The sequence below is a fragment of the Eutrigla gurnardus genome (assembly GCF_963514095.1).
Source record: "Eutrigla gurnardus genome assembly, chromosome: 8".
NCBI lineage: Eukaryota > Metazoa > Chordata > Actinopteri > Perciformes > Triglidae > Eutrigla > Eutrigla gurnardus.
In genome coordinates, this window is record NC_139922.1 from 19,959,132 (window position 1) to 20,027,497 (window position 68,366).

At 42.5% G+C, this 68,366-nt stretch overlaps 7 protein-coding genes and 1 pseudogene across 13 annotated transcripts; 6 read left to right on the forward strand and 2 right to left on the reverse strand.

The window, feature by feature from the left end:
- Positions 1-1,875: 1,875 nt before the first annotated feature.
- Positions 1,876-10,479, forward strand: LOC311017782 (rac GTPase-activating protein 1-like; annotated as a pseudogene). Its single transcript, XR_014599285.1, has 15 exons — positions 1,876-2,379; positions 4,938-5,043; positions 5,140-5,342; positions 5,460-5,602; positions 5,971-6,040; positions 6,123-6,176; positions 6,321-6,345; positions 6,554-6,622; positions 7,122-7,246; positions 7,652-7,747; positions 8,245-8,443; positions 8,818-8,923; positions 9,175-9,307; positions 10,154-10,285; positions 10,343-10,479. The product of XR_014599285.1 is annotated as a rac GTPase-activating protein 1-like (transcript).
- Positions 10,480-13,708: 3,229 nt separating this feature from the next.
- Positions 13,709-16,429, reverse strand: LOC311016773 (uncharacterized protein). Its single transcript, XM_084014698.1, has 5 exons — positions 16,233-16,429; positions 15,129-15,234; positions 14,768-14,874; positions 14,375-14,547; positions 13,709-14,290 (listed from the first exon to the last, which is right to left on the reverse strand). Exons 1-5 carry the CDS (start codon positions 16,390-16,392, stop codon positions 14,012-14,014), a joined length of 825 nt encoding a protein of 274 aa, XP_083870824.1. The 5' UTR covers positions 16,393-16,429; the 3' UTR covers positions 13,709-14,011.
- On the forward strand, positions 15,246-20,339 carry bin2a (bridging integrator 2a). Its single transcript, XM_084014693.1, has 13 exons — positions 15,246-15,438; positions 16,909-17,016; positions 17,093-17,173; positions 17,437-17,491; positions 17,571-17,665; positions 17,821-17,916; positions 18,138-18,245; positions 18,360-18,445; positions 18,530-18,605; positions 18,698-18,780; positions 19,067-19,679; positions 19,775-19,844; positions 19,933-20,339. Exons 2-12 carry the CDS (start codon positions 16,933-16,935, stop codon positions 19,826-19,828), a joined length of 1,431 nt encoding a protein of 476 aa, XP_083870819.1. The 5' UTR covers positions 15,246-15,438; positions 16,909-16,932; the 3' UTR covers positions 19,829-19,844; positions 19,933-20,339.
- Positions 20,340-21,658: 1,319 nt separating this feature from the next.
- On the forward strand, positions 21,659-24,312 carry LOC311016776 (uncharacterized protein). Of its 2 annotated transcripts, XM_084014702.1 has the most exons (7): positions 21,659-21,887; positions 22,190-22,222; positions 22,438-22,466; positions 23,088-23,141; positions 23,256-23,309; positions 23,510-23,557; positions 23,635-24,312. In XM_084014702.1, exons 5-7 carry the CDS (start codon positions 23,258-23,260, stop codon positions 23,805-23,807), a joined length of 273 nt encoding a protein of 90 aa, XP_083870828.1. In that variant the 5' UTR covers positions 21,659-21,887; positions 22,190-22,222; positions 22,438-22,466; positions 23,088-23,141; positions 23,256-23,257; the 3' UTR covers positions 23,808-24,312. The 2 variants fall into 2 exon arrangements, with proteins under 2 accessions (XP_083870828.1, XP_083870827.1); XM_084014701.1 differs by lacking the exon at positions 22,438-22,466.
- A 2,032-nt stretch (positions 24,313-26,344) lies between these two features.
- Positions 26,345-29,637, reverse strand: dazap2 (DAZ associated protein 2). Its single transcript, XM_084014700.1, has 4 exons — positions 29,464-29,637; positions 28,140-28,258; positions 27,805-28,053; positions 26,345-27,700 (listed from the first exon to the last, which is right to left on the reverse strand). The coding sequence occupies exons 1-4, from the start codon at positions 29,474-29,476 to the stop codon at positions 27,572-27,574; spliced, it is 510 nt and encodes a 169-aa protein (XP_083870826.1). The 5' UTR covers positions 29,477-29,637; the 3' UTR covers positions 26,345-27,571.
- A 761-nt stretch (positions 29,638-30,398) lies between these two features.
- On the forward strand, positions 30,399-39,866 carry pou6f1 (POU class 6 homeobox 1). 2 transcript variants are annotated; one of them, XM_084016172.1, is made up of 11 exons: positions 30,399-30,770; positions 32,300-32,392; positions 33,245-33,425; positions 33,543-33,709; positions 34,356-34,581; positions 34,910-35,145; positions 35,257-35,385; positions 35,966-36,298; positions 36,467-36,602; positions 36,686-36,854; positions 37,615-39,866. In XM_084016172.1, exons 2-11 carry the CDS (start codon positions 32,339-32,341, stop codon positions 37,958-37,960), a joined length of 1,977 nt encoding a protein of 658 aa, XP_083872298.1. In that variant the 5' UTR covers positions 30,399-30,770; positions 32,300-32,338; the 3' UTR covers positions 37,961-39,866. The 2 variants fall into 2 exon arrangements, with proteins under 2 accessions (XP_083872298.1, XP_083872299.1); XM_084016173.1 differs by having other exon boundaries at positions 33,573-33,709.
- Positions 39,867-39,980: 114 nt separating this feature from the next.
- tfcp2 (transcription factor CP2) lies at positions 39,981-50,905 on the forward strand. 2 transcript variants are annotated; one of them, XM_084016544.1, is made up of 16 exons: positions 39,981-40,295; positions 40,626-40,822; positions 42,606-42,757; positions 43,170-43,246; positions 43,385-43,490; positions 43,741-43,847; positions 44,070-44,222; positions 44,335-44,445; positions 47,271-47,359; positions 47,541-47,589; positions 48,030-48,123; positions 49,321-49,411; positions 49,536-49,642; positions 49,832-49,974; positions 50,162-50,213; positions 50,334-50,905. In XM_084016544.1, exons 2-16 carry the CDS (start codon positions 40,701-40,703, stop codon positions 50,369-50,371), a joined length of 1,491 nt encoding a protein of 496 aa, XP_083872670.1. In that variant the 5' UTR covers positions 39,981-40,295; positions 40,626-40,700; the 3' UTR covers positions 50,372-50,905. The 2 variants fall into 2 exon arrangements, with proteins under 2 accessions (XP_083872670.1, XP_083872671.1); XM_084016545.1 differs by having other exon boundaries at positions 40,631-40,822.
- A 1,027-nt stretch (positions 50,906-51,932) lies between these two features.
- csrnp2 (cysteine-serine-rich nuclear protein 2) lies at positions 51,933-58,605 on the forward strand. 3 transcript variants are annotated; one of them, XM_084014784.1, is made up of 5 exons: positions 51,933-52,630; positions 54,266-54,468; positions 54,569-54,831; positions 55,140-55,436; positions 55,520-58,605. In XM_084014784.1, exons 2-5 carry the CDS (start codon positions 54,279-54,281, stop codon positions 56,417-56,419), a joined length of 1,650 nt encoding a protein of 549 aa, XP_083870910.1. In that variant the 5' UTR covers positions 51,933-52,630; positions 54,266-54,278; the 3' UTR covers positions 56,420-58,605. The 3 variants fall into 3 exon arrangements, with proteins under 3 accessions (XP_083870910.1, XP_083870909.1, XP_083870911.1); XM_084014783.1 differs by lacking the exon at positions 51,933-52,630 and having other exon boundaries at positions 54,240-54,468; XM_084014785.1 differs by lacking the exon at positions 51,933-52,630 and having other exon boundaries at positions 54,240-54,438.
- Positions 58,606-68,366: the final 9,761 nt, after the last annotated feature.

Sequence of the window (68,366 nt, forward strand, 5' to 3'; positions counted from 1 at the left end):
GCTCCTAGACAAATTCTCAGTGCTCGAGCTTGAATGACATCTAGCTGTAAGAGGATTGATTTAGCTGCTGATCCATATCCCACGCTACCATACTCTATTCTAGATCGTATTAGTGCAATGTATATATATTTTAGTGACGTAAAATCAGCCCCCCATTCTAGCCCGGCCAAACACCTCATAACATTCAATACTCCCTTACTTTTTTGAACTATTCCCTTCACATGGTCTCTCCACGTTAATCCAGAGTCAAAGCTTAATCCCAAATTTGTTCTCACTGGGCTTCTTCTTTCTTCTTCATCTTCTTCTCTCTCTCCCCCTCCCTCACTGCACGGGTGACTGTCGTTCATTCATTCGCCTATTTCCAATCTCATAGGCTATTGATTGGCTCAGACAGGTGGTAGGGTGCATATGCGACTAAAGCTGTTTCAGCATTCCTAGAGACAGTCAAAATTAAGTAATTATGAATATTAAACACAATAGCTGGTGAAACATTAACAGACAATTGTATTGATATGTCGGTGCTGTGACTGAATTGTGTGACTTTGAATTCCCTTAATATAATAATGATAAACTCCTAATAGTCTAAAAAATACAATAATCCAAACTACTCACTCTAGTAGTGTATGCAATAATACAATAATGTGGAGAAATTGGGGAGGTGACTGACAGCACCCATAGCGCAGCTGGTGGCGATCAGTAATGAGAAACAATGACTGCGTGCAAACACCTGAGCCTAATGAACTGATGGTCTTAAAATGGGGAAGTGGGTGGTTGTTCGCGAGCTAGTTTTTGTCGCTTGAGACTGGAAGCACGCCGGAGAGAGCCGTTGGGTTCACTCGGACTTCGGGGACTGAGGGTGGGGATCGCTCGTGGTCGGTTAGCACCACCGGCGCTGAAGATACCGGGGAACCGCTTATTGGCCCGGAGAAAGACAGCTGGTCTTTGGACGTAGCCAGAATCCAGTGTAGGGGAACGCCAGCGAGCTACCCGGAATGTGTAAGTGACCCAGAGACATTGGGACCTGCTTTTCAGTGAGACGACGGTGTCTCACTGAACCCGGACAGGGAAGTCCGCTTTTAATTATTTGATACGGGATCGGGGGGGGGGTTTGTGTGTGTGTGTGCGTGCCTGTGTGTGTTTTGTTGGACTACCGTTCGGCTACGGCCGCCACAGCTTTTTGTATTCCTTTTAGTGTCTGACTTTTATCACGTGTGTATATGAAAAAGTGTGACCTGTTTTCCAAGTAACTTGTAGTGGTGTTTACTACTGGAGAAGTGTGGCATTGACATTTATTATTGCAGTGTTGAATTGATGACTTGATGAAATATAGCCTGCTGTGACCGATTACCTATTCACGTGTGCTTTTACTTAATTACTCAGACCAATTGTGTTTATTTAAAGGCGTGTGCTGCTGGTTGGCCAACGTGTATCCATTTTATGAATTGTCCGATGAATAAAGAGCATTATTTCCTTCAGATTGCCTGCGTTCTATGGTGCTTTGACCGGACCTGACCGGGTTAATTAAAGGTGGTGGCAGCAATATTCGCGGGTAACCGTGGGTAGAGTAACTGCGTCACTAGGCGCTAAACTTTATTACAATAATATAATTAAGTGTATTTTTCAGCAGGAGGGATCTCGATGCATTTTAACTCACCATAGGACCATGCACATGTTCACTTAGTAGTAGCCTATAGGATGTGTGTATAGTATAGGCCCTATGTCCACAGATGAAATTCAAATTGCAAAAGAAACGGTTTAAATATACAAGGGGGCTGACCAAACATAGATATAAGATGACAATTTAACAAACGTTTTTGGCAGATGCGGGACATTACATCCCAACTGCCAGATAAACTCCATGTAGTGGCATTCATCATCTCCATATTCGCTATGTTTCCACTTAAATACTGCAAGAAATCAGTCTGAATCTTTTTACAAGTTGTGACCGGAAGTGGAGTTTTTTTTTATTTTATTGATTCCTACTTTTGATTCTCTATTTGTTTCTTTCTTTCTTTCTCTTATTTTTTTTTTAGCTAATAACATTATACTTTTAACCCGAGCTGACAGTTAACATTTGTTAGTCGTTTCTGTCTGTCTGTGCATTTTTGTGATAGTAACTGATTCGACGAGGGACCGTCGCGATGGTTTTATTTTGAAAAATACGCATGCGGAAGTAGTTTTCTGATATCGGTCTCTCATTGGCTCGCGGCGAAATTTCCAAAATGCAACGCGCTTAATGCAGTTGTGGGAGCAGAAGCTTACGGAAGGTGAAGGTGAAGGTGGTTGCTAAAAAAAAAAAAAAGAGAGAAGAAAAGGATAGAAGTAGCTCAAACATAACCGGAGCGGTTTCTTGACCAACATTTTTCCAGCGCTGAAGCGGTAGGTAACTGTAACTGGTAACTGTTAAATCGTGGCAGCTAAAATAACGTTAACCGCCGTGTTGATTATCAGTTATTCCAGTTGGAAATGCTAAACTAACGAACAGAAACGGAAGAAAGCAGAATAACTGAACGAGTTAGCAAGTGATGAAAAACATAACGTATTTAGCTTTTAGTGAGCCTGTTTGTAACTTCCCAGCAAACATTTTCTCGACCTGCGTCTAGATAAAGACGTCTAGCCTAATCGACGTCGCGTCACGTCGTGACTTTAATTCGACTGTTTTTCGACATCATAAAATAATATCATGGCAAATATGACCTTATTAAATATGCATTTTAGAGAGGTTTAACTGAATAAACTGCCAGAAAACGTTTGCTCGACCTGCGTCTAGATGAAGACGTCCAATCGACGTCGCGACACGACGTGACTTTAATTCGACTTCTTTTCGACATGATAACATTAGGGGGAATATGATCTCAAAGAAAACATATTTAACTGAAAAAACAGTGTCAAGAATGATTTCCTCTATCTACTGCTGTGTCGAGATGCAGATATCCAATCATGTCGGGACGTCTGATTAACGTCGGGCAGGCAGGTTGATTTGACGTCTACCTGAGGGGCTGAAATGACCAACGTCATTTAGACGTTGTTTCAACGACATATCAACGCACGAATGTTAAAAACTATTCGAAATAATGGAAATATGTTCGTGAATTTAAGAAAATAATGTAGTATCATATTGGCAATGTGGGCTAAAATGTTTGTGATTCTAGCATCCATCTAGGAACTATTTTTCCTCGCGTAGTTAGCGCACCTAGCGGTTTCCTACGCATGCGCAAGAAGAACTTTGCAGCGTCAGTTGACGAGGAGGAGACACAGACACCTGTGAAAGGTGAGTTACTAAAAGTACTGTAATTTAAAATGAAACCGTGTTTGGTAAGACATTATACGTTTATCAGTTGCATGTTAGAGTTTTGATTTTGTTGCTGCATCGTGTATTGTTACAGATAGCTGTTTTTTTTGTTGCTTTTATCCGTAACCGAGCGGCGGCTAGCAGCCGAGTTAGCTGCCGTGTGAAACTAGCCCTGAGTTAGCTCACAGGCTACGTGAGGTGCTCGATGCTAAACCGAGACGAACATCTGTGCAACTCTCGGTTTAGCATCGTTACAGAACCATAACACTTTAAGGGGCCGTCCAGACTAGAGTCCTTAAGACTCTCTTAAGGACTCTAGTCCAGACGGGCTTCCTCGGCATTGTTTCAAGAATATTTGCATCTAGACGGATCCACCGAAAACGCTGTAGTTCATATGCCAGGCCTATAGGTGTCGCTTGACATACACCTAAAACGTGACGGAGAGACGGAGCATGCGCAGAAGGTTTTCGCTCTATAATTTGTTCTTGCCATCTATAAAGTGCATTTAACATCTGAATAGGCGCTCTGTAAAAATGTTTATTTTTTTATTATGCCCTCTCTCCAGCTGCTGTGAAGAGATGGAGTCCAAAGGCCACAGATGCAGAAATAGAGAGTGTGATTCAGAACCACCTTAAACATGCCCCAGCAAGGAGTGGGGGCAAGGGGCAGACCCCCACAGGACTGTAATAAAAAGGAAGTCAATAAAACATTTTTTCCAATATACATGTTCGTTTTTTATTCAATTATTCAATACATAGATAACTCGTTACATATATCTGGTCCTGAATGCTGTCTTTTTTTTTTTTTTTTTTTTTTTTACCTGAGATTAGTCCATGTACTACTTGTATTTTACAGTATGGGTGAACATTACTCGAGTATTTTTTACTTTATCACAGGTGAGTTTATTTACTATGAAAGTTTTGACCAGGTTCACCATTCCTGTGATATTTTAAGTTTGCAAATGTGAAATTTGCTGGTGTTGTCTATTGGACTTTTTGACCTCTTTGCATTTTAAGGATTTTTTTGCTGAAATTGATAAGTTAATTTAAATAGTTGTAGATTAGAGCATTAAGAATTGCACATGTATACAGTACAAGAGCTGTGCTTGTCATAGAATGTATGGATGTGGTAATGCCAGTTATGTTGGCACTAGTTGAAACTAGATTTAGGTAAACATATTTTTAAATGCAATACATTACATGTGTATTTTGACAAAGGTTGATATGCCGTCGAAACTACGTTGAAATGACTTCGGTCATGAGACAGACGTTGATTAGACGTCAAATAGACGTCACGTAGAGACGTTGAAAAGTCGTCTATACGACGTAATAATGACATAGATTGAAGTAGCCTGCTCTGTGAGCCGTTGATATGTCGTCGAAACGACGTGAATTGATGCCGTCGAAATCCGACGTCAGAAAAACTTTCATTTCAGCACCTCTGGTAGACGTCGACTTGACCTGCCTGACCGACGTTGATTAGACGTCAAATAGACGTCAAAATGTTTGCTGGGTAATTGATATTTTGATGGATTGTTTCCGTTGGTATCGAGTTCAAAGGAGACACACCAAGGAGTAACGGTCTTTGTAAAACCGTTACTCCTAGTGTCCTATGCATTAACTGTACTTAATGAATGTCTTTTAAGGGCCTTCAGCTATAGGTCATCATGCAGACGGATATGCTGAGCCTCCAGGGCTTATATGATGAGATGAGGACGCAAATTGACCTTTTTAACGAGGACATTGAACCCAGTGAGTAGTGTATGACTCTTTACTGTCTATCATTTGGGATATATGCTGTACGTTGCTATACAGATGCCTGACACAGATCTATGTCTCTCCCTCCAGGCTTCATCCAGATGGTGAAAGACTTTGAAGACTGCGGTCGCAAATGGCTGAGTGCACAGCTACAACTGGCCTCTTGCAAAGAGGTGCTCACCAAAACGGAGACGGAGAGGTCAGCCTTGGAGGTCAAACTGAAACATGCCCGCAACCAAGTAGACGTGGAGATACGGCGCAGGATGAAGGCTGAGTCAGACTGTGAGAAATTGGTATGTTAGATCAAATGCAGACCCTTGTTTGCTGATGTGTTGATTTACCGATCTACTATTTCTGCACCTGGTTCAAGGAGTCTTTTTTTGTGCTCTGCTTGCATTTCTCTTATACAGGACCGTCAAATACAGTTGAACCGGTACCTCCTGACCAGTGAGGGATCATCCGACAACATCCAGCTGAGTGCAGAGCAGCGCTCAGCTCTTGCCTTCCTGAACACAAACTGCCAGGCAGCAGCCAGCCTGAATACCAGCCGAAGGTAATAAATCTTGTTACTTGTTGCCAAAGCCATGTTAAATATGGAGTACAGTGTCCCTGAAGATTTACCCTCATCTCCTAACGTCTGACACTTGAGGCTCAGATGCAACACAGAATTGTATTCCCCAAGCTAACTTGAAACTGAAGAACTCACCCATCTATTTCCATGTCACCCATCTATTTATCACATGAAAGCACCGTTACAGCACACTGTAAAACCACTCTGAACTTTCAAATCCTTTCCAATTTAGGTTTTTGAAGATGGAATGACAAATAAAACACTTTACGGGTGGAGGCATATGTAAATAAAATGTATGTGTGGGGAAATACTGCTGACTGGCTTGATACATTTTCCGTTGCTCCTTGTAGACTGATGACAATAGACGAGTCAGCATCCATCTTGTCAGATATTAGCGACGACAAAACGGATGACTCTCTTGTAAGTACTTCCTTTTTAGTATCACATATTATTTAACATCATATACAGTAAAAATGGTTCTGATAGACTTAATCTGTGACAGGATTGGGACTCCTCCACCGTGAGGACAGTGCGCCTCAAGAAAAGAGAGGAACAGGTATGACAAGTTCACCATTTGTGTTTGGAAGAATGGCTTTATGTTCACTGGAGCTACAGCTGTCATGTCCGTCTTGATTTCGGCGCTCCTTGAGAAATCATGTGGATGGTCCACCGGATGCCTCTAAATGGTCTCAATCAACAGGCAGAGCTTCAGGGAGGGTTAGCATGTTTGCTTTTTCATTAATGAAATGTGTTGTGTATTACACATGACCCCGATCACTCCAAAAAAAAATAAGCTGAACAAAAATGAAATGCTCTCTCAGCTTTTGCAATCAGAAGTCTGTAACCAGAACTGAAAACACACCGTTGAGCCCTGACATAGTTTGAATGAATGTGGTTAGTCTTGCTGTTAGTTTGCTTTTAAATCTGTGACAGGTCGTTTCTACGAGGTCGTTTCTACGATTGAGACTGTTCCTTATTGGACTCGCAGCAGGAGAAATACTGGTAAGATTTTTTTAATGATGCAGTATATAAACTTGGGCTGTTATCGGCCCCCTTCTTCATTTAATACTAAAGTAATCCAAACTAATATTGTCAGCCAGTTTAAATTAACATGTTAATTCTCATTCAGCTAATTTGATTATTCAAACACACATTCAAAGTTGATTTATGCCTCAGTGATTTTTTTTTCTTTCATTCTTTTAGGGACAATTATATTCTACTACAATCCATTTAAAACATACTTTTATTTTTAAATGAAGTCAAGATGGTACTTTTTTTTTAAAGCCATTTTATAATAACTGACAAATCTAGGCTCATCATCCAGCAAACCAATCTACTGCACAGGGCCCTGTTGTGATGCAGCCAAAACAGAATTATAATTGAATCAATGGAGACTGTGCTCGTCTGCCTGTTTGTAATATTTGCATTTTTATGGATGTCTTGAGTCTGAATATGCAGGAGCAGTTATTTGACAGTGTCTTCATTTTTGTCTCCTGTTCAGCTGCCCTGGAGTGGGGCTCAGAATCTGTCAATTCTGATGATGACCGTGACGGACAGGGAGAAGCAGCACCCGGTACTCCGCAGAGCCATGGAGGTGTCCGTCTTCATGAGTTTGATTCAGAAACTGTACGAATACCATTTTATATGACTAGATAAGCACATTCCAGTACTTGATGGATTTAAGGTCATTACATATTTTTGCTATTAAGGTCAATTCGTTTGATCAAACGTGGCAATGAAGTAATTATCTACTCTTATTGATTTTTCTTTCTGTACAGAAACTTATTTAAACAGTGTATTTACTTGTTTTTATTTGACACAACAAAATGGGGTTGCACGGTGGTGTAGTGGGTAGCACTCTCGCCTCACAGCAAGAGCGTCCTGGGTTTGATTCTCGAGTCGGCCCGGGTTCCTTCTGTGTGGAGTTTGCATGTTCTCCCCGTGTAAGCGTGGGTTCTCTCATCGTCTCTGAAATGTTATCACTGATAACATTTGTGCTGATAGTTTACCCCATTTCTCCATTGTGCCCAGGGTGTGCTTGCAGACTACGTCCCTGACACAACGCCCATGATTCCTCCTCTTGTAGTCCACTGCGTCAGTGAGATTGAGCTAAGGGGCCTGCATGAGGTGAGTGGTGTTTCTTTGTGCTAATAATATCGATAATGAATTAAATTCTAACAGTTGTAAAGCCTCACACAACTGTAGTCCTGTTTAATGTGCTGCCCTCAAGCTGCAACGGGGTACTGTAACAGTGATCTGACCATCTGTTCCCGGGGAGATTAAATTTGTAATTGCTTCAGTCCAGATCTCTTGATTGCTTTATGACTGTGATTATGGCCTCTTCTTTCTGTTTTTATGTTGTCTCATTTTCTCAAGATTGATCATTTCTGTGTGCAAAGTAGGGAGCTAGAGCCAGGAGACACTAAACTTAGCTTAGCACAGACACTGGAAGCTGGGGAAACCAACAAGCTTGACTCTTTCCAATATTGTCTCTGTATGATGCCAGCCTCTCTAAAGCTCGATGATGATCGTGCATCTTGTTTCTTTAGTTTGAATACAAATGAAACCATTGGCTTTGGAAAATGAATGGGTAAATATTGGCTAATTGTCTGTCTTCCTTTCAGGCTGGACTGTACCGTCTGTCCGGTGCTGATCGAACAGTGAAGGACCTGAAGGAAAAGTTTCTGCGCAGCAAAACGGTTCCCGTGCTCAGCGAGGTCGATGACATCAATGCTATCACTGGCCTCCTCAAGGACTTTCTGAGGAACCTCAAGGAGCCTCTTCTCACCTTCCGCCTCAACCATACTTTCATGGAGGCCGCCGGTATGTGACTGGTGTTAGAATTGGTGCTTTTCTTAGTCATTGTTTCTGATGTGTAGGACTCTCTAGGACACTAAATAAATAACGTATTACTTTTATTAACTTCGACTTTGTGTAACTTCTTTAATGGATGGCAGACATTTACACAACAACATATGTGCTTCCATTTTGTTTTTGCAATTTGTAGTGAGCAGTGATGGAAACCTCGGGCATGAATTTGCCCAGAACAAACAAATGAGATTGATCTTTCAGTTTGTGAGCCATTGTAGTATTTGTTTGTTACTGGAGTCGGACACAATTGCTTTCAAGTGGTTAATAAATCCACACAGCCTCCCATTCCTTGGTCTCTGCTGACAGTTATCTTTCGTCCCCCTCAGAGGTTTCAGATGACGACAACAGCATGGCTCTGATGTACCAAACCATCAGTGACCTGCCACAGCCCAACAGAGACACACTGGCTTTCTTAGTCCTTCACCTGAAGAGGTGAGATCTAAATCTAACCTAGCATTCACCCTGCTTTGATGCCTGGCATATTTCTTCTAGTCAGTGTTGGGACGTGTCAATATTCAATACTCTCTCTTACTGACCTTTTTATTTTTCATTAGCTCCTAAATTTAATTGGGTTGAATTGCTGTAAGCAAAGATGTGTGGGTATCCCGTCTGATTTTACACCGTGCAGTTATTCTGTTTATTTAACCCAGGGGTCTGCAATCTTTTTTCATATAATCATTCAGAGTTGCTGACAGTTTGGACACTAGGATGGACATCAGTAACTTGGCTCGAGTGTTTGGTCCAACTATTGTGGGTCATGCAGTCCCCAACCCTGACCCCATGACAATCCTGCAGGATACCAGACGACAACCCAAGGTAGGACTGAACGATTTATCAACATCAAAGTCTTTTTTGAAATATGGTTAGTCACAAGGCTGCATTTAACCACCATGGATCCCAGAGATACGTCTCACATGGTGAGTGGTAAAAGGAGTAAGTTAGCCTGCAGCTCATAACGGCTCACCATGGCTACTCCTCCCCTTTCCATTTAAAAAAAAAAGGAGAAAATGACTGCCTTGTTTGTTTGTTGACCGTTGTCAGCTTTAACCATGGTGACAAACATTGTGCAGACAATCAAAATGTTCACCCTTTACCTGCCGTTCTTAGTCCAAAATGAATCGCCACGTGATTCGTTCAGATCCACTGAGTTTTTGAAAATGAGGGCAGGTGGGGTTTCCCTCAGATGTGAAGTCAGCACATTTAATAATACAATCCACCCTCTGTTTTATGCCAGTAAAATACTTTTATTGTGAACTAACTGGTGTAACCAGTGAGGCGGATATTGATGTGATAACAGCAGAAATGTACGTGGAGGTCTCTATGTAGATCTAACACTCAAATGACTAACAACAAAGACTCTTAGTGTCATGTGATTAAACATTAAGGAAAACATAGTTATAAATATTACACTTTTTAAGGAAATAATTTGAACCCAGCTTAATAAAGTACTGCCCTACCACATCACGCAGAGACCACTAAAAAGCTAAATACTATATAATACTACAGAACATCATCACAGTACAATAGACCTTTTAGTAATTGTGCTGCGTCTTGCCCAGGGCATCTACCCACATAACCAACTCAGCGCTGTTGAAAGAGGATGAGGCAACACACTGAAATAGCCCTGATCGTTTGCATTCTTGCTGATCTCTTTCCGTTCAGGTTGTGGATCGTCTGTTGGCTTTGCCGGTGGATTACTGGGCCCAGTTTGTGATGGCAGAAAGCGAGACCCTGAACTTGGACCACCTGATCAACTGTGTGTCTTTTCTAGTCTTTTCTGCACCATTTGTGAGAGTCTGGGACCCATTGTTTATGATTTTATATTTTCTGGTAATGTCTGTGCTGTTGTAGTGAGCATTCTGGGACCTCTGACTACTCCAGAGCACCAGCTCAATAAAACCCCTTCTCCCAGCTCCTTGTCTCAGCGCTTGAAGTCCACTCTTGCCCAGGTAAACACGCCACCACACTCCCCATCTGCCCTGTTTTAACCCGCTTTTTAAAATCGATGGGCCTCATGCAAGAATTGCTCGTATGAACAGATTTGTTCTTAAGTGGTTTGGACAAGTGATTTAGGAGAACTGGCCGCGTTCACCAATTCTCTCATTATACAAATTTTGTCTTGGGAACATAATTTACGAGTGGTCCAGACCTGTCGGATTGTATATTTCATTCCTTTAAAGCAATTGAATTTGCAAGTCCTATATAAGTTACTCCTGTTTGACTTTGCAGTTTAAATGACAGGCTTATATTATTCACATAGCCTCACAATATCCCTTATTATTTAAAGGAGTCATCACCAGGAAATCGCAATTTCTCTTGTTAAAACATGCATATGTGTTTGACCTCAGTTGAAACTTGCCTGAAAGGCTGGAGTTTGAAAGTGGCACCGTTTTTTCGCTTCTGCTCTTTTTCCGAACAGGAATAGCACACAAGGGTGTGCATTCCTAAAGCACGAGATTTTGATTCTGCGCCTACGGTGACGTCACCGTGGAGGCTACTTGCATAAGCCCACCCCTCTTTCACCACCCAACCCCCCCCCGTCCGCTACCTGACGTCCTGCTGTAAACGTGTCTCTTCAACCGTCTCTGGCTCTTCACTCTCCGGTTCGGGTTCCGACTCTGGTTCGTACATAAATGCCTGAATTCCGTAAGGTTCGTCATTTAGTGTGTGCGCCATGACAGGGGGCTGTTTATGTTTTGGAGTCTGCATGCAGGCAAGCCCCCCCGGCTCTGTCCTTCCTGCGGCGAATCAACGCGCGCCTCATTACATATTATACAATGCACATCCGGACCAGTCAAAACCTCGCGCGTAATCTCGCGTGATAAAATCGCGGTACGAAAAAGGGTCAGAACAAGCTCAATGTTTGATTAAATTTTTTTTTTTTTTTTTCTAATAAGTTTTACGAATTGATCAAAAGCGATCCAAGGGGGGCTGGATACGTATAAAACCAGGTTATGACTCCTTTAAATAACACTACAACATCAATATGACCATCTGGGATAGATTGGGAAATGATTTAAATGATTTGACCTCCCCTCCCTCCCATTGCAGTCATCAGTCACCTTGCAGTGGTGAGACTTTTTTCATATCAAACCATTTGTTTTATTTCAGCGACAGTATGGCCCTCAGGTAACAAAGCATTAACAGCAATCTTTATTTCCCCCATCCCTTTCCCCCGAATTTAACAGAGCTTTAAAAAAAAGCCTCTCAAATTTGGAGAAAAGCTGACATTTGAACATCTTTCATGAAGTTAATCTTCTGTACAATATCTCATTATCCTTCATTGACTCGATTTATTGCCTTCGATTCCTAATTCCATTAAATGCCATTATTTGCACTCTTTTGTTGCAGATTCGGGAGCAAGAGCAAATCCACAGTCGGACTTTGTCGCCAAGAGAAATTCTTTGCATCCCCACTCCTTAAATAATCCACAGCAGCTATATTTAACTCTTTTATTGATACTGCAATAACAACCAATACTTATTTTCACATTTATGCATAACATGTACTAAGGTACCCCTTTGCTAATTGCTATAAACGCCTAAGTCTCTTAGTCTTCTTATAATCGTTTTAATGTTTCACATTGGTAAGAGTTGTTGTTTTTTTTTTATGTTTGTAAAAGGATACTTTTTTTTTTTTTTTACCAAAATAGTTTTCCCATCTATGCATACTTTTGTGTCTTAAGAGCTGATGCTTTTGCTAAATGTGTAGCAAAACATTTTCTTTACACCTCTTAACACAATGGGAATGTACCGTTTTAATACTTTGAGAAATGTGCAGCTTGGTGAAAATATGTAGTGTGTGTGTGTGTATATAGTTTTATTGTGAACTGCTTCTAATGTCAATTCTTTCTTTTGACAGTTTTCAACTCATGTGTAACTCAGAAGTTGAATAACTGATTATTAGGCATTTCAAAGTTGTAATTGAATGTGTGACTGCTAGTAACACTATCTTATCTATCTAAAGTTTTTTGATGTTGGAATTTCTTTTCCCTTTTTTAGCGTTTTGATTGTCTTCATCCTCCAGAGAATGTTGCTGTTTACAAGCTTGCATGTCCCCTTGCTCTTCGTACTGTAATGACAAACATTAGTTTTAAGAACGCTTAGTTTTAAAGTGGATCTAATCAGTTATCATCTAAAAAAACTTGACTGTGTAACTTGTGTAGCACTACCAGGAACGTTGTTCACTGGTTTGTCAGGCTGTAACCTCTATCAGGTCGTTTTGCTCCTAATGTTTACTGCTCTCTGTAATGTTTGTACATTGGGTGGATGCATATGGGCAATCCCATCCAAAGTTAACTACTTTGTATGATTAGCCAGTTAAGTTGCCGTGGCATTATTTGATTAACAATAAGCACAATTTAACAAGTTCACGCTCTAAACGTCATAACTTATAAAATACATTTCTGACCTTGACAATTGTCTGTTATTTTTTTTTTAAATGCTTTGTGCTGTGTCCTAGCTTTCTAAATCACAAGAGTATGTAAATGGAGATTGTATGATCCTGGTTACAAGGAGGAACTTTACTTTTGTGTTGATTTTGGCAGCACTTGTGGACAATGATGGTAGCGTTCCCATGAGCACCATTACTTTGTGTCATAAAGACCTGCAGCTGTCGGGCTCCATTTAAAAATTTTTTTTTTTTTTTTTATAGTAGCAGGTTCTGACCAGTCCAGCTGCCTGCATGTGGATCCAGCTTCGATGCTGCCGGATCTGGGTCTGAGCTGCAGGAGTTTCTGGGGAACCTGCATACCATAAATCATTGGGTCTGATTTAGCAGGGAATCAGACCCACTCAGTGTTTTAGCAGGCTCTACTTTGACCGCTCTACTAGGTCTATTTGTAATATATATATCCAAAAGAAATCAACTTTTTTTGATCTAGCATACACTTGCTTTAGATTCACCTCTCTTCCAAGAGGATTCTGTGGAGGATTGTGGAGTCCCAGGCATTTAACTTCTGTATGTTGGTTAACCTTGAGAATGATTTAGTTACTCATGTGTTGTGTGAATTGGTCTTTAACTCTTTAGGAAGGGTTAGGAGAAGATTTGCAAGGTTGGGTATTGCATGTGTTGCCCTACCACGTTAGAAAGTTTTAATAGCTGTTCTGAATTGTCCACACTTGGAGGGAGAAACCAATACGGGACAGCATTTAGTGTTGTACTTGTAAACATGAAAAGTGACCAGAAGAAGTTGTATAATAAAAAGGGTAAAAAAAAATTAAAAAAACTAGGAGAAAAGTTAAAACTGGGTCTGAATTGGATGAAGGTTATTGTTGAATTGTTACAAAAATGCTGGGCTCTGGTTCTGATGACGCAGGCAGCTTTGTCTCCTCTCTTGAGTGACCTTCTTCCAACACATCTCAACTTATTCTAACATGACAGAATCTTTACAGCCATCTTTTTCATTGCAGAGATGCTCAACCTGTACATTTTAGAGTTATGAATGTATTTTACAAAATAACACAAATGTGTGAAGCAATTACTGGGACCTCAGATGACTAAATGTCCATCAATTTAACATCAACATTTCAGCCATGGCCACAGAAGAGGAGTGTTCTTGATGTAGTCCTGGAAACCTGGGTCAGATCCCCACTTATTCATGGCCTGCTTCTCCAGGATGGGGATGCCGCTGACGTGACGTAGCAGGAACCAGACGAACAGAGGCGACACCACGCTCAGGTACTGAGGACCCTCCATCACTGATGATGCTGAGAGCCAGAGACCCGACCACTGCAGGATCTCTCCAAAATAGTTTGGATGTCTGCTGTAGGCCCACAAGCCACTCTGGATGAATCTCCCCTGGACGCATAAAAATGAATTTGACAGTTAATCTCAGTGAATGATGCATTACTGGTTGTGCGACGTGGGGGACTGTAAACTTACAGAGTTATTTGGGTCGCGCTTGAAAAGCCATTTCTGCTGGTCTGCAATAGCTTCGGTAGCAAAACCGAGGCCCCAAACAGTCCAGCCAATGTAGTCCCTCGTTCCCAGAGGCACATCTCGCTTCTCACTGTTCAGCATGAGGGTGGGCAGGAGGGTCATAAATACCCACATAGCTGAGAGAAACGGAAAAAAATGAATCATCTTTAACCAGCCTCGCCTCAATACCACCAAGAACTAAATATATTCATCCTACACTAACAGACATAGAATACCTGCATACTGAGAGCTGGAAACTAGACAGGGATTTATATGAGGCAACCCTCTCCACTTGGAGCAGAGTTGGTCAAGGACTACGGTTTTGAGAAGAAGGCATCTGCATCACTTCTCGAGTACCTTGAATAGTCCAATATATAAAGAAAGTCCCTGGGCTGTCTCTGACTTTGTTGAACCTGCGGTCGTGACCGTCCTTCAAGATCCGCATGAAGAGGAATGTCCCCAGCCTTCAGAGAGAGAACACGGTTAACGTCCATTCACATTAACCAAAGGCATTATTCATTAACCTGACTGGAAGGTTTCACATTCATTAGTTCCTCCTCTGACCTCGCCAAGGACCCTCTATAATTTACACAAAGCTGCAGGTTTTAATGACGGAGGGTTTAATCAGCATTCCTCCGTTGGAGTTTTATTCAGCCGTGCAGAGGAGGGGGCGTGTCACCGTGTGTTTAACAACGGGGGTCAACGCTGTCTCACTTACCTGAGTCCCCATGCTGTCACCAACCCAGTCTGCACCTTCTGGCGGACATGACTGGCTCCTCCCCAGAAACGACTCAGGTGGGCAAGCAGTATAAATGTGCCAGAGCCTGAAAAGAGAGGGAGAGCTGTAAACTCAGGGTGGTTGGGACATGGGCATGGTGGATGGCTCTACTTGTTGCACAGTAAGGCGTGTTCAATAAATCTTTTACTCGGGACACTGCAGACAATTGGTTCCAAAGTTCAAGGGTATATCCAGGAGCACGGTGCACGGTGGCGAGCCAGAAGAGGACGAGTCCCAGGGAAGCGTCAAGGTGATTCATTTGGGAAATTATAGAGAAATCAGTCACTGGTGTCGGCAGGTAAGATGTGCTGTTTTACGCGTAACAAATGATTTGGTAATGATCTCTATTCAAGCCTCAAATCTAATTGGGTAAAAGGTGAGGACACAAGGACACAGAGCTGCAATTTAACCATCATATTAATCATTAAGAAATCATTGTTTAATCTGCTAAAAAAAAAAATTGGTCTATAAAATGTCAGAATTGTGGGAGATGTTTTCACAATTTGCTAAATGACAGTGTGACACCTTACGTTGCTCGTTTTATCAGTTCAAAACCTCAAAATGTTCATTTTGACTACGTAAGAGAGGAAAAAAAGCTGATATCAAATAATACAACTGAAAAGCTAGTACAAGGTAGGCCTAATGTTATGGGGGTTTTTTTCTTTGCTTTAAATAGAAAAAGGGCTCCCCGTTTTGTTTAATAGGAGCGTCCCGTGATCTCTTTCTCCGCCCCTGAACATTAAGTTAAGCTGGTTGGATCTTAACCGGAAGGAGGGAGGAGCCTTCTGGCTGTTTCACAACAAAGCTGCTTTAGATAACTCGGCTTTTATAATGGTTACATGTCATGTGAAGAGCGGAATGCATTTTCGAAACTAAATTACAACTCACGCAGCTGAATTACGTTTGAATAACTCGCGTATTAAATATGATTCGCTTTTTCTGTCGAGTTCACAACAATTCAAGTCAGGAACTTAAAACAGAACATGTGCGCGAATCAACACTGACGAAGGGAAGTGTTCGCCAGTTTGTTTGTTTTCCCATTACCTGCCAAATCATAAAACTTCTCGGTCCTGAAGGCTGCAGCCAGAGCCCAGCCGGCCCACTGGATGCCCAGGTCGGCGGCGGCACATTTCACCACAGTGCTCCCCATGACAAAGTCCTGCAGGGCGGCGAGCAGCTCCACAATCTGGTCTGACTTTATCATGGGGCCACTCCTCCTACAACCACAGGGATATATCAACACTGGTTAAAGTTCGCCGCTGCCATTCTACTAATGGGAGTGGCTTGACCGCTGGGAACTCTGGGTATTGCAGTCGTCAGAGGATTAGTGTAGTTCCACAACCGGTGTGCAGGGAGCCGCCATGAGTCCGAACCTGGGGAAATAAAAACAAGCAATACAAATGGAATTGATGATTAAATGAATAAGCCCCCAAAAAATTCACCAAAAAAGTGTGTATGAATTAATGGATTAAATGCGACATAATTGATATTTCTGTTTTCATTTATTTGTCAAGTCATTTATTTTTATTTGGGTTTTGGCAGGTCCCATCCTCCATAACTGAGAGCCAGAGGTTTCAGTGTTCTAGTACTTTCTATTTGCCTCACTTTCACTTTTTTTTTTACTGTAGTAGATGTACTTATACCATACTGTAAAAATAATCACAGACATGGTGCATGTATAATCCAAATGTCTCTCTTCTCCTTTTCCCTTCATCATCAGACATAAATACAATCAAGACAAACTATGGCCGACAGCACAAGTCCAAAAGGCAACAGCGGTGACTTTGCGAAAAAAGTCCAAAGACAGCTGAGCAGAAGCAAAGAAAAGGTAAAGGTTCTGTTTCCCAAATAGCAATAAAACCATTCAGTAGTAGTTGCTTTGACGGATGTGCTTTATTCTGAAGGTACTACAAAGGCTGGGAAAGACAGTGGAGAGCAGAGATGATGACTTCGAACATTGTCTCCAACAGTTTAATGACCAGCAGGTAATCATTTGCTTAATGCTGCTGAGAAAATTGACAGTGGTTACAACAAGTTACTGTTTTTGTGTTTGTTTTGGGGGATAAAATATATATATTTTTAAATGTGAACAGTCGAAAAAGGACTTTCATTTAAAAAAAATAACATTTCCACTGCTGTCTCTACTGTTTATGCAAACACTGGGATGATTTATTGTCTATGCTCAGAGAATCACACATCATAAAATTCATACATCCAAACGACTGACACTCCTTTTGCCTATTTGCAGACTGATGGGAACCGGATACACAAGGACCTGAGGAACTACATTAATGCAGTTAGAGGTGAAAATGCTTCTTGCTTGTAGACGCTGTACATTTGTGTGCTCTGCAGGTCTCATATAGAAGGGTCTGCTTTTTACAGACATGCGAGAAGCTTCGCGACGCCTTTCCCAGTCTCTGTTTGATGCTTATGAAACTGACTGGGCTGGAGAGGAAGATCTAGGAGCCATTGTAGAGGTCAGTGTGATCACCAGAGATGTGCTAACGCTCTAATACTGCACATTTCTGTTTTACAAGGACTGAAGCAGCAGGATTCACACATTCCTAAACCCGACTCTCTCCCTCCTTTCATACATCATTAATGCAATATTTATGCTGCACCTTTTAATAAGGGGGAAGACCTCCTGTGGAATGACTTCGAGGTGAAGCTATTAGACCAGGCAGTACGCACCACAGAGTCCTATGTGAGCCAATTCCCAGATGTCAAGGTAAGGAAAAAAAGGAAGCAAGTATGCAAGCAAACAGACGTGAGTGCACGAGAAGGGCAAAAGGCCTGAGAGCAAACACACCATGTCTGTGCATTTCCATTCTACCATGCTATTTAATGTGCCAGAAAAGTGCTTGGTACATGTATTCATAAGCTGCAGTATTAAAAGTCAAAAAGAAAAATGTGATTTGGAATGCAGTGCCCATCTTTTTCAATCTAAAGGAGAAGGTTGCCAAGAGGGGAAGAAAACTGGTGGACTACGACTCTTCCCTTCACCACCTGGAGGCACTACAGAGTGCCAAGAAGAGGGATGATGTCAAGATAAACAAGGTTAGTAATAATGGCATGCATCTCTCTCTCTCTCTCTCTCTTTTTACGGTGTATTTCAACTTTCATTTGATAAAAAATATATTTGGAAATTAATTCAATTTTTTTGCTTTGCAGGCAAAAGAAGATATGATTGATGCCAAAAGTGTATATGAGAGCATCAACACTGAGTTAAAAGAAGAGCTGCCTGCTCTCTTTGAAAGGTCTGCTGTAATATTTACTTTACCACATGAGATGTAAGCGTGTACACATTGTTGACGGTATATTTTGATATCTTTCCTCCTTAGTCGCGTGGGATGCTTTGTGACAGTCTTCTCAGCTGTATCAAATCTACGAGATACCTTCTATAAGGAAATTAGCACGGTATGTTATTCTTGAGTCGTTTGGCACACAATGTTCATTCAATGTGACGTTATAAAATATATTCTTCAGTGACCAGTTCTGTCCTCTTTCAGCTCAACCTTGATCTACTCGGTGTGATAAAGGACCTGCAGGCTCAGCATCCGGACAAAGTGTTTGCTTTGAAGGGAATGCAACGGTGGGTTTTTTCTTTTTAGCTGTTGAATTTTGAATTCATTTTGAATTAGACTTCATACAATTGAATGCCAATATTTCATGTGTTTTGTGGCCAAACAGCACAGTGAGTTCAAAGTTGCTTGTTTGTTGTATTTTCCTCACTGATAATGCAACAGAAAAAAAGTGTTTTTTACATTTTTTTGGAGGGGGAACAATGCTTTTAATAAATTCATGTCTCTATTTGGGGATATAAGCCCAATATTCAAACCATCTCCTTGGTTTTCGCCTGCTATTACAAATGATTTCAGGTATGGCTCCCTGAAGAGACGATCTCTGATGTCCCCGAAGGCCTGGAAATCCAGCTTCACTGACTTCCACAAGAGCTACAGCCCGAGACCTGGCCAGAGGTTTAGCTTTAGGTCCCCGGACAAGTCTCGCCAAAACACTCTGTCCAGAGAGAGCAGCATCCTTGCAGTCTCCCCGCGATCACCCCTGTCGGAGAGCCCCTTCTCAGAGTCCAGGGACCTGGACACGGAGTCGAGCCATAGTGAGACCCCCAGTTCTCCTGCACGAGCAGACGCTGCAGCTGGAAGCGAGCTGAAGCCTGGAGAAGAAAGCAATCAGGGGGAAGAGGAGATGGGGGTGACAGAAGAGGAGCCCGAGCCTAAGCCTACTGCAGAGTCCGATAATAAGGGAGAATGTGGGAAAACTCCAGAGAGTGAGAGCAGCTCTGAACTGAACAACTCCCATGAATCAGAGAGCTTGGAGCTTCAGCTGTCTGCAGCAGACGTCGGCCCGCTGCACATCGAAGAGGCAGAAGACGGCCCGGTGGGCCTCGACACTCCTCAGCCAAATGGACTGGAGAACGGCGACGTTTCCGGGATAAACTCTGACACTAAGGAGCTGAGATTTCCTCACAAGGTTTGTCATTTGATTAGCTGAAGAATTGGTGACGCAGACCTCTATTCACTATTGTGTTTCTGCCATGACTCATACTGTACATCACTTTTCTTTAGGATGTTCCTGCGGAAAAACAAGCATCTCCGGACTCAAAAAGCACAGAGGTTTAAAGCGTTCAAACTTAAGGTCTGTATGTGTTACGTGCTCACATGCTCAGACTTATTGTTTCTTTCTGTCTGGTTTCTATATTTGACTGAGCTTTTCATGAATACAGAGAGGCACGGAGGAGATTGAAGTCAACAGCTGCACAAGAGAAAAAATGTGGAGACAGCCGCACCGAAGTGTCCAACTGTGGCGTCAGGAACGGTGGACGTGTGCATTGACTTGTCGGTGTTAGTTTTCTTATTTATCTTTTATTCAAATAATGTGTACATAGAGTACACAGTATGGGTAAAGTGTTTTTGTAACAACCATGTTTCATTTTAGGTATCCTTTCAAAAGTAAAGATACAATACCGCAGGACCGGATATTCCAATATATTCTGCACCAAACATTTGAAAATCAGAGTTATTTCATGTGTGTTATTTCAACGAATGCACCAATAGATTTGGAGGAAACTTCCTTGATCACTCCAGTATATTGAGGACGTCAGATTCCACGATAGTTATAATTGGATGTTAAATTTTTTTCACCCATAGAACTGGAATCTGTGATTTAGTTGAACATTGTGGAGGTTAATTATTACGTAATTCTGAGCAAATTTTGTATCACGTTGAACTAATTTTTATGACTAGGCATATTAAGATGTGTAGAAATGATTTTCTAATGTGTACACAATAAATCCTACTGTCTTGTTTAAATTTAATTTACAAGAAGGTGTCAATAGCCTTGGTTGCCTCTCTGCCAATGGGGCTTTAAAATGACAGGGACCAAAAAAACCACAAGATCTCACTCAGCACACATTTCTGAACCCAACACGATCCACGTTAATGAAGCAGCTGACGGATCTGGCTTCCTACCTTTGAATGACAGCTAATGTTTGCAGGTCGAGACAAATTTGAACACAAATCGTTTAGTATCTACCAAGTCATCTCGATGATGAATCCCTACTTGTGTAAGACAGAGTGGGTGGACTTGTTGTTTACAAAAACAGGAAGGAAGAAGAGCTGCTTTGTGTTAAGATAGATCCATGAGGAGCATCGCTGTCTGAAAACACCTTCAGCGTCTCCCATGGATTTGAGAAAATAACTTAAATGATGTCATCAGGGATTCAACAGCTTTGGGTAGCGGTTTAAAAAAACATGGTTGTTTACCATGCAGGAAGGATGTCGGGTGCGCCCCCGAAATCTGACCAGCACAGTGCTGGTTTGAACCGGTCTGGCATTGGAAAAAAAAAGACGAAACTGTTAACAATAGGGACTAATATACAAATATTTCACACGGCTTATTGTGGCTGAACCCAATTAGAAAAGCCACCACATGGCTGACACAGCCAAATGGAGCACGGCAAACTGAAGATGCCAACAAGTTGCTATAACTTGTATGCTCTTTGAACTAAACTCAGTCTTGTATTTTTGGTGCTTTTTTTTTAATCACTTTAATGTGCAATACTTAATTTCTGAAGTATAGCCTTTAACATTCAGTGAGCTTAATACAATCATTATATGCGCTTATAATATTGCGCTTATCAAGGTATTTAGACAACTTTTATAAAAACAATGAATCGGTTTGATATATATTCACTGAAAAATAAATAAGCAAAATTAATTGATAATAAATACATTTAAAAAATCTGAAAATATATATGTGTATATTTGCTACATAATGGACAGTAAAAATGAGTTAATATTAAAAATCATATATAAAAAGACTTCTAGCTAGCTTGTTCGGCTACATCTCTACTCTACTCTTTTCAAAGGAGTGAGCCATCTATCACTAGACGATCTTTGATGGGAGAGGGAGAGGGGGAGGGGGAGGGAGGAAGGGAAGGGAGGGCGGAAATCGAGAGCTTGTGCTGCGTGACTGAGTGCGGGCAGAAAAAGTAGAGCAACTTTACTGTATTTCGCGGACGCAGTTTGAGAAGCCTCAACAGTCTCACACGCAGTTTAAATTCCAACTGAAGTGTCCTCGCGCTCAGCGTCGCCTTCACGTCCGCGCGAGAGAATACGACATTTAACTCAGATTTCTAAACCCGGCGGTTTGGTTTGTGACACGCTCCGCTGCGCCCAGGTAGGTCAACTCCCGTAAACAGCTGTGGTGAATAATTGGAAGGCTGGACGTGCAATTGTAGTTTAAACGCAACCTAGTTGTTGTTTTTTGACTTCGACGTGACTTTGCGTCAACAAGTAACGTTCCGCTAACCGCCATGAGGATGTGTGGGAAAGGTGCGCCTGAGAGACAAAAGAGTCCGTAACAAAGGTGTTGACCGGTTTATTCCCACGTGACTTCAGCAGATGTACAACGTGATTGTGGCGAGTGTTGCGCGAGATATGGGGTTGTTTATGGTTTGTTTGTGTGTTGTTTCTCCTCAGGTAGCCAGAGTTAACTAACTCCAACCATGACCAGTAAGTCCACCTTGTCCTTCAGTTTACATGAAGTGTGTCTGTGTCTTTCCTCCTGTGTTTTGCTAGGACATTTGCTTTGTTGCTAAACTAATAATAAAAGTGCTAGATGTTGTTATACTTACTCATAAATACATCTACGTGAATATTGCTGAATGATTAGTTGATCAGAAATACATTTTCCAATAAATAAAAAGACAAACATTTGATTATTCCAGGTCCCTAAATGCAAGTCCTGCTTTTCTTGGTAAACTATTTTTTTGGGGGGGTTGGTCGAACAAAAAAAATTACATTGCATGACGTCAATTTGTGCTCTAGGATTAATCAATTAACTAAGAGAAAAAAATCTGCAGATTAATGTAATCCTGGGCTGCAACTCATGATTGTTTTGGTTGATTAATCTGAAGGATTGGATATAGTTACTTTGCAGATCCATTCTCTAATTGTTTGGTCTATAAAATGTCATCAGATGTCTTGGACAAACAGTCCGAACCACAAAATATTCAGTTTAACAGTAATGTAAGAAAAGGTGGGAATGATCACATTTGAAAACCCATTACTCAAAATGGTGAATGATTTTAATCAACCTCTATTGCTGATAATACGTTTGTACTTCTAATTAAGTAGACATTTAAATGAATGTCTTTTCATGGTGTGGTATTGCTATTGTTACCAAATGAAACGCTCTGCTCTCTGATTCAGTCGTTGCATCAGAGACAGGTTTGTTTGGGTCCGGGCCCTTAATAAACAGATTACTGTGTCACAACACTTAATATTCCCTCAGCCAAGCAGCTATGTGGTTACACAACTCGCTTGGCGTGCTGATGATGGAGCTCTATGACATTTTAACACTTAAAAACTCTTTCAGATACGGTGCCTTCGACAACTCTCCGCACATATGTAAACGCAAATGTGACAGGTGGTGAGTACGCTGTTTTCCTTTCTTTTAAAAGGTATGATCTGAATGTGTTCTCTTCGCTGACATCATATCCTGCTTCATCAACACATGTCATGCTTGTGTTTTGTCCACTATCAGATATGGAGCCTTTAACATCCCTTCCCACAAAAGCAGCCAGCACCATGACTCAGGGTAATTCCCACTTCTTTTCTTTTCTTTTTTTAAGGTTTTCTATTACAGGCACTTAAAACCATTCTCCGCCTGGAACCATAGTCTAATTTAATTCTGCACAATAGAACAATCTCATGACCTTTCAACATCCTTTGCTACCAGTAACCTGTGGTTTAAAAAAACAAAAATAAACAACCTACTTGTTGTAATTTCCCCCTCAGTTGTAACAACAGCAGCCCCCGCCGGCTCAGACTCCGCAGTCGTAGCAGGTAACCGTTTTCCTGAACGTTTTCTCACCATATTGTCTCAAAGTGGAATTTAAAGACGACGGTTTTTTTGTTTTCAGTGGTTGTTGTCCTCATCCTGCTGACGGTAGCTGCTTTGGGATTCCTGCTTTACCGGTATCTGTGCCACAACAAAGGAGACTACAGGACGACGGGGGAGCCGGCTCCGGGTGAGGACCCCGATGAGGAGTACAATAACCAGGCTGTGAGCGAAAAGAAGGAATACTTCATATGAACCTGGTGGAGAAAGACAACGGGTCTGTGGAAGACCGACAAGAATGAGACGTTTTCTTATGCAGCTGTTTTTTTTTTTTTTTTTGTGAAGGAGGTTCACGGCTTTCTGCACGTGAAGGCAGAGAAAAAACATTTAAAGATTCTGTTGTGAAAAATGCAGAAGCGCACAAGCAAATACCAAAGATTGTGACAGTAGGAGTGGATGTTGATGAATGAGTTTTCTCCACCATCTGCAGTAGATTTCATTCGGACACTTTTCCCCCACCAAACAAACATTATACAAGATGTGTTATGAAGTTATTGATTTGCCTTTTAAATGTTTTTCTATGCGATTCATTTATATCTAAGTTAATATATCCTCCTTTTTGAATTCAGGACAGCCTAAACATTATTTGATGTGCCTGGTTTTGCTTTGTATTATTCCTTGTGAAACATGGTTACTGTTGACTTCTCTATTCGAGATAAATATGGAAGGCAATAAAACTTTTTTTGGACTTGTGCCAATATACAGTGTGACAGCGTAGTGATGTTTAATATATTTCAAAATAGTCAGTCATAAACCCACAATCGGACTTTGAATCGATGGTCAAAGTACAAAGAATTAAGATGTTTACACCTTGCTTCATCCAATGGAATCTCATGCAAAAGTCAAAACAGCACAAGCCCACTTTTATTAAGCTTATGCTCAGTTTTTGTCGCCTGTTTTGAGTCAATTAGCTGAATATTGGACATACGTTTCCAATACATGACGGACCACATCTTCAAATGATTACAATAGATGTCAATCAAAACCTGACCGCATCGAGAACTTAATTTAAAAAGCTTCATAGAAGGCGTGATCTATTGCGGGCGGTCAGATTAAAATACAGCGGACACAAGAAATTGGCAACTCATTGTATTGCTGAGGTGATTTTGACAAAAATACAGATCCATATTTGACTCACTTCCTTTTATATCAAAGTGACAATATTTTGGTTATTGATGTTTTCATACAGTGTATATATATTGAACGAAGGTGGGTGATTCCGGTATGAAGACCAAGCAAGTAGACGCATCTACTCCCACCAAATAAATTGGTAAAACGATCAGTTAAGTGTGATGCAGTCTAATGCTATAATCACCACAAAACAATAACCGAAAATCCCAGATGTTATCTCGGGTCACAATCATGAAATAAAAAGCTACCCTGTTCAAACACATAGTATATGTAAATAAAATTAAACACACATGCAGATTTTCAAATTTCCAAAATAACCTTTATTCTAAACTTACATTTTAAATTTTAAGTTTAGTATAAAAAAGTTAAGTGCACCTAAGACCTTTTTTTCTTTTTCTTCAAAGTACTCCATCTTTGACACTCATCTCCTTTAGTAATCTTAAAAGATAGAATGTGTACCAAAGTCCATCACATCACTTTAGTACATACATCTATTTTACAAAATATTGTAAAGAGAATCCCTGAACTATAAATGTCCATAATCCTTCAACAAAGAGAAATCCATTTGTTGGCTGTGGTTGGCATAGCATCTACTGGTCAGCTGTAGTTTACAGTACTTCATATTGCTGGGACAAAGCCACCATTACGCTGCTTCACAAACAAGGAAAGAAACAAAACAAAGTGAATCATATTTTTGAAGTTTTGATAGCTGTGGCCTCTTCTCCAGTGACACATCTGTCACATCTGGTATTGTAGCTATGTGTAAGAGCTGCTGACAGGAGTTGATCAGATGAACGTAGCACGTTTTTCAGACAGCTGCTCTCTCCGACTTAACGCTGAAATCGCTAAATGTCAGTCGACAGCAGCAGCGTTTCTTTTTCTGGTGGCCACAGCTGTTAAAACTTGATATGGTGTGTCGGATACCCAGTGAAAACATGGATGCTACCAAGCACCAAAACGAAGAACGTCCACAAATGTACGTTGATGGTATCCATACTTACTAAGCTAGTTTCAGACACTGTATTTTATTCTGCATGTATTGTATAAAGACTAACGTTTGATTAGCAGCACAAAAATGTCTTGGAAATTAACAATTATGTGATGTAGCCTCTGCACGTTTGCATACACTTCCAGGCTACCAAACAAGATGACATGTCTTGACATTACTTTTTAAAACAGACTGAACTTGATGATTGTTCTCATTTATTTAAAAATGTTCAGAAATCTCACAGCTTTCTTTAAAAAGTCATGAAAACAGAATTTAAAAAAGTGTAGCCCCTTGTCTGCAGATTTTCTTTGCATCTCTGATAAAGTGTTTAATCAAATTTTTTTATATAGCAAAAGGTGCAAATGTATGCAACAACTTAAAGATGCGATTAACCCATTGAAAGTGACTTTAACTACCAACTGCAGTCATGTCAGACTGAAGAACACCAGACGACATGTTTGCTTTTAAATTGTGACACGTAAAATTTCAAGTCACAACCAAAAAAAGAATTGCATTGTAGACCAAATCTTTGTACAACCAACTCATTGGTTATACTAAAAACTTTATTAACCTTACTCGTCATGTAAATGTGGAAAAGTAACGAAGGAAAAAAAACCATTAAAATATTTATTAGGGTCTCCTCAGCCTTTGACAACTTCAACAAGAAACTAACGCTATCACAAAGGTGACAACTTTCTGCATGGAATAAATACCTTAAAAATTGGAATGATACTAAATTATACCGAGTGAAAAAACAAAAAAGAGACACAGTGGAGGGTAGTTGTTGAAGTCTGTACAATAAAACATTTAGTGTATAAACTCTGGGTATCCGACTGTGAAATAGAAACAGGAGACACAAAAGCTAAAAATGTTACACCAACCACCCCTTCCCATTCAACTTACTATTTGGATTTACTTTAAATTTTCTTTCCTTTAAGTTTACTGAAGTGAATTTGCTTTAAATTCGGGCTATCCCCAGTGCTCTTTGGCACTTGACTATATTCATCTACAAATTGCCCAACAAGGTACAGTAAACCACTTTGGATATTGCATGAAATCTTTTTCTTTAATTATTTGCTTCAGTTTGATTTACAAGTGATTCAAATGTAACAATCTGTCAGAGACTGTACAACAAATTAGTTTGGATATTTTGGATACTGTGCAAAGGACAAGACAATTCTAACTAGAAGCATCCGAGATGCTTAATCTTTTTTTTCTTTTCGTATAGTTGAGATGGAATTTCTCAAGATCATACTGGTATTTACATGAAACTATTACACATCTATTAATTTAACTACACTAAAGGTTTTCAAAAAGGACAAATGGAAATTTACTTTTTTTTTTTTTGCACTTCAACTGCAACTTTGTAACGGCATTTCACTTTCACCATAAAGCAGCTAAACTATATAATGCAGGTCTGATATTTCAATATTTCGTTTATGTAGCTTTTACAGGTATACAAGAACATCTCAATGGAATTTGTGATCCACTTGATCAAAGGAGACCAGGTCTCTTGAACAAATACAGAAGCCTGAAAGAGTTCCAATCTGGATTGACCTTAGAGGTTATACCCATCGAAGAATTATGGAACCTTCTATGCCATTAAAAATTCGCATTTGTTCCCTCCAGGCAGTGGCATTCGTTATTTGATCTCTAGGTCAGAAGTGGAGTACTGTACCTTTCATGAGGGCTCTAAAATATTACATTCCGTTAGGTGATATCAGTATTGTGGCATGGCCAAGCAGCCTGAAGAGGGAGGCGTATGGGATGGGGGAAGAACTGGGGCATCATTGGGACGGGGACACGGTTTAGGCAAGAAGGAGGAGTTGAAGAGTTGCTGTTACCAGATGGTATAACCTCCACCCGTTCCACCCAGGAAGAAGTTATTCTTGCGCTGTGTCATTACAACATTGGCACCCTGCATGGCAGCCAGTTGAGCTGCATTGGGGGGATGTCCCGGTGGTGGGGGCTGGAGAAGGACAAAACAAGCATGGCCAGACATAAGATGATACTGCATCGCAATAGCTTCCTCGCTGCGGGAATTTGGAATACGTGGAGGAGGTGGATACTCACTGGGATGGAAACACCGCTGCCTGCTGTGAAGCGAGCACCAGTATCAAAGCCGCCTTCCACCATCACTGTTGAACCAGGAGGGTACATGGCTCCCATGGGATAGTAAGCCATGGGGACATTCTGGCCCATTTGCCCAACCGGCATATGTGGCTGCATGGGCATAAACATCTGAGCACCGGGGTAGTGAGAGGACATCTGTGCCACCTGACTGGGCACCTGATGTGGAAGCACATATCTGGGCTGGTATATCTGCAGACACAGAGAGGACAAGACCTGAATGGAACTGTTCACTTAGGGGACAGTGTTATCAAAGAAGAAATGCATGTAGTAGTTACCTCAGAATATGCAGGTGGTGTGTCTGTGTAAGGGGGTGCCTGAGGAGACATTTGCATAGCAGGAGGATATACTGGTGCAGAGCTCTGCTGAGGATACACAGCCTGCTGTGGATATGAACCTGCAAAAATAAAAATAAAAAGATTTAAAATTGTCACATTTTAGTCACTCAACAATGCAACTGACACAGAAATCCCAGTTTCATTTTAGAGGGGAAAGTTTCTCAGAATCAAGAAGAATATAATCTGTCACAAGATATGGGACAGGAGACCCAGACACGAGCAAGATCATGAAAACGGCATGTTTATTGTCAGGATATATAAAAGCATACCACATTTTCAGCAGTAATGGACAGTTTAATATCAAATATCCAAATATGGAGTGGAAATCTCGCCCATGCACTGTTGCTTGTGGGGTGAAAGGTAGTGTCAATTCCAGTGCCCCATAAAAAAATATTTTCTATAAAAAGATAAGGGCCCAAAATTGTGACCTAAGTATACATTATTGTGTTTGTTTCAGGACAAGGGTTTACAAACTGACAAAACAAGAAAAAAAAACAAATGTATAAAGACAAACACAATTACTTGGAGCTGAAATTATCAGTCCCTTATTTCGCGGATTTTTTTTTTTTTATAATAATATATATTCTTTTTTTTTTTTTTTTTTTTTTTTTTAATAAAAAAAAAAAAAAAGATAAATTCTCTGATCGGGAATCTCGGAAGTAACGATGGGACCGTGGTGCTATTTGTAGATATTAATTATACAAAGCAAAGCAGTCGAGAATTGTATCGGTAGATAAAATCGACAATGGAAATAATCGGCCTGGTCGCTTTGCTCACAAAAGACCCGAGTGTGTTGAAATGAGGCGCACAAACCACATTATGTACATATAAATATACGGCTACATGCGCCGGGTGTGCGAAGTAACAATAGATGTCGGAATCAAATTACAGATGCAGGTTTAGATTCCCATGCACGAGAACCCAAACAGTCAAATCACGTTAGCTTCTGCCTTTTAAATTCTGCCTGGATTGAGTAGCGCTGCTAACTGGAATATGTGACCTGGCCACCGATGCTAGAAGGTGACAGTGAATCAAGGCGGCCATTATTTACATATAAAACATTTTATAACACACTAAATGCCCGAGATCAACGAGTGTGCTACACAATTAGCCGGGAAAAAAGCGTCAGTTTATTGTCATGTACGTAGCTAAACGTGAAGTCCGATTCAGATGGCCACAACGACAGCTCTTCGTCTCTAGTTTTATCGTCAGCGCCGTAAAACGGGCAGCTGACTAATCACCCAAACGAGGTCCGGACAAATACCTTTGTTGTTCATTGTTCTGGACTGGTGCGGAGTCTGAGGAATATCAGGTTAAACTGGGCTCTGCGTATCTTGTCACGGCCTTATAACAGGTTACGGCTTCACAATCATTCACTTCCTTGTTTTTCAGCTTCTTGTTGTTGTGGAAGTGGTGACGTCAGTCGTTCTCTATCTGTGGTTCGACGCACTCGGTGTTTTAAGGGCGCGCGCCCCCTACAGTTAGACACGGGGAACTAGACTTCCTGGAGGTATTTCCTGTTTTCTTTCTTTCAACAAATAATATACAGGGGGCGAAATTAAGAGGTGAAGTGAAGATATTATATAATAATAATTCATGGGAAATCGCGGTGTCACAGCAACCAGATGAATGTTTAAAACAAACAACACAAGGATTCAAATAGATAGAAAATATAATCATGAACATGCAATGGTGTTGATATTAATATTAACAGGCAGTCTTTTTTTCCCACATGATCTGTAGTGAACTATCTGTGTTACCAACGGACATACAGGCTTTGTCACAGCATATTTTTTGGACATAGTAGGAGAAGCACAGGTGCTACCAATTATATTAAAGTTACTCTGTTGCGTTTAGGTGTCCCAGTATGACATCATGTGCAATACCAGGACCCACTGCTACTATAACTGTAGAAGTAATACCTGTCAAAATGTCTATTGTGGGAAAAGGCACTTAAAAGTGTCTAAATTCGACATCCTTAATTTCTCTACATGTGCAGTTTCCTCTTAACTACAAAACGTAGCAGTTTTGTACTAATTCATAGAAGCGATGAGCTTATTTGACATTCAAAAAACACTGCAGGTTTTATGCAACTGTTCGTCTACCATCTGTATCTATTATCTCGCCGTCAACGCTGTCTGTCTGTTCGGCTTTTATTCGCGCTACGTCCCCTTTAAGAAAACCATGGCAGCTCGCAAGTCGAGGCAGACATTTTTCAATGCAAGATTTTTTCCGTGCATAAATTATGTTCATGACGTAGTGCAAAAGGCCAATTTTGTAGCAATTTTGTCCGACTTTACGGCTCAAATAGGATTTTGTGAGACACCTCCGGGATTTCGGATGCGCCGAACTGTTGCAGAAAGGGCTTCGTCATTAAATATTAAGAGAGAGGGAGAACCTAACATTGCAACCCTCCTTATCAATGCAAATACCTCTTTTGTGTGCAGTCACAGCGCCTGTCTGGGAGCTGAGGTGAATTTTTAATTATGTGTGACCGAAACAAACTGTGACAAGGACCCTTTTTTTTTTATAAAAGCGGGGGATTACAGGAAAATAAGCTGCATTTACGCGGTAAGTTGAATGCAAAAACCGGGAGTCTTGTTCCGAGCCAGCTCCTCGCGCGTAGCAGCGAAATGGCGAGAGGAAATGAGTTTGGGTTAATATGCAATGTTCGTAATTAGCATAATTTATATATTTATGATAAAGAGAGGGAAATACATAATATTCAGTCTCTAGGCACCGGTGGAGATGATTTCTGTCGCCTATACTTGGTGGTTTGTGCTCGTCAAAAAAGTGGCCGACGCGGCGAGACTTTTATTGGCCAGGATGGGGGTGGGGAGCTCATCAACACCCGCTGAAGTTTTGACAGATTCCTCGTTTCGAACGGGGCATTGCAGCAGGAAATGCACCATCTCGAGTGTGTGTGTTTTTTTTTTTTAGATCCGCGATGACAATGTAGCCACTTCATGTCGATGATCGGCGTGTTTTACCACATTTTTCTGCAGCTGAAGTGCAACACAGCACGGCCTGTCCACAGGCCCCTCCAAATAGTCTGTTCCTGGCTGCAATGACTGAAATAGCCATGAATAATAATAATAAAAAAATAGTCCTCTGCATGTGGGTCTGTTTTAACCAGGATTTGCCCCTCAAGTGCGGAACCGATGGGGTTAAAGGGGGTCACTCGTGAGACTAAATATTTATTTATTTCTGAAATAGCTGCAAAAACATTAGGAATGGATTAAGTAAGTATACTTTTGAATTCATATAGCACCTGGTTACAAAGTGCCTCACAAAATGACAAATGATTAATAGAACAAAACATGAGTACAACACGAACAAACATTACACAATACCAACAAAACCGGAGAAGCATCACAGCTCAAAATAGGTTACATGACACAAGCACAAAAGCCCCTTAGAGAGAAGCTCGGGCTTCACTGTTTAACTCTGCAAGGTACAGGTAGCATCAGCACATCTCTAACCATGCCTGTATCTTCCTTCCCTTTGTTGTCACTAATGGTGTAACTTTTGTTCTTCACATTTTACTCATTTATTTATGTTTTTTAAGCATGCCTTTTCATTTTGTTATTGCTCCAGAATCTATTGCCCCTCGGGGACAAATAAAAGTTCTTGAACTTGAATTAAATCCTAAATTTAATCCGAAGCCAGTGAATGCATGTAATGTTTCCAATCAGGTTTTTTTTCGCTTCCGGATACGATTCCCAGGAACCTAAAACTCGTTTGCTTGCTCCACCTCAGCAACAATCAGCTTCTTGATTTGATTTCCACCTGCTGTTGTGTTTTTGCAATCTTCCTCAGTTGACGCTAGTTGTGCTGAATAACTGTCTCGAAAGTTCAGCTGGCAGTCAAAAGGTTTTTGTTACTTATCTTGGCCAGACACTTGTTGACCTTGCACAGCAGTTGAATTCCCGTCACAAGATCATGTGAGAATTGCGGGATCACATATTACAGGAAAATCCATCTTGTCAGGCTTTGAGTAATGCATTTGCGTCCACCAAACCGGAGCATGGGCTTTTCTCCATATAAGCCTATACTCAAGAAATCATTCAGTTTGTTTAATGAGCGTTTGTTTACCCCAGGATGTCAGGACGACAGTGACTGAGGTGGTGCAGCGAGCCATGAACTCCCAGGATCCCCCTGCCAAAGATGCCCCGCTTACTGTCAATGAGCAGGTAACACTCACCTGTGTGTTGAAGCGCGAATGAAAGGCCTCTCTCTTGTGTTGTTGTCATGTTCTTTGCTGCCGTTTTCTCCCGTCACCCTCCATGAGCCAACACGCCATATCATAAAGGAATGAGTAGCTTCGGTTCTTTGAAATCAGAACCTGCTTATGTTTCTTTATCGCCTAATAACACCTGCAGCTCTACGCTTGTGAGGGTTACCGGGCTTTAAACTGCCATGCTTTAATAACGACTTGTGGTGTTTCTCTATCTTGTAACATTCTGTGTCGTCATAGTCGGCAGCAAACAAAAGCAATGCTCTTCACGGATGTAAAGCGTTGCTTGAGCTGCTTGTTGGCTGATGCTCTGATCATTGTTGTCGTGTACTCATGCTTGTTTCATTTGTCTCTCTTTTTGTGCGTGTCGTTTTGGGTCATTGTTTCCTAACATGTGCTCGGCTTCTCTGTTCTCCTTAGCCATTCACTGTCTGACTGCAGAAGTCTTTTTTCAGCCATTTAAATCCTGCACTTTGAAATTCCCCTGCCAAAGACCACCAGGTATGCATCCTCCGCTCTTCCTGCATTGTCTCTCTGCACCTTGTCCTGCAGCCCAGGTTGTCTCCCTGCCTCTCCTCCTAGGTCCTCTCATTATTGCATACCATGAGTCATCGGTCCAAATCAGATTTACCAAAATGTGAAGTGATAAAATAGAGAAATACTGTTGCAGCCCGTCAGCTGCTAGATCAAGTGTTTTACGATTGTTTTACGTGTTGCTAAAATTATGTTAAAACCCTGAACAAAAGAAGCAGAATAGAGTGGTTTTGCATATGAGTCATCTCAGCCTTGACTCTTAATTGCTGTGCAGGTCATTGTGATGTCTAGCCATGAGACTATTCGTGTGCTAGAAGTAGAGGTCGATGCATCCTCACTGCCCGATGGGAAGTGTGAAGTCAAAGCCGAGGAGGGAGCGACCCGGCCTGCAGAGCAACCCGACGCTGGCAGCATACACGACGATGCCGCTGTGCTCCAGAGCACCGGGGGAGTCGGTAAGTCACGATCATACCAGATAATGATGGAGAGCAGATGACTTATTATTCATACCTACACGACACGCTTGTGATGAAATGTTAATAACTGCTGTGAAAACCACCTAAAACATTCAGTAAGAAGCCACCCTGGCTGTGCCCCTGCAGTGCTGGGTGAGCAGCAGGTGGTGTCTGTCGAGGTTTCTGGCCCTGCGGTCCAAACGCTGACTCCTGCCGTTCCCGTCACTTTGTCCCTGTCGCAGCCCCAGGCTGCCATGCCCATCACCGTACAAGGGTGTCCACAGGTATGAGATCATTTACACCATGAGTATCCTTAATGTGTGTCTTACATCATCAGAGAAAAAATTACAAAGTTTGGTTGTCTTTTTGTTTTTTACTTGACCGTAAATCAGGGACTGAAATGAACAGACATTAATTGTCCTTGAAAGTGCAGGAAATATAAAAGTAAATTATTACCATCTTGTGGTTTATGTTCCACTTCATACCACATCTTTAGCCTAACACACACGGTATACCTTTCTGGATTCCACCAAACAAAAGGCTTGTGAAATTAAAAATGAGGGGACTCTGTTCACTTATTATGTCTTGTCCATTATTTATGACTCAGAGGGATTAATGTCAGGTTTGTTACCCACGGTAGGTTTTTTATCGAAGTCACTAGCTGAGGCAGTCGCCTCAAGTGCATTGTAAATGTGAAATATGGAACAAATTTGATCGCAAACACCTGAATACACACAGCACGCGTTTGCAGCAACAACAACAAAATATAATACTCCAAATGTAGAATAAATAAAACCTTCATAGTGGAGTGGAGAAAGATTAAGTATTTCAGTGCAAATGCAATGAATATTGTATTACTGTTCAGTCAAATTGCCACAATAAGAGTCACAAAAACGAATGGCAGGCAAATCTTTTATTCTATTACATTAGGTGCTCACCCAGGAAAGTTTGGCCACTCTGATGACTGGTATGATGGCCCAGACAGGATCCCTGGGGCAGCCCTTGCTCATCCCCCTCAGCATGGCGGGCTCCATCGGTGGCCAGGGGGGTTTGGCTGTTCTCACCTTGCCTACCACCAATGTAGCCACTCTCCCTGGACTCACAGCTGCTCACACCGCCGGGAACCTCCTCAAACTGCCCTTTGCTGGCCTCCAAGGTAAAAAACACAAACGATCCAAGCATGTATGCGATGTCTTATCAAATAATCAGGAGGCCTGTATTTAATAGCGGTGCAACACTTCAACCCACCATTTGGATTGTACGCCATTGAATGTGCACATGGTAAACCTGCTGAACTTCAGCATCTTAGGGTTCTCATCGCATGTCAGCAGGATGACCTAAGCACCTCTGTGTCTTATTACAGCCTCACAAAGCCCCTAGCCTGTCTGTAGACCCTCATTCTTGTTATAATGCTTTTGCTCTCACAGTGAATTGCTTCATTACAGAACAATAACAAGTTTGCAAACTCTCGGATTTTTACTCAGCCGCTACAGTCCTGAACTCTGTGCAGCCCCAACTGCAGACGAGCACTCAGACCATGTTCCAGCCTCAAGCTGCTTCCATGCAGCCGGTTCAGGTGACGTCTCAGCCCACGCAGGTGACCAATGCACAGGTGACCGCTGCGCAGGTGGCAGCGGCCCAGGCTGCCACCACCGTCTCCCAGTCCAACATATCTTTAGCAGCACTCCAGACTGCAGGACTCTCCATCAATCCCGCCATTGTAAGAACGCTGGCTCCGGGATTTGTACTTTGTGTCCTGCTTATATTATCACCCGAGTCATGCATTGTAAATGTTCTGTTCTACTTATGCGTGTTGTGTTTTTCTGCTCAGATCAATGCTGCCTCCTTGGGAGCTCAGCCCCAGTTCCTCAGTTCCCTCACCTCCACTCCCATCATCACCAGTGCAATGTCCAACATGGCGGGCATCACCAGCCAGATCATCACAAACGCCCAGGGACAGGTGGGTGATCAAATAATGCCACACAGTTATATATTAGCGAGTTTGGATTTGATTTATGATGCGTCTCTACTAATATGCCTTAAATGCTTGGAGGATCTGTTAGGAAGAAAACAACGTCATTCTTTGCCTTTGTGGTGTATCATTAGCCCCAAAAGACTGATTGTTTAGAACACAATGCCATTAAAACTTTTTGCAGTTGTTCATTTTGATGCATATTGATTCACAGCCGCTCCAAGGACGTTCAAAAAGCTCTTGTGTTGTGTTTCTGTTGTAGCCTCGAGTTAACATCAATCAGCAGTAGTATTTCAAGTCAGTGGAGCATAAGATAATTTCTGTAAAAACAGATTTGTCCTCTCAAATGGTTCTATTACTCAGTCTTGCCATTATTGCAGCTCATCAGATTTAGTGGTGCGGTGATTATTCTTGCAAGACATTCATTTATTGCAAGTGAACTGCTAATAGGACGTACTCGACATATTGTTGAATGTTCTGAAAGTGGGTTTGTTCGGCGAAAACTATCACAGAGAGTTGCACTAAATTATGTGTTTGTATTTCTCTTAAATTCAAACAATATTTATAGGTCATAGGAACCCTCCCACTGTTGTTAAACCCAGCCTCTCTGGCTGGAGGGGCTGCGACACCCACCCTGCAGAGTCTCCAGGGTCTCCAGGGTCTCCAGGGTCTCCAGGGGCTCCAGGGTCTCCAGGGACTCCAGGGATTCCAGGGTCTCCAGGGTTTCCAGGGTCTGCAGGGTCTGCAGGGTCTCCAGGTCCAGACTGTTACCCCACAGCTGCTTCTCAACACCCAGGGCCAGATCATTGCCACAGTAGGGAATGGTTCAGCAGTTGTTACCTCTGCTGCAGTCCTCCCCAAAGCTGCTCCTCCTCCAACACTTTCCAAACCCATCACACAGGTAAATAACACAAATCCCTGCATTTTCTTTTGAGGTAAACATAGACAAGTTATTTATGCATTTTGAGGAGCTTAAACGAACCTGATCGGTAGAGGTGCACCAGCAGGTTTTCAGCTGGTCGGACATGACCATGATGTCAGGTTATATCATGTATTTGTTCCCTCTCAGGCTTCAGTAACAAATGTCAGTCAGTCACCAATTGTCATCGCCCCGCAGCCGACTGTTCTGAAGACCACCACCACGCTCAGCTCCACAATACCCATCACCTGTGGAGACATGGCGAAAGTGGGCCAGCTTGTCAGCAGTATGTACACCTGCTTCTCATAGCCAAACATAGATCCATTTTAAGTAGGCAGTTATTTTTAACCCGATTCTCCCAAATTATAGAACCCCAGCAGGGAGTCAGCAACGAGGAGGGCATTAATCTGGAAGAGATCCGCGAGTTTGCCAAGAATTTCAAGATCCGCCGGCTGTCCTTGGGGCTTACGCAGACACAAGTGGGGCAGGCTCTAACTGCGACCGAGGGTCCGGCATACAGCCAGTCTGCCATTTGCAGGTAAGGACGTCCCCTTTTCATGCGTCCTTGCCTAGGGAGGCTTTCGTCAGGAATGTACTGTAATAAAAATAACACACACATACAACAAAAGGATTCTGCACTAGTTTCTCTTTAAAAAGTGTGTATACATCACATTTAATATGCACACACATTACAGTTGCAATACTATTAGAACATGAATGTAGTCACCCATGCAAACATCTGCTGATCTACTCTCATTATGTCAGTGCAGCTCAGTGGAGTGAATGTGTGACATTAAATCCCTGTGTGTTTTTAGGTAACTTAACAATAACATTCAAAAACATTTTCATGGCTTTGGCTACATACAGCATAGAAATGAGGAAGTCTAGGAGTATTACTTGCATTATTTTGTGAATTATAGTTCATATTGTTTATTTCATATAAATCCAAATTTAGTGAATTTGTTTCCTTGATGAGGAGCCTCGAGCTAGTTTCCATAGTTCCATAGCAAGACAGCAATAAGCCTGTTTCCAAAAATATGGAAAGTATTCCTTTACATTTTCATTGCTTCGTCTACACACCAGTGAAAATAATTTAAGAATTCCTCAAATTAATTTTAATATGAGGAGGAATGGTGTCATCATTATAAAGAGGAAAGTAAGTCAATGAAGTCAAAATATTGACTTTGTCAGTCGGTTGGTCAAAGGTGACCAACTTGCAAAGCGGTTCTATTAAGAGTTAACACAGAGTGCGTGTTTCTCATGAAAGGGTTCAGGCTGAACTTTCTTTTGTACCGCAGGTTTGAAAAACTGGACATCACGCCCAAGAGTGCTCAGAAGTTGAAGCCGGTGTTGGAGAAGTGGCTGGCTGAGGCCGAGCATTGGAACCAGAAAGGCCAGCAGAATCTGATGGAGTTTGTCGGCGGTGAACCATCCAAAAAACGCAAGCGGCGTACTAGTTTCACACCCCAGGCCATAGAGGTTCTTAACTCCTACTTTGAGAAGAATGCATTGCCGACGGGCCAAGAGATCACAGAAATTGCAAGAGAGTTAAACTATGACCGAGAGGTTGTGCGAGTGTGGTTCTGCAACAGGCGGCAGACGCTGAAAAACACAAGCAAGATCAATGTATTCCAGGTTCAGTAGTGGCGATCTCATTCTGGGAGGGTTCGCCACTGATCCTTGTCATCCTTGGAAGTTGAACATTTAATACAGCAACACAGTTGTGAATTGTGTTGTAAAAACAAGCCAAACTCCATTAAAGAGTCTACTTTTTCCAGAAGAATTACAGAAATGACACATAATTCAAAGAGTTATGAAAGAGTACTAAAATGGGCTGTACATGTGTACACAACTACTTTGTGATGGGTACTAAGTCAAACTGCATGGTCCTTTTCTCATACACAGTGATGACAATATGGTGATAATAACATTTAAAACAGTTAAAACATTTGATTAACTTTTATACAGGTGTTTTATAGAGTATCCTTCTGAATTGAATTAAGTGGCAGTACACTGAGTGTCATTGATTTTAGTTGCATCATTTTCACTTTGTCACAATTACCGACGTCAGGCTGAATTTGAATAACATGCTTTGCAAACATAAATAACGTTCTGCAGACTAAAAGTAGATAATAGTCTATAACCTTATTTTCATCAGAATTTGTTGTCTAATTAACACCCAAACTGACTTTTATTATGGACTCCTGCCTTGGCAACAGTGTTTTGGGACAATCATTATTTTTATATTTTTTTTATTGATAATCACAAAGATGAACTCTAAATCTGTGGTAATTTCCTATTGTTTGGCTTTGATACTGTGAAATCTGTCACAGTGCTGGATGTCCATAGTAAGAGTCAGTTCTGATGTTCCTTAGACAACAAGTTCTTATCAAAATTAGGTTGTAGCTTCAACATGATGCCACATCTGTAAACTGTTTTTTAAATGTTTTTCTATAATATTTGTTTCATTTGTGAGTTACTGGTTGACACGTGTGTGAATTCACCACTGTCCTGTTTTTACATTTTCTGTTTAATGTGCTTATAATACTCTGAGAGTATTTTGTTTTGTGTGACTGTTCCCTTAGTGGCTTAATGCTTCTGCTGTATTTTTTCTCAAGTTAGGTAAAGTATATTTCCAAAATTGGAGATTAATTTGCCCTTTATAAAATATTACACATTGCCTAGAAACAACAATGTGTAGAGACTCTTACAAAGCATAATATCAATCAAATCAAATATATAAAAAAACCTAAACACGCCTATCAAAAAAGTAAGCAAGCAAAAGAGAGGGGTTCTGTGGTTTAATGGCTTTCAATCTGAATGAGTTAGAAGAGTGCATGTGCGGTACAAAGTTAGTTTCTATAGGAACAATACTATGGCCTATTTTGTTATCTTTGCTGATGCCAATTCTTTAAGAATTCTTTGCACTTTAGTGACAACAGGGAAAGTAAAAGGGTTACGAATTTATGTACAGTGCAAGATTTCAGTTATGTATGTGGGAGAATTACATTTTTGTAATTAATGTTCTTGAACAGCAAGAATTTTATGTAGCAAAATTGCGATCATCACCTTAACAAGCGACATCTACCACCGAGATTAATATACTTTTTATGCAGATCAAATGTAAAATACTGCAGATTAATTATACAAGCTAATATGCATTAATCACGTTCTTTGATTTTGTAAATTATACGGTGCATTTTATGGGTCTGACTCATTTTCAGTGTGAATAATTGTGAATAAATAGGCCCATTTTTTGCAGACATACAGTATACTTAACTGTTCAACATAATTACGATTGCAAAGGTCTTGCTTTAATATGTGTTTTTCCTTCATGTTCCAATATGGGAGGACAATATAAAATATTGTTTAATATACTAAGTTATCGATAGAGAAAACAAGAGCTAAATTATAATAATAAGATAAGTCATTTGACTCTGCAAAGCACATGAAAAGTTCAGGTCTTTGCGAAAAAAGGGAAAAAACAAGTTGAATGTTTTTTTTTGTTTGTGATTTTCTGTCAGATAATCAAATAAATCCTGTTTTTTATTAACCACTCCTTATTGTTGTGTTGATGTATTTTATCTTAAAATCGATGGGTGGCGGTAATGAGCCCCAGCGTCCTTTGCGAGCACTGAAATAATAACACGAAGAAGAGAGCAAAACGGAAGTCCCTTTTCCCTACGAAGCTAGATAAATAAACAAAAGCTGGACATTACATGATATATATTCACACGTATACGCTGATTTCGATGCGTTTCTATGCATAGGTATGTCCGCCGGGAGCATTTTTTCCCCGTGAATCTCCAAGAAGCGCGGCAACGAAGGGCCAGCATTATTCTCGCTAAGTTAGCTGACAGGCTATGTAGCTCGAAGTGGTTAGCTCGTCATGTTTATTTTAGCGCTGGGGCGAAGGAGCGCGACATGATGGCATGAAACAACCCGCAGTGTTAGCAAGACGCCACACTCTCACTTGAAGGTATGCGATTTTTATTTATTTTTGTCCTTCTCTAGCTAGATAAAAAAAAAAAGTTAAGTTAAAAAATAACGCGGCTTTACACAAGTTATGTTCATCTGAACAGTGCACGGCTGCATTAAACGCGTTAACCTCGGGAGCTTTGTATTGTTCAGCATAACAACCTGCTAAATTATTCTCATTTACTGAAACTGCTAATTTGATACCATTCTCTTGTTTTGCTGGGTATGTCCTTAGATCAAATGATCCACATTTTGCTGTATTTTCACGGTTTAAAACAAATATGGAGCCACATTCAATAACAACAACTCTTGTTTAACTTTCTCCACTAAGATTAGACAGTTGTGGGGAAACGTCGCGCAGGTTTTTAATCGGAACTGCACTCCGAAAGATCTCCACGTCGTCACCATGTCGTGGGCTCTGAAGTTGCCCCTCACGGATGAAGTGATCGAGTCCGGTCTGGTCCAAGACTTTGATGCCAGTCTGTCGGGCATCGGACAGGAGCTCGGAGCTGGGGCATACAGCATGAGGTACTGTGCTGTGCTGCCAACGCTACACATTGATTTTCACCAAAATAGTGATTTGATTTCTGACTTCATCAAATACAGGCCAAACGTGTTTACATGTGATAAATCTCTGTCTAACCTCAGAGTGAGTCCTCCTTCAGTCGTCACTTTCTAGGTGAAACTGTACCACCTGCTTACAATTTAAATGTCAGCAGCTGTGTTTTCACTTGACCTAGAACTAGAGCAACTGTTTATGACTGTATAATTGTTTCCCCCCCAAGCAGTGATATTCAAAATCAGACAATTTGCAGAACATATTTGAGCACTTATGCACTTTATGGGCAACAAATCAGAGATTATATATACTTCTTTAGTATTAAAGGGATAAAACCTGTCAAATGTGTTTTCATTAATGCAGTGTTTTACATTTTCACTCAGATAGGCCTCAAGTATTCAGAGCCCTTGTCTTTAGAGATGGCGGTCTGCGCTAAGAGCCGATTCTTTGAACCGGGTTAATTCACTGAGTCGGTGGAATCAGGTGTCTGCAGAAAATAAGTCAGCTCTTCGCCAAATGTAAAGTTTTTGCTTTCATTGTCTGTCCCAGTATAGTGGAAATATATAACCAACGCTATTACCAAGGCTAAGGCTTTGGCAGGAAGCCCATTTTGTTCGATGGCTAAACAACAGAGTGACACATATAAGTGCAGGATGTAAGTGCAATATTTAATATTTACCACCTCGCCATCAGAGCACGCCAGCTTCCCCCCGTCTCCATAATGTGCCCAACCAATCTGCGTGGGTAAGAGTTTCACGGGAGTGGTCGGTCAGAAGCCCCCTCCTCAAAACTGTCTCGCCTCAAAAACCGTCCCGATGCTGAAGCACTGTGCTGGTGGCAGCGTCATGCTGTCGGGGTAATGAGTGAGATTGATGCAAAGTTGCAACAAGCAAAGTAATGCAATGTCGTTAATGAAAACAATCTCCATATTTGGGTGTGCAAAGCTTACATACCCAAGAAGACTGTTATGACAGCCAAAGGTGCTTCAATAAAGTACTTAATTAAGGGTCTGGCTACTTTAGTAATATTTTAGTTTTAGTTTTTATCTTCTTTATCAATCTGCTGCATGGGAAATCCTGCCCTGAGTGATGCCAGAAGAGGAAATTACTCACTACATGCAGATGGATTGCAAAGCAGTACACTGCTTGTTGACTGAAAAATGCGCCTTGATGAAATTTGATTGGAGCATAAGACTTAACCCCTCACTATACGACATAACCCTGATGCATTAGTATACATATATCTGCTCACAGTTCTGTGCTTTTGTGGGGTCTTATAAAAGAGTTTATAGTCCAGAGAGATATTTATGATGCTTGTACTTAGGTTTTCATGATGGCAATTAGGTGAAATGCATTTAGGTTTTGCTGACTCAAGCACTTTGTTTTGCGGGAGAAAGATTCCTCTCTTTTCTGCAGTTTCTTGGCTGGCTAAGTGCTCTGTTAAATGATGCTGTACAAGCTGCAAAGTGCATGCTTGCTCCTGAAATTCTTCTGTTGAGAGGGAGCAATGACATACTGACTTGGTATTTAGTAGTGTTGCCCTAGTTTCCTCCATAAATAATCAAAGGCAAAGCTGAGGAAACACAATAATCCGCCATTCGGCCAAATATTGTACGTCCGTCCATTGGACCTGACTTTGTTTTCATGATGAGCTTGAAAATAATTAGTTATAACAATGAATTATCACCGTTCTTGTGGGGCACATCAGGCATTGGCAGCTTGCTAACAGTGTTCTCTTGTCTCTGTTCTCCAGCGATGTGCTCGCCCTCCCCATCTTCAAACAGGAGGAGTCCAACCTGCCGCCAGACAACGAGAACAAGATCCTTCCTTTTCAGTATGTCCTGTGTGCAGCTACTTCGCCAGCTGTTAAACTGCACGATGAAACACTCACCTACCTCAACCAAGGTCAGCATTGGGATTCCAGCCACGTTGTACTGTAATTGGTAAATCTGTGCTAGTTAAAAGAGAAGGGTAATTCTCAAAGCACCCATATGGGGTGGAATGCACCTTTAAGTGTGCTACCATGCAAATAGCATCTCATTTGCACACATTTCATTGAACACAGGATTTTCTTTATTTGGATCATGCTTCACGAGTGTCTTGCAGTTGATGGTACAGGGGAATTGACTTTATTTATAGTCATTATAGCTGTTATTATGGCCCACATACTGTATCATAATAACATTGTGTTGCAAAATAAATCACCTGAACGGATGTAGAAATTTTGCGTTGTGATTCGTACGACTACAGACGTTAGATGTGGACTATGAGTGTTTGTTGGGATCTTTTTATTCACTGTGTGGATTTGTCATTGCAGGACAGTCCTATGAAATAAGAATGCTTGACAATCGGAAAATTGGGGAACTTCCGGAACTCACTGATAAAATGGTGAAGGTAAGATCCAGACATGCCAGTTCATCACAAAATATTTGCACAGGTCTGGCAGGACAAACCAGTACAAACACATTGACTTCAGTTGATTTATGATCTGCCTTGAATTTGTTATAACAATGAATCTCTTTTGAATTTTAGAGCATCATCCGCGTGGTGTTTCATGACCGACGGCTTCAGTACACGGAGCACCAGCAGCTGGAGGGCTGGCGCTGGAACAGGCCCGGAGATCGCATCCTCGACCTGGGTGAGTGTACTTTGATGGCCCCACAAGGTTCAGGTTCTTATGTATTGTATCAGATTTGTGTGTGGAAAGAATTGTTGCCGTGCAGCCTTGTATGCTTATTAACCATCCAGTAGTTTTGGAACAGAATTCGGGTATTGATTGTTGGCCTGAGCTATAAGTATATGGATTAGACAATGTGTATATGATAGAAAAGATGGCGTGCTTTAAGAACTCTTTTGATAACAGCCTGTTTTACGTTGATCCATTACAGATATCCCCATGTCCGTCGGCATAATCGACCCCAGGGCTAACCCTACTCAGCTTAACACTGTGGAGTTCCTTTGGGACCCATCAAAAAGAACCTCAGTCTTTATCCAGGTAGCATGACAGACGAAACTCCTGTTTTCCTGAAATACATTCATCCATTATAAGACAACGTCAGTAATCTGATGTCATTTTGATCACATCATCTGCATCATCATGTTAACATTTAGTGTGCTCAACTTTTCTGTTTGGAAAAATGTGAAGCGAACTGAATGTTTCTTTATTTTTGTCACCATTCCTTAGCAGATTTACATATTGTCTTCCTTCCTTTATTAGGTACACTGCATCAGCACAGAATTCACCATGCGTAAGCATGGAGGAGAGAAGGGTGTGCCATTCCGGGTCCAGATCGACACTTTTAAAGAGAATGAGAATGAAGAGTACACAGAACTCCTCCACTCGGCCTCCTGCCAGGTCAAAGTCTTCAAGGTGAGAGGGAATGAGAACAAAGGCCAGCATTGAAAGAGAAAGCATTGATGTGCTAAGACTTGTTACCTATGACCTCCACCTTAATGACCCCGCGACACATGACCTGTTTCAGCCTAAAGGTGCGGACAGAAAGCAGAAAACTGACCGTGAGAAGATGGAGAAGAGAGCGCCGCAGGAAAAGGAGAAGTACCAGCCCTCCTATGAAACCACGATCCTGACAGAGGTTAGCATGTCACTACATCCTACGGAGACTTTTTTGTTAGGGTAAAAGCCTTTTTGTTTAAAGGTCCCATATTATGAAAAACAGGTTTTCTCTGGTCTCTACACCTATAAACTGGTCCTCCCTGAGCTTGTCAACTCCCAGGATGAGGAAAACAAGCGACTCCTGCATGGTCTCTGCAGCCCACCCTCTGATACAACGGCGCTCCTACAGGCTGTTCAGATTCAGCTCCTGTTGTTACGTAACAAAAGGAGCCATTTGCATAGACAAACTCCTCTGCACGATGATAGGAGATATTTTGCAACACAGCGGGGAGAGTGCAGCTCGACTTACCGGTCATGCCGCAGGGTGATCCGGCTGGTGCTCCGTGAATAAATCCTGGTGCGGGTGAACCTGGAGACAATCCTCCCTCTGTCTCACACGTTCTGGTGCGTCTTCACTGCTGCCTCCGATTGGACAGATCCTGGGGCGCGTGTCCGACAGAGCGCCGTGCACAACGGTCCGGGTCTGGTCTCTTGCGTTTCATTTTTAATGACAATGTGCCAGTCCGTGTTAGCTTGTATGTGTGTGCTAACCACTTCACATCGGACTGCTTCAGTAATGAGGGTCAGTACAAAGCTGGCTTTGCCTCGACACTGACCCTCGTAAAAGGATCTGTCCCAACCATACGGGACCAGCAACTTCACCTGAGCCACATAGGCGAGCCATAGCGATACATCCACCGTAAACATTGGCGCATGCTGCCGCTAGTGTAAGCGGCATCGTCTCCGTCTCTCTCCAAGTAGGCGATGACAGACGGAGCTCATTAGCATTTAAAGGTGCAGGCACAGAACCAGCCTGTTCTCAGCAGAGCTCATTTGAGCAACTTTTAGACAGCTGAAATTCAGGACCACGGATGGGTTTGGGGGCAATGCATATCGAATACATTGTTGTTGGACCCCTGGCAGCTGCGTGGAATGGATGAAAAACAGTATAATATGGGATCTTTAACATAAAGAGCTGGTGTATTTGGCGAGAGCGACATCACACTTCCTAAATATACTAGATTCCATTGACAAAAAGAGTATTTTTAATGCGTCAGAAAACAGACATGTAGCACTTTCCGTATCTGTGCCCCGCACTTTTTTACAACCGCTCAATTAATTTGTAACATGTCGTAACACGTTTTTCCGAGCTGTCCTTCAACGCACCATGAATCGAAGCAAGATACTGATGCGTTACACAATTGAGACGTTCGCTGGCAGCGCTGTTGTAATAATGCTCAGTAAACCTGCCAGCAAGAGGCAAAAAACCTTTCTTTAAAATGAACCGTGTAAGTTGAGTCATGCTGTTGCCTGTTGATAACGTTAGCGAAATGATGTCATATTAATTAAGATGCCAATATGGTGTTAAAACTAGAACCGGCAAGGGGATCCCCCTCGCTTGTTCAAATACATGTAACTGTCAATATACAACCCCTACATTTCTAAGTTCCTGACGTTTCCTAAATTGACTTAATGCTAGGAATAGACCCATTCATGAATTTGTCCTCACTATTGCTTTGCACATTTAAAAAAACATCTTTATTGCTACAATAGACAGAGCAGGGAGGAGAAGGTGGAGAAGAAGGCACTGACAGTCATGCAGGGGCTTCACAGGTGAGGAGAGATCATAATTAGCTGAGAAAATATATCTTTAGCATGAGAGTGCCTTTGAGATTAATTTCCGCAGCGATTTCACAACTACTATTTGCTTTGCAAATATATTTTTTTAATCTGTATTATTTGCAATAGACGGAGCAGGGAGAGAGTAGCACACAGGGGTCAGGACAGAGACCACACACAGGGGTCAGCAGCGCTGACCATCAGCCCGAGGCTTCACAGGTGAGGAGAGGTTATGACAGGCCAAGGACATGTCTATAGGATAAGAGTGACTCTGAGATTCATTTCCACAACTACTCTTCTTATTTCTACTCTAAAATGTATTTGTGCATATTGCGTGTATTGCAATAGAGAGAGCAGCTCACAGGGTCAGGACAGAGACCAGGGGCAGCAGCGCTGGCAGTCCGGCAGAGGTGTCAGGAAGAGACACAGCAGTGGCTTTTGTGGCCACTCTAAAACCACACCAGCCAGATCCTACGACTATTATACAAAAAATAACCCACCAAACCGATCTTGGTTAGTCTTCCCAGTGTTCAAACAATCATCCACTCTAGTGTGGCCAAAATAAACACTTAATTCCCTGAGTAAAGTGAAAGTGGAAAGATGGAACAAGAGTTATTTAGTTTCCATCGGGTTTAAAACAGAGTCTGGTGTATTTAGCAAGATAGAGAGCTGCCATTTCTGGTTAAACAAGATGGATGTTACTCTCACAAACAGGTCTCTCTGTTGGGATCCATTCAGTACACCATCACTAGCAAGTGTTGATGTACTGTCCCCTGCTAATGTTGGTGCGAATGCTAGACAGGTTTTAGGTAGAAACATAATGTCTATGGGGCGGAGACTGATCGTTGTTAGGCCCCGGTCAGAGCTGGAAGATGCTGCGTTATGATTGGCCAGTCTGTGCTTTAAGGGGTTAGACTTGGCGAAGTCGGTCACACAGACTAATGCACAAATGGTGTGGTTATATCAAAGTTTCTGGGAGGCCCAGGCTGCCGGTCCTGCTGGAGGGAAGGGAGTCATGGGAGAACCAGCGCCTCAGCTGCAGTACAATTTGAGAAAGGGAAAGTGTTATTGCACGCCAAAATCAACAGGAAATGAAAGGTTCTCGTAGAAGCTTTAAATGTAAAGGAAAGCTGCTGCTGCTCGTACCTGATGGACAGAAACAAAGGAAGTGTTGTTCTCTTGCAGTGCTGTCCCTGGCCTGAGGTCTCGTACGTCAGCAACTCCCCATCTCCTGGCTTCAACACGGCCCAGAACAGCTTCCCAGTGGCAGAAGGGTATGAGTGTTTCATGATTTCTGCCAGTGCTTCATGATACATGCTTGAATTTCTATAACCATGAAATCCACATCGTAGTTTGATGGTTTTGGTGGGTAGGGAACACACATGGTGTTTAGGTTCTTGTTGATGTGGATTTCTGTGTTCTTCCAAGGTTCTAACTTGGTTTCATCCTTTATAGAAACGGGTCGCCAACCCACCAGCCTGAGCCTGTCGTTCAGGTATTGGATGTAAGTACAAGTGCATATTCACTGCCTGACTTCCTCCTCCCCGTTTATGAACCACTGCATATTAATATTAATATTGACACATGCTAAGCTGACATCTGAATGTGAAAGCTCTGCCTCCCAGTAGATTCTCTCCACACTGGTACATCATGAGTGAAAGTGTTGCATGTTTGCTCACATTATTCATTTTTCTCCATAACTTTATTGATATTTAGGGAACATTTACTGTACCATTAGTTTCCACTGTCGGTTAACAAGGTGATCCTTACCAATCTATTATGTAAATTTGCAATTAGTTTATTCTCTATTTGCAATATGACCGTAGTCAAATCTGCCAATGTTCATTGTGTTGACATCTGTCTTTTAATTGCAATGTTTTTAAAGTGTATGATATTCAATAGGGCATGAAGTAGTTTAAGACAATTTTACCCTTTCCCCCCCAGAATCTGTTACCCACTGCGACGCCACCGGATGCACAACAGTGGCTTTTACGAAACCGCTTTTCACCCTTCTGTCGGCTCTTCACAAACTTCTCAGGTAAAAAAGGCTCTTGAATACAATTGAATTAATAACCCAATCGTTTTCGTATCACAGGGCTCCAGAGTGCGCCTAATTTGGGCGCACGTGCGCCCAGAAATCGGGGTAGTGCGACCAGATATTTTACATGGGCGCACTGGTGCGCCCATGTAAATATAAAAAAATTTTTTTTTTTTTTGGCCATTTGCCCAACATGAAAATGATTATTATTATTATTATTATTTGTCAGCTTGTGGCATGTTTTTATGTACAAATTCAGACAGGCATGCTTAACGAACCTATGCGCAAAGAGTGAAGACGGGAGACCCCGCTGTGTAGCCGCTATACCCCTTTCTTTATATGTATATGCTAAACCTTCACCACATTCCTTTTAAGCAAGCCTTTTTGTAAAAAAAAAAAAAAGAGGATAGCCAAAATAAGCTATAGTCTGTCCTACACAATGCGGAGATCAATCGATTCATTTTTCGTGAAAAAAAATGCTGCGGTGCCCCTTGCACCTGCTCCTGTCCTCGGCGATGAATTGCACGGCGAAGACCCCACAGCATTGGCTTCTGTAGCTACACCTGCCCCCGCTCCTAATTCCGATGTAGGCCTACCACCTACCGTGGACATGTCCTCAGACACAGAGATGGCCCAAAATACCCTCAACAATGTGAACTGACGCTGAAAATGTAATATTGTAATTTGGGTGCACCTAAAATATGTGCTGGTGCACCCAAATTAAAAAGTTAGGAGCACCAGTGCACCCAAGGAAAAAGTTAGTCTGGAGCCCTGTATCACTTGTGTTACTTGTGACTGCATAAAAAAAATCCTAGTCAGTTTTACATTAACGCACCAACAGCAGTTGAGCCTGGTCATATTTATTTTTTTGTGTATGGCTTTTTTTTACAGTGCGCTGCAAAAGTGATGATTTAATTATCCCGCAGAAAGAAGAGGTGTTTAGAAAAAGGAAAACATCATTAATAAGACCTGCACTCCCTCCCTGTATTTTTATTTTTACTCTGCATGAATTTAGAGATAAATATTCAGCTTTACAAGCCAAGCCAACAACATAACTTATTCCATGTATGAAAAAGGCTGTCGACAAAAAATAAAATGGGAATATGCTGGATTAGAAAGTGAGAGATGATTCCTTTACACGGATCTGTGTGTTATTTGAATAACGGCTCTTAAACGAGGTCTTTGTTCATGTACCAGGGGCAGACCTGTTGAAGCTGACCAGGGAGGATGTCATTCAGATCTGTGGGCCAGCTGATGGTATAAGACTCTTCAATGCACTGAAGGGACGGTGGGTCTTCTTTAACCGGATCCCACATCTCACAACATGTCACTTAGCTGATATATCTAGAACCAAAGGTTTCACTGCATTTATGGGCGTTTTGTTATTTCCTCCTGGTGGATGCTTTTCACAGGGTGGTGCGTCCAAGGCTGACCATTTATGTGTGCCAGGAGTCTCAGCAGGCCCGGGAGCAGCAGCCCAAACATGAGAACGGAGACGCTGCCGCCAACACTTTCTTTGGTCAGTGCATTTTCATGTCACCGCATCAAATCGGCAAACATTGGTATAAAAAAGAAAGTTATATTTAAGTCACCATCCTCAAATACCTTGTGCCTAGTGCCGGTCAGGTAACCAGCGGTGACAGTGTCCCTGGTTAAATAAAATACATGGTTACATAAAATAAGATGGGATGTTTTATTTTCCCCGCAGTATATCACGCCATTTACCTGGAGGATCTCACGGCGGCTGAGCTGACAGAGAAGCTCGCTCAGCTCTTCAACATCTCACCCAGGCAGATAAATCAGATCTTTAAACAGGGTCCCACTGGCATCCATGTGCTGGTCAGTGACGAGGTAAAGTAAACCCCCTGCTCACTGCCTTTCAACTGGGTTTTAGAAACCAACTTCTACTGTAGCATCTGGGCTCTAAAGCCAAAGGTCACGGTTTACGAACTTGCACTCTTCGGTGTAAAGTGGAAAAGTGTTTCCCTCCTACATTAAACATTTACACTCTTTTTTTTAAATGTTATGTTTTTAACAGATGATTCAGAACTTCCAGGATGAAGTCTGTTTCGTTTTGGACACAATGAAAGGTATTTGAGCGTGGCATTAATGTGTTTCTATATTTAACTAAAGCCTTGATGAACTTAATCATCAAGAGTTTATTTATAACACCTCCCCCTGCTATGTTTTCTCTTCCTGTTCCTCTCCAGATGACACCAATGATGGCTACCACATCATCTTGAAGTGAATACTGGGCGGGAGAATCCCCTTGTTCTTCTTTAGACCCGACCCAGTCTGCCCCGGAGCTTCGTATTCCTCGTTGTTCCTGGAATATGTGGGGACACAACCGAGAAACATCTTGAAGCTGCTAGGAGGAACCATGCGACTGAAGCACCCGGCCCTCTCCTCCCTATACCTTATTGTCTAACTTTTGAGGTAGTGATTGTTACCACAGTGACGTGAACAATCTCCTTCTTGCCCCGCCATCGTCTTCCCCTAAATGGTTGCATTTCCCTCTTGTGTCTCCTGAAGGAGGTTTGGTGGCGTACAGCTGCAATCACTGTTTATTTGTTAGCTGAGCATCTGGTGTGCCAAAGCCCTGTGAAAACAGTTAAAAACCAACAACCAAAAAGACAATAATCATCACAGTGACAAATAAGAGCAGGTTACTCTGACCGTACTTGACTTTGCGCCTGCGATGCTGCATGATTTCTCCTCTTCATGCTAGGTTGCCTTTCCAGGGTCGACCTGTCTTCAAGAAACCCGGTACAGCAAACACCGTCGCCGTAAAACACAAGAGGCATCGAATCAGGACATTAAGGGAAACTGTTGGAATCCAGCTGTCAATGTCCAACGTTCACTGGTTTGAACTGTTACGTTTGAGGGGGGCTTTTCTAGATTCCCAAACACTGGTAGATCCTTGTAGTTAGCCGGCACTCGCGGTTGTTACCTATAAACCTTGGATGATGAGTAAACACAGTCCATGATGGCGATCACACCAGCAAATTGTCTCTGGTCCATGTGCTTCAAACTTAATTGTAAATAGGTCATTATTTTTTAAAATGTTTTCAGAATGAATCGCGTTTCTTTTGGCAGTTTTTTTTTTTTTTTTTTAAATCATCATTTAACCAAATGCTTTTTCTTTTTTTTGTGGATGTTACCACTTCCAAGTACTAATACACATAATGGAGCTGTTGGCCACACCAGAGCTGCATGTGAAAAGATATGGTTTATGTTCAGCCTACCTTGCTGCTTACATGAAAGCTTGACGTAGCTTCACATTTTAGATACCCCCCCCCCCCCCCCCCATCTCTCATCAGCATCATTAAAACACTTACCCATATACTGCCTGCCATCCGTTGTGTCGACCCCTTTTAATGTTTGCAAAAAAATAAAAAAAAGAAATTTGATTTTTAACAAATTCCTAAATATTCTTGACTCCTCAGGGAACACAAAAAGTCAAATGATTATATTATTATTCTACAATGCACATCTTTCCCTTTGCTTGACAGGAATGGATGGCGTGTCGTTTTGTTACCATGGAAACTGCAGCCTTATCACAATGATAATGTAATATACTGTCAGATCAGACTTAGTCAGGCTCATGTTAAATGTCATCAGGATGTCTATTTCTGCACAATATGAACAAAGAAGGGGGGGGGGGGAAAGCCCACACTTCATTTCCCAGCATGCTCCGTTGCAGGGCATGCCTGTGATGTCACAATAAGTATATATACGACTACAGGGAAGAATTTCTTCCTCCATTGTTACATTGTAACAAACGGGGCCGGGGCGAAGTGGGCAGAAAGGCGACTTCTCGTTCCGATATTTGCAACACTTTGACAGCGATCTTCCAAAGAACAAACCACATTCCGCGTTAATGCGGAGTTAGCACCGCCGGACTGAACCCGCCCCGGCAGGAGAGGGGAAAAAAAAAAAGGATAAACGAACACAGATGTCAGCGGTTTTCTCCATCGCCGGCTCTTTTTTATTTTTCACATCGGGAAGATAAGCCACTCGGCTGAGTTCTCCACGTTGCACCGAACATGTTGGGAAGTAGACCGCAGCTAATCACGCGACGTCCCCGCTTCCTGCAGGCTGTCCTTTAAACGGAGAGGCATGCAACATTTCAACGCAAGCCGCAGGTCCAGCAGACAGCTCCGGCTCCTCGCTTCCTCCCAGCGTGCAGAACAATGAGCATGGAGCCCGAGCAGACCCTCACATAGTCCGGCTTTCTTTTCTGGTTTTTGGGGGGTGTGGGGAGGAGTGTTGACAAAATTGTACAGTGTCGTAAAGCTTTCAGCCAGATTCCGTTTCTGGGTTCCCATCGCTCCGCGGTCGCAGTCTGGATCCTCAGCTAGGCTTTTTTTCCTTTTTCTTTTTCCTTTTTTTTTTGTTGGCACAAAACACATCTCATAGGGCGTTGGAAGATTTGATGCGTGGCTCACATCGGAGAGGGGAAAGCACCTACGAGCTGGTTGGAATAAGGTCCCTGTTTCTGCCCCAGGTAAGAGTTTCATTAACCGGCCGGTTTCTCTTTTGTGTGCATGTCTTTATGGAGCTGGTGTACTGGAGAGAGAGAGAGAGGGGGGGCTGCTAATATCCCACCTCTCTCTCCCCCAACACAGTCAGTTTGCTGCATCTACACAGTTTATTTAACACATAGCTCGTCAATACTGCATCTCCCAGAAGGTAAATACACCACCAAGTCACAATTGTCTGCCAGCCTACTATCCAACTAAGCCCTTAAAGGAACAGGAGGCCGATTACCACAATGCTGCTCCATTTGCCCTATTTACACTGGAAGTGGTTCCCATCCATGCTACTAGCATCTCTGCTGAACATTTAAGAATCATCTGGTGCGTTAAAATAAGATGTCCCCATCCATGTTCCACAGAGGAACATGAAAAATCCATATTAAAACATAATTTATATGCAGTTTCAATGATTGTGCACAAGCCAAGCAGACAACTCCAGCATCCTCCCCAAGCTCTTATTGTTTTATTTGTATTAGATCCAAATGATGAACGTTTATTTGACAGGAAAAGTGTCAGCACGTCACACCACGGCTGCAGCAGTTTATTCATTATTCACTGTCCTCAGAGCAGCTCCAGGATCTGTCTCTACGTGACATCATCACACAGTCTCTCCGTGTAGCTTAAGGACACTGTGCAGTATTATTCAAATGTTACATTTAGTCCTTTTTTAAGGCTGTTTCCCCCCCCTTTGAATCATTGGGGGAGATGGCTGGTTTGGAGCCATCCCATTAGGGATGAAGATGCAGCAGGATGCTGCCAGAAGCATGTGGCATGTTAACCCAGACCCACTTAAAATGAGGCTCATACAGATGAAGAGGTGCATAGTAAACTGTTAATTACCTTTTTCCAAAACTGGTGCTAATATAATGAGCTCAAGCAATGAGCACTCTGTCTTGTGGAATATCATCCAAATGCATGTATTTGAAGCGAAAATGCAAACAATTTGGGGAAAATGTATTTCCGTCCAAAGACCATGATATAGCACGTTGCTTTTACTCACCTTGTCTGACCTCAATCTGTCGGAGTGATTGATCGGTTTCAGCTTTCTGATTCACTTTCATTGATCGCCTCTGCACTCTTTATAGCAGAACTATAAGAGAGAGGGGGAGAGAAGCCATTAAGATCATTTGATTCAAGGATGTTCGTGTACACCATGCTTGCCTAGTTGCCATGGTGACGTTTCTAGACTTGATGATTTCAAAGTACGATTTGATGTGAAATGTAATGTGGGGGGGGGGGGGGGGGGATGATGAAGCTGGAATACAGATGAAAGACTGGGAGACTGCTGATGTCACCTTTTTGTTTCTTACAGTTTGATTGAGATTATTGTCTTAAAGACGAGAACATTATGTCTTGAAGGTGTAAGATTACAAAATCATATACGGCACCAATGAATATGATCCACTCTGCATCTCACTGATGAAAGGCTTTCGAATCCTCCACATCATTCGCTTCACATTTCCTGGTGGTAATTGTTTTATTCTCTTTGTTGTTATTTTATCTATCTTTGTGGTCATTTTGAGTCTCTTCCCGGTTGGTACGTGTCTCTTTGAGTCACATCTCAGGGCGGGTTCAGTGATCCACTCGTTCCTCTGTGCCCTCAGACACCGAGTTTCCATGGAGGCAGGTTCGTCCCTCAGTCTCAAACGAAGATATGAAGAGGTGGACAATAGCTCTCCATTCTCCACACCTAAGGACTCAGACGATGACATCTCCAGCAGCGACAGCGCTGACAGCTGTGACAGCCTCAACCCCCCCTCCACCACTGCATTTACCCGTAAGGAACAACCGGAGACACACGTTAAAGGCAATATACTCTAAAAACCCCCACTCGAAACCATTCATTAGCAAAAGTGTGTAGTTACTCATGTGTAACATTGCATCCCAAATGTCTCCCCCCACTCCAGCTACCTCCATCCTCCGACAACACAAGCCGTCCCCGGGGGGGAAACGGGTGCGTTTCGATGTGGTGACGGTGTATTACTTTCCCCGGCGGCAGGGATTCACCAGCGTGCCCAGCCAAGGGGGCAGCTCCCTGGGCATGGCCCGTCACCACTCGTCCATCAGGCGCTACACGCTGGGCGAGTTCGCCCGCGAACAGGAAACCAGCCACCGGCACACGTTACGGCAGCACCTGCGCCAAGAAAAGCTCAACGCCCGCAAGATGAAGGTAGGGTTCACATTTCAGTATACAGTATTTTGTTGATGTCATACAAAAGGTCAGGCACCCATGATTCACTTACTGGTTCCCTTTCAGATCAGGATTTGACATGATCCATTGGTTTGTGAACCTGTACAGAATAACGGTGTAGTTGGGGTCCCATGTCACATTGCAGATATCTGCTTGAATAAAGGATCTACCTCCCTTTAAGAAATGATTACAGATATAGTTGTTTTTGAAGTCATTAAGCTTCGAATAGGGAATCAATCTCTTACTGTCTCACAGCTCACAGCCTCCACACTAACTGTCACCAACAGCTGACCAGGAACGGCACGGTGGAGTGCGCTCAGGCGGACCTGCTGACTCTGGAGGATGTGTCGGATGAGGACCTCGACGTGGACGGGGTGGAGGTGGACGACTGTTTCTTCCTCCAGCCGCTGCCCACCAAGCGCCGCCGAGCCCTCCTGCGAGCCTCGGGCATCGCACGCATAGACGCTCGGGAGAAGGCGGAGCTCAGAACCATCCGCCTCTCCCGGGAGGAATGCGGTTGCGACTGCCGCCTGTACTGCGACCCTCGCCACTGCGGCTGCAGCCAGGCTGGCATTAAGTGCCAGGTAAGGCTTGATATAACACTTGAATTAGGTAGTATTTACCTCAATACAACTGGAACCGAAATGACCTCTGCTTCCATCCCCAGGTGGACCGAATGTCATTCCCATGCGGCTGCTCCAGGGACGGCTGCGGCAACGGAGCGGGTCGCATCGAGTTCAACCCTCTGCGGGTCCGAACTCACTACCTGCACACCATCATGAAGCTCGACCTGGAGAAGAGGAGGATGCTGATACAAGGGAACGGGGACCAGTATGGCGAATCCGACCAGATGTCCTCCCCGTCCTCCACTTGCCCCACTTCTCCGGACCTGTCCTCGGCCGCTGGCCTGGACTCCGAGCTGGAGGAGAGCGAGGTGCAGACGGTGGTGGAGGTTCAGGATCTCCTGGCCGAGCAGGACATCCTGGAGCGAGAGAACGAGACGGCCGTGTTGCACCTGCAGAGCGCGGAGGAGCAGGAGAGGAGGGAGAGGGAGGAGGCGGAGGGGGAGGCGGTGCAGCAGGAGCTGGGCGCCGGAGGTCTCTCGGAGGAGCCGGAGGTGGAGCAGGTCCTCCTGCAGGGGCCTTTCCCCACGGGGGCCACGGTGCTCTGCATCACTGACAGCCAGGAGGAGAGCCCTTCTGCCCTCCTCAAAGACTCCACCTCTCTGCTCTACTATCAGCTCAGTCCCATAGAGCCCGGAGCCTTTGAGAGCCTGCCCCGAGCCGAGGAGGCCGAGCAAGAGGAGCGCTTGCTGAGAGAACAAGATTCAGGAGGAGGTGAAAGGAAAGGAGGAGGAGGAGAGGAGTCGAAGGATGATAAGCCTGAAGACATCACCTGCAGGCAGAGTTTGGGCAAGTCTTTGCCCAATGTGATCCTGTGCTCGGAGGAATGCATGGCAGTCGTGGAGGAGAGGCCCTCGAGTCCCCAGCAGGGTCTCCCTGGAGGGCAGTGCCAACGGGAGTCCCGCTTGGAGGGAGGAGTCAATCCGCTGCCTCCTGAAGTTTAGCGAGCGTCCCTGCAGATATTTTGCACAATAGCTTCATCTAAGATGAGAAAAAAAAATAATAATACACATTTCACATTTATTACCGCTTTCATGGAGAATTATTCCAGGTTGCAATCTCTTGTAGTGACGTAGAATTCTGTGAAGCATGAAGTCGAGTATTACAGTACACGAGGGAGGCGGGATGCTGAAAGCACATACAGATCACTCCCCAGAAGTAATATGGATGCAGTTACAAGGCGACATGGTACGGAGGTGGGTGATGAATGCGGCCTTAATGAAAAGAAAACATGGAAACACTTGTGTCGCTAGAAATTACGGCTCATAGTGCTTTATTAATTTCCAACGTAGCGAACAGAAAAACCAACGCGCGAATGCTGACATAAGCCTTTTGTTTGGTGATGTATAACGCTATCAACACTAAACACAAATTGTTTGGCGGCATGCGAGAAGCTGGTGACTACGGGGCTCGACTGTAAGGGTTGCCAGGTTGCTGTTGGCAACGGTTTTGAGAAATTGCCAACCAATTTTTTAACATGTGAACATAGTAATATTTGTCGTAGTAGTTATATTTAATCAGAACGCGTGCACGCAGGCTTCTCTTTTTAGAGACGGTGGCCAAGCTTAGCTGGAAACGTTTAGGAGGAAACGTTCGACATGAAAAACAAAAGAAGCAAGATGAGCTGCATTTGTGAAATCTTGGGAGGAGAAGAATCCTGGCATTTTTGAGCTGGACGTAAAAAAAAAAAAAGGTACTGCAAAGCATGTACAAGATAAACCTTGGTAAGTGACGCATCAAGGTCACCGGTTCAAGGTCGCACACCCTACAGAGCCACGGGGGCGGGACTTCACAAGATTTTCATTGCTAAGCTGAAGCATCACTTTATCAGTCAAAGCAGAAGGTAACTGAAAGGTTGTGGCGACCGAAAGCTGACGCCTGGTTACCAGCCTGGCAACCACATTAAAAAGTGAACGTTGAGCCCTGTCCTATAGATACTGGCTTACTTTCCATTACAGCTAAATCTGTGCTGTAGTGAAGCCAAATGAATGCCTCTGATGGGATCCTCCGCTGAGAACCTAATTATCCTGGAAATACTTGTTTTTGTGTACTGTATATGTGTTTGCGATGTGCAGGACAGAGCCACGGTTGCTGCTTTTTTTTTTTTTTTTTAATCTGTACGCACATTGTGAACTGAGGGCAGCAGGGTGTCGTGGCTGCGTTGCAATGAAGGTGAACCAACACAGAGCTGCAGACGGACACCGGCCTTAGTCGTCGCTCTCGCTCACCTCCGGCTGCTCCTGCAAACGCGGTCGGATTTGTCAACAGAAAATCTAGTTTACCTGTTCCCACAATGCCTATGATATCATTGATTCTTTGAGTAATGTGTCTTTTGTGGATTAGATACTGTTGTTTTCAAGTCCTCACAGTTTGTTTTTGAGTGAAAGGTGATTTCTTTCATAGGCTACGGCTACACTAATATTACGTAGTCACGTCACGTCACGCTTACGATGAGAATGGATCTTCCAAGTCAGGAAGACGATGAATCAAATCAAATTCCATATGAAAATAGCATTTAAAGAGTGGTAATTATGTGATGTTACTAATTTATGAGACGGATTGAGAACGACCTGAATTTGTACATTTTACGTTTAACGTGTACAGTGTGTTTGAGTGTGTGTGTGTACTTTACATTAGTATGTCTACGTGAGAGAGAGCGTTGTTTATGCATCCGTGTGTGCATGTACATGTACTGTATTATGAAAAGGGGGGAGTATATTAGTGAGGATACATATTTTAATTCCTGAAAGGTGCTGATGTTACAGATTTACTATTCACCGGGGGGGTTTTTTTCCCCCTCGTGAGAAAAATGATTTCACGGAGATGTTTCTTGATGACTGATGTTAGACGTAAAGTGTCGGAGAGCCCCTCGTAGGAACACAATAGCTACTGCACTGCAAATCATTAACCAGTCTGGAATGAGGTTGTGTAAATGCAATTGTTTTAACATTTCCTGTCTTTAAATGTCTTTTTTTTTAAAGCTATGTCTGATGAATATTGATCTGCGTAAGTGTGCCGACTCTTCTTACACAAAATCGCTCCTTTTGTTCGTCGCTGATATCATCTCGCCGAACACAGGTTGTGCTTCTGTGTAAGAGACGTCCGATGTATTTCTTTGCCTTTTTTTTTTTAAAGAAAAAAAAAAAGAATCGTCTTAGTATAAATCTGCTTAAGAGTTGCACCAAAGCAGTGGTTTCAAACCTAATTAGACGACGCTCTCACCCTTCAGATTTGAACAAAGCGGTCTCGTGTAGTTACTGTGATTCATCGCGGGCCTTTCTGTGTGTTTGCCTTGACGTCGTACCATCTTTTAAAAGTGGTGAAGATTAAAATCTGCCCTCCTGTTCTGCTTTGTGTCCGTTTGGCTTGATAGACTTTAGGTTTGGGACCACGGCATCAAATGAACTCCAGTACACTGTGTGATCGTGCGTTTCAGTGTGAAAGCGGTGTGTGTGCGCCTGTTGAAAGGATATGTTTAGACTTCATCTAAAAGCTGTGAGAGCTACTCTCATGCTAACTGTTGCCTAAAGTGCACAAAAAATGTTTTTTCTATACAAAAATGACAAAACAATAAAACACTCATTTTAAAAAGGATAACATTTTACGTGTGTTGTGTTATTCTGCCATTGATGACCTTGATTTGGCTCCAGATGTGATGTCATTTGTTCACGTAGCATGATGCCCTAATGATCATCCAATTTTTTTTGTGATTTTAATACATCACAGGAAGTTTTTGTATCTAATATATATTCTAAGGAGAAATGAGCTCCAGTGTAATTATATATCAGATAATGAATCTAAAGCAACGATGTCTGTCTGTGTACTTCGGACATCTCAAGACTGTATTTTCCTGCTGTATGACTTGATCCTTCAAACAAAACCAGAAAATGTAATATAATTATGTCAAGCAAGCGACCAATACTATTTGGAAATGCCTCCCTCTAAGTCCTCTGAGTAACGATGAGTGATTTGACTTAGTGATTTTCTTTCACCCTTTCTGTAAGCCTATTTCTCAAGTAAGAATAATACAATAAAAGAAGTCCAAAGTTTGTCTCCATATAAACTATTGAACTGGATCAAACTACAATGTGACACCATAATCGAGTTCCTGTGGCCTTTCATGACCACTGTAATGCTACGTTGCCTTCTAATTTAGAAAATGAAGATTGAATAATGATTTTACTTGTGTTTATCCATATAATGTGATTGACCTAAAGCATGAAATGTGTAAATTACCATTTTTGCTCTAAAACAGGAGAAAATGTGAACCCTTTGTCCTTGGCCAGGCCCTGGAGGTCATGACGATGACTTTTCAGACGGCTGCAGTTCAATCCCTGCCCCCTAGATGGCAGCGTTAACCCAGTGCATGCCTCCCTCAACACAACCTGAGTTATGTGTGTCACATATAGGGCTTCATGCAGTTGTTATTCTGAAATCTAACCCACATCTCATCCACCCCACAGAGTGATAGCACCACAGGAGATTAGTTATAACTCAACTGGTTTCTTTAACCTGAGTGATGCCTCTTTCATAATCCATAGTTTCTATTATCTCTAACTTACTGACCTTGCTTTGGTTACTCAAGAATAATCAATGGCCGTGAGTAACATCTGCTTTTGAATGTTATCTCACGGAGTTAAGGGGCCCTTTGCTTTTCACTGTGCACAACAAGTGATGATGGAACATATTTGCTCTCTAATCTCTTCAATGGCAGGAAGTCGCTAGCTGGGTTAAGTGAGAGAATGTCTCCCATCTATTCCCCATCGGCCTCAGCCAGAAGCCGATGTAACCCACGCAGCCCTGAGGTCCCATTCAGACTCATAGCTCTGACAGACGCTTCCCCCACGTGAGTGATTGCAAGAGAATATGATGGCTGTTATCTTAAAGTGGGCGATCAAATTTAATATTAAAGGGCACTCCACTGAGTTTTAAGGACCAGAGCATTTATCCAGTGTTTTTTTGGAGCTAAAAGTCCGGATATCTCAGCTTTTCCTGCTTCGACGTCAACCCTTCTCATTTTAATGTGTGCAGTAATAAACGCAGCACCCCTTTAAGCGCCTCTCTTAATTTGAAATCACCTGATTAAAATCCCCCCCAACTTTTCTGTGCCAGTCGCCGTGTGCCGTCATTCAGTGAGCCAACGGTCTAAAATAGGCCCACACACATGCAAACACCACAAACATGCAGACACAAATTACTCCTGGAACAATTGTGGCAGCGCTCCACAGCCCTGAGAACCATGCATCATCCGTTTAACCTTTCCGGGCCGCTGGCTTTCTATTGTTTCACCTCACCAATGGCAGGAAGAACTGAGCCGGGATGATGGAAGCCATCACGAGAAATAGTTTGAGAGGACATTAACAAAAACATCTCAATCATCAGTGGAGAGAATGGCTCTGACGGCCAACTCGGAGCATGTTGACGGATGTGAAACATCGCCGGCTTTATCTGTGCTTTTAATTGGATTGTTGTGACTGGACGGAGCCATGGAGCAGCGGCCTCAGGAGTGACGTAGGTGAAATGGAAAGTTGCCACACCACCTTCACTCCAGTCGACCAGTCTGAGAGTGCTGCTCCAGCGCCTGGAAAGAATGCTCTCTCTTCCCGTTTCTCTCTGTGACGCCAGCGCTATGGCATCATTAGGCCTGCACTGAAACCAATCCCTTGTAAATGGCACTATTCATAAAACGGGCTCATGGTATTTTCACTGGTCTGCTGCCGTAAGCTGCACATGCTGGCTGAACTGAAGAGGGAAATCCAGATCCTCCAACACAGAGTTCGCTCTGTGTGCTCGGGAGGGAGGATTCGAATGTCCGCCTGGAAGCAGGAAAAGGAAACAATGAGGGCCGTGAAGGTCAATAGAAAACCGAAAGTTGCTCAAATGTGGGCCTCTTAGTGAAAGGGCAATATGTTGACCATAACTTGTCTTAATATTTGGTGCTTGTATGCCAAACAATAATCCTCTGTTGCAGTCTGTTCTCTAATAAGGAAGCTATTGTATATTTTAATCAGGGATACGTTTTTATAACAGTGTAATGGGTGTGTGTATTGAAAGGGTGCCTTGAAGCAGTGGCTTATGAGGCCATTCAATGGTTGGTTAATTAATAATATACAAGAGCTCATAGGGAACAGTGTTGAACATTATTGGACATTATGATTTCCCCCTCCATTAGGGAAATATCGCTGCTTGGTGGATGGCCATGCAATGGTAAGTTGGGTTGTTGAAAGGTAAAACATATTAATATTAATAAAAACATATGATGAGCTTTGGCATTCATTTGCAAAACATTTCTCATTATCTAATTCATTGTCTGGCCTGATTTGACGTTTAGGTTTTGTGATCCAGAACTTTCCATGGCGTTGTGATGCCCCTCCCCCAGTCTTGGAGACTGTCCTGGCCAATCAGGAGGCAGCAGGCTGCAGCTTGATTAAGCTCACCTGGTCTTCCCAGGTGAAGACGCTGGTCCACATACTGACTGTCCGGCTCTCCTGCTACCGCAGACATCCACCTTACATGTCAAATAGCCTAAGCCGGTTTGTTACAGTACTGACGTTGTCACTTATTGTTTTATATTGTAGTTGAGAAGATGTGAAATAACCAAGTATTTCTTGTATGTAAAGCAAGAAAATGTAAGTAATCAGTTTCATGGAACAGAAATGTTTCTTTTTCTTTTAAATCCTGTTAATCATTCAGCAAACCCCCCAATCTTCTTATCTCTCCAAGAGAGCTAAAACCCCCCCCCCAAAAAAAAACAGATGTCCTTAAATGTTTCTTTATTTGCATATTTCTTGGAAATTGGAACGGCAACTCCCTTTCACAGTAAAAGCTGCCTGTTGTCACAAAGACAAGGGTATGGGCTGTTAACAGAACATTCTGGATCAGTAGGTTTTCAGGTTGCCTGTGATTGCAGTCATGCTGGGGAAGAGGCAGCTTTCTTTTGGACCAGTTTATATGGTTCAGCTTTGTAAAGTGTAAGAGAACAGCCATGCAATGACTCTCACCTTCCTGCAGTCAGTTTGTGTTCCAACTGCTTATGATCCTTTTAGAGGCTGCAGTTGAATTGTATGCGTTATTCCCAGATGTGTTTATTATTTACTCTACTCTTATTGATTCGTTTGAAACCACACAGAAGATTTCTATTATGTCATACTGGGTCTAAGATGGCACTGCCAGAACAAGCAAAAGAGGACGCTGGACAGAGGCGAAGCGTTGCAGCGTGTGACTCCTAGCAGATCCAGAAAAGCAGCTGTATGTCCACAGCTGTGTTAAACATGCCGTGTCCTGCTCTGCCTGCTGGTCCCCAAGGACGTGACTGTCCGTCACGGCTGCATCCAAGTTCCCAAACAACTCTAAACATCCTTACACTGAGGAGCTTGCCTCCCTTTCAGTCCCGTATTAAGAAGCCATCCCATTAGCTCAGCGACTGGCCGTGCGCCCGGCTTTCCTCAAGGAGGGAGTTTAAACACGTATACATCTCTTCACAACAACCAGTCCCATGTTAATGTTTTCTATCGTGTGACTTCATATCAGAAGTATCTGCAGAAAGAGAAGCATGCGTCTCGTGACCCTTGAAGCTCGGAGGAAACTTTTGATTCGTGGAACAAAGTAGTCACTCTTTACTCGGAACAAACCTGCTGTTGTTAACTTGTTGAAAGTGGTGACTGAGGTTCAGTGTATGATTATTTACTCATGTTTAGTCCAAATACCAATTAGGCCTGCTTTCATTCCCATCATCCTCATTTGCAACTTTTGTTAAGCCTGCAATAATTCACCATTTTGGCCAATTTGAGGAAACAAGTTGTTAATTCACGTTAATATGCTTTTATGTTCATAAAACACATTCTTTTTCTACTATACCTGTATTTACCTCCATTTAAATGCCTGTCTCTTTAGGCCCCCTCTCAAAAAAGCTCAGTCTGCTCTGGTTGCTCTGGTCTCCTGCATCTATGCTGTCATTGTTTTGCCTTCTTGGAGTCACGTCTCTGTCCACCTAATGAATGAGAGTTCCATATTAACTCTCTTTTAGCTCTGAGTTTGGTCTCTACCACCCCTCTGGCTTTTTATCTACTAAATGCTCCACTGTGGAGTCTGTGTGCTGTTTAGTGCTGAGGTAGTCTTGTAAAGTTGTGTTTTTTTTTCAGAGCTGAAAACAGCTTGAGAGCTGTGAGTGAACCAAAAACAGTAAAGTTGCAGCTGGACAACTAACACATTAGCTCAATGTATAAAGTTCTGTAAAGCTGAGGCGGGCTGTGGATTTGGGTGATTGCTGTCAGTTTTCCACTGTGAGCGCCCCCTAACTTATTGTCAATTGTCAATTAACGCTGCTGGAGTGGGTGTAGCATGAAAAAGACATAAAGAAAGAAGTGTGTGAGTGTTTAACACACTTCTATTTTGTCTAATTGACCTTTCTAACAATGCGGTTGCAGCATTGGCCTGTTGGCAGGGGTCAAGTATTTGTGTTTTTTTTGCAAATGTGGGAAAGGATGTAGAGTCACTTCCTGTCCATGCGCCTTATCCCCTAATGGACAATTATCTGAATCATGTAAAATCCCCTGCTAGTTTGTGGCAAATGTCAAACCCCCATCATGGCCGCCGAGTCACTCCTCAACCTTAATGAATACCATATTCCTACAGTACTTATGTGTTTCTCTCTTCCTCGGGCAAAGCTGCCATGCATCGTGTTAGTCACTCTCAGCGGGGGCCAGGCTGTGCCAACGTTTATAGTCGTTGAGTTTTTCAGTAGCGCTCTTGTATTTTGATTGTTTTATCCCAAAGCTCTCATTTCCTGTAACAAAGGGCTTCATGGTTTACCTGTAAAAGCAACGCTTTGCTCTGTCCCCTCTGTGGCTTTACGAGTTTCCATACCGTGCGTACTGGGCTACAACTTTTTTCCCTGGCGTCGCCCTTGGTGTCATGGAAACATGTATGCAGAAGCACAGCGGTGTGTTTGGGGAAGGGATATTGGAGGGTGGAGGGCACTTTCCATTTGTGGAATAATCCTAAAGGGCGGCGTTCAGGAAACTTGCCGCTTAAGGTTACAGGTGGTGTAACATGTATCATGTATTTTGGCGAAATGCTTCTCATTGGAGTGATTCAAGTGATGAAATAAAGTATTACTGATTTTTTTTTATTAACCCTTCATAGCATCCAAATGTTTCATCCTTGCTCCGTGCTAGCATTTTTTTTTAATAATGTTGCAATGTGATTCCTGTTTTTGAAAGATCAGGTTTTTAACGGAAAAAGTCCCATTCGTGCTTAAATGTGCCTGTTAAAATTAACGTAACATTATCTGATCACATATTAGATCCTAACTATTAAAAATACATTAACATTTTTTCTCATACACAAAATTATTTTCTCTACAAGCTGTCTTATTGGACATATGGAGGATTAAAGCTACCATTATTCCAAAAAATATAAAAAAAGCTTCAATTATCAAATTAATGTGCAGGCTAATTTGAAGACAATTCGTTATTTTGTGATTGTTTATTCATGTAGTTACTTATTTATGTATTCCAATGGCAGATTTAGTCCTCCATAGAACTCGGGTTACTGCTGGGGAAACCGGCGTAGCATGAGTCCAACAGGTGATGGGCTTGATTGAGTAGCTTGTCACAACACTGCAGCGCTTCATCACCTGGGAACTACCGCTGAAAATTAATTACGCATCAGGGACGTCTCGGGAAGATTAATTATAGCCTCTCTCAAGGGTTTCAGGGTGAAAGAGGATCCCCTCGGAGAGACCGAGCGTATCCGAGGCCTTTCTCCAAGAATAAACTGCTCGTCTCTGGACACGGAGCAACATCCCTTTGATTTGTGGCCTAAACAGTAACGTGAGATCATTCATAGTTTGGATGTCTAGAGACCTGCTCTGCATCTGTGAACTGATGTCACGTTTTACACAAATCAGTTTGACCAAATGAGTGTGAGGTTTAGCTGCCAAACTCTAGTCTTCCTTCCTTCTGGGTTAGAAACTCAGTTAGAATTTCAGATAAATGACTAAAAAGAAAACCAGTTGTGAAATAAAGTCAACAGAACAGCAGGAAACACATTTCTCTGCTCTAAAGACGGCGTTTCTCTTTAATGTCTCTGCAGGAGTGAGACGATATCAGTCCTGGCACGCAGAGTCACCTGAGCTGGGTATACTGGTGAAGAGGGGAGATTATGCAGCAGCGAGAGGGCAGAGTCAGAAGGTCATACCACTGCTGAATGTCAATTTGATCTCCTTCTTCTTCCTTCAATGACCAGACACTCCCAGCTGCTCCCAGAGAAAACGTTATGGTTCAGCACTTCCGTGGGATGCGACGGCTTTCCCGCTGCCCCCCCCTCGAGGGAATCTGGTCACCAGGGATCTTCATTTTGTCTGCGGATTTAAAGAGTTAAGTGAGACTGATGAGGCGTTCCTTAAAAGACACACCCAGGCCTCGGCTGTGATCTCGCCGAAGATTTACTGGACTCCCGTGTCGGACAGCATCCTGAGAGCTGATCAAATATTTCAATAGAAACCCAAAACGCCCTCCCAGAGATTAAGCTCCCGGGGAGCGAGAGAGAGTAAGAAGACGAGGAGCTCAAACTGCCATAAATTCTTGTAGAAGCAATGTGAACTGGAGAGCAGCTACATGGTTAATGATTAGAATAGGTCCGCCTCATTTCACCCTCTGGTGTGTTTCCCACAGGCTAGTAACCTTATTTCCTTGAAGTTGGAGCACTGAAAAGTCATTGTTTGGAGTGAGCACAAAGGCTTAAATTATATGCAATTAGTCTTTTTGACCGAGCCTGATAAAAGATTTAGATTAGATCTTTGCCTGTGTATATTTGGTGGTTGTTGGGGAATGTGTCTTTTAGGTGGGAACAGTTGTTTTATGCTAACTGTTTTCTGAGCAGATCCCTATATGGCGGACATCCCAGTGAATGATGTGTATTCCCCATGTTTCATAAGTTAAAGGTTTCTTTCCCAACTGTTCCACTATTAAAATGATTTTCCTCTTTAAAGGAAATTACTTGGTTCACCCTAATTATTAAACTCCCCCCTTCCAAACCCCCCCCCCCCCATGTTTACCCACGCAGTTGGACTGAGAAAACTCCATCTGCTAATGAAAAACATGTGACGTGATCAAAAGCTGATCCTTGAAGTGAGATTGATTTGCCGACAAACAACTTCGGTTTTACTGATCCAGGTTTTAAGATATTCTCCAACAGGTGAAAAAAACAGGTGGAACTCAGTCAGCGCTGGAAAATCATCAAAGAACATGAAAGTTATCTGCATGCAAGTAAGTGAGGCAGTATGTGAGGTTTTTTTCACTACAGTAAACACACACACACACACACACACACACACACACACGTACGATTTCTGTGTTATGTGTCACCAGATTAGAGGGACCTGTAGTTTCTCACTGACATCACACTCTGACCCTGCAGGTCCGTCATTAAGCTCCTGCAGAGTGTGGCCCCTCACCCGGGGAGGGGAGGTCATCTCCTTGCCTTTTACTAATCACAGCCACAGACTACAGCCTCCCCAGCAGCTGGCAGGTGAATCAACGCACCCTTTGTTGAATCACCTGAAGGTCTGCCCCCCCTCCCCTGAATTGTTGTAGCTGATTACGGAGTAGAAGCCAGTGAGTACAGTTGTTGGGGTTTGAACCAACAGCTGCTCCCCATTCATTACCTTAACGTTTCCTTTCTTTCTGTGTCATCACAGACGAGACTTCCGAGGCACGCTCTTGTATTTATGTGGTGGATGTATATTTGCGTGTTTAGACCGAGCGATCATCCAATTTCTCCGTCCGTGCAATCCTGAATTTATGGTCCGTTTAGAAGCAACAAGACTGTAAAGGCAGACAACTAATGATGTTTAGCAGTCTCATTTAGCCACTTGTTTTTAAACCGTGTAAATGCTTCAAACTTCATGGGAGGGATGTTTTCTGATGTATTTTATGTCATAGAGCCGCACATTAAACTCTCTTAAGCTTGCGTTAACCACAGACCTTATTTAGGCATTTGACCAAAAGACAAAACCCACAGACATGGAGGCGAGTGCATCTAAGTTGTCATTTCTATGTGGGTTGAGCACTCATTACCGCACCACTCTATTGTGTATGCAACTAAAGTTAGGAAACTAATGAGTCGCGTCACACAAAGGAAGGAAGGTGGAGCTGCAGAGAGGGAGGAGGATGGTGATTGTGGGAGCGTGACAGGTGATGGATGGATGTGGAAGGTTTAGGAACATTTGCTGTCAACGCTTGGCTTTAAATCACTGTCGGTGCAGGGTGTGTCCTGATTGGAGAATTCAGGAAGTTGGAGCCCCATGCTGTGCTAATGAGGGTGCCCCGGTGCCTTTAGCCAGCATGGGTGATCCTGCATGTGGAGAAGGCTGTGGGAAAATTGAGCTGCAGAGAGAGGAAGTCCACAGGATCCGTGAGACACCAGAACCACCCAACTAACTAACTACATAATATGTAGCCTACGTCTGTGGTTTTACAATAGTACGCTACTAGTTTTGAGATAAGCTTTATTGCTTTTTTCATAGACTTTATGATTCATTAAATCAGAGCCTCTTTTATCCTTCAAAGGCAAATAAAGACTCACATTGACAACAGCACTTTTTTGGATGAGCTCAGTTGAAGCAAATGTTTTAGGTAACTATGGAAGGATAATAAAATACTTTTCTGGTTCGATAAGGCTGTTTGAAAGAGTGGGTCTCACATGCTGTGATGCTCAGTGTGTGGTTGCAGTTACCAGCGAAATGACACCGAAATGCCTCTGAATGAGACGTGTGACTGAAACACAGGAAGAAACACATCCTGATATTTAGCTTGGCGCTGCTGTTTATCTTCAAACCACAGTTGTGGTGCTGCAACTCAAGCAAGTGTCCTGAGGCAAATTACTGGA

Excerpts from the sequence above, each read along its gene's own strand:
- dazap2 (XM_084014700.1), bottom strand. Across the intron at positions 28,054-28,139 it reads CACCACCTGCATATTCTGAG|ATATACCAGCCCAGATATGT; the intron begins GTAACTACTACA and ends CTGTGTCTGCAG. Across the intron at positions 27,701-27,804 it reads GCAGCGGTGTTTCCATCCCA|CCCCCACCACCGGGACATCC; the intron begins GTGAGTATCCAC and ends GTCCTTCTCCAG.
- LOC311016773 (XM_084014698.1), bottom strand. The coding sequence starts at position 16,392 with ATGATAAAGTCAGACCAGATTGTGGAGCTGCTCGCCGCCCTGCAGGAC. Across the intron at positions 14,548-14,767 it reads TATATATTGGACTATTCAAG|CTATGTGGGTATTTATGACC; the intron begins GTACTCGAGAAG and ends CGTTTCTCTCAG. Across the intron at positions 14,291-14,374 it reads AGCGCGACCCAAATAACTCT|GGGAGATTCATCCAGAGTGG; the intron begins GTAAGTTTACAG and ends TTATGCGTCCAG.
- pou6f1 (XM_084016172.1), top strand. The coding sequence starts at position 32,339 with ATGAACTCCCAGGATCCCCCTGCCAAAGATGCCCCGCTTACTGTCAAT. Across the intron at positions 32,393-33,244 it reads CGCTTACTGTCAATGAGCAG|GTCATTGTGATGTCTAGCCA; the intron begins GTAACACTCACC and ends ATTGCTGTGCAG. Across the intron at positions 34,582-34,909 it reads GCCCTTTGCTGGCCTCCAAG|CCGCTACAGTCCTGAACTCT; the intron begins GTAAAAAACACA and ends ATTTTTACTCAG.
- LOC311016776 (XM_084014701.1), top strand. Across the intron at positions 23,142-23,255 it reads AAACGCAAATGTGACAGGTG|ATATGGAGCCTTTAACATCC; the intron begins GTGAGTACGCTG and ends GTCCACTATCAG. Across the intron at positions 23,558-23,634 it reads AGACTCCGCAGTCGTAGCAG|TGGTTGTTGTCCTCATCCTG; the intron begins GTAACCGTTTTC and ends TTTTGTTTTCAG.
- csrnp2 (XM_084014784.1), top strand. The coding sequence starts at position 54,279 with ATGGAGGCAGGTTCGTCCCTCAGTCTCAAACGAAGATATGAAGAGGTG. Across the intron at positions 54,469-54,568 it reads ACCGGAGACACACGTTAAAG|CTACCTCCATCCTCCGACAA; the intron begins GCAATATACTCT and ends CCCCCACTCCAG. Across the intron at positions 55,437-55,519 it reads AGGCTGGCATTAAGTGCCAG|GTGGACCGAATGTCATTCCC; the intron begins GTAAGGCTTGAT and ends TTCCATCCCCAG.
- bin2a (XM_084014693.1), top strand. The coding sequence starts at position 16,933 with ATGGCCGACAGCACAAGTCCAAAAGGCAACAGCGGTGACTTTGCGAAA. Across the intron at positions 17,666-17,820 it reads ATCTAGGAGCCATTGTAGAG|GGGGAAGACCTCCTGTGGAA; the intron begins GTCAGTGTGATC and ends CCTTTTAATAAG. Across the intron at positions 18,246-18,359 it reads ATGATGTCAAGATAAACAAG|GCAAAAGAAGATATGATTGA; the intron begins GTTAGTAATAAT and ends TTTGCTTTGCAG.
- tfcp2 (XM_084016544.1), top strand. The coding sequence starts at position 40,701 with ATGTCGTGGGCTCTGAAGTTGCCCCTCACGGATGAAGTGATCGAGTCC. Across the intron at positions 43,491-43,740 it reads AGATCGCATCCTCGACCTGG|ATATCCCCATGTCCGTCGGC; the intron begins GTGAGTGTACTT and ends GATCCATTACAG. Across the intron at positions 44,446-47,270 it reads AAACCACGATCCTGACAGAG|TGCTGTCCCTGGCCTGAGGT; the intron begins GTTAGCATGTCA and ends GTTCTCTTGCAG.